The 71105-nt window shown below is 47.8% G+C and overlaps 1 protein-coding gene across 1 annotated transcript; it reads left to right on the top strand.

The window, feature by feature from the left end:
* Nucleotides 1-44058: 44058 nt before the first annotated feature.
* On the top strand, nt 44059-67668 carry TH (tyrosine hydroxylase). Its single transcript, XM_075094577.1, has 13 exons — nt 44059-44155; nt 48517-48720; nt 51253-51427; nt 52233-52321; nt 52538-52605; nt 54278-54328; nt 55224-55369; nt 55784-55919; nt 56054-56123; nt 56469-56525; nt 57127-57222; nt 57394-57527; nt 60371-67668. Exons 1-13 carry the CDS (start codon nt 44066-44068, stop codon nt 60528-60530), a joined length of 1476 nt encoding a protein of 491 aa, XP_074950678.1. The 5' UTR covers nt 44059-44065; the 3' UTR covers nt 60531-67668.
* Nucleotides 67669-71105: the final 3437 nt, after the last annotated feature.

The following is a 71105-nucleotide window of genomic DNA, read 5'->3' as shown; positions in this document are numbered from 1 at the left end:
AGCTGCTTTTCCTCTTGCTGTAGCCTTTCTCTCAGGTTAGAGCAGTCTGAAAGATGATGGTTCAAAGTAATTCGGTGGGAGCTTGAGTGAAAAAGAGACTTTCCCATTTGCACCGTGAAGACTTGCCTGCCCCAGCCATGGAGGGCAAGGCACAGTGTGAAGGCAGAGCACCAACAAAGTAGCCACTCACCCCAAGATAAAGCTGTTGAACACTGACATTAATTAAACAAGGAGAATGTTTTTGTTTCGACATGTTTATTAATTATTATGATGACTATTTGCAGTTTATATTGCAGTAATGCCTGCAGGTCTGAATTAGCAGCATGGAGTCACTGCTGTCCAGTGAGCAAGCACCCAGGCGAGCAGAGTCCCTGCCCTGAAGAGCTTACCCATGAACACACCACGAGCTGAATGCAGCTTTTCAGTCCAGATCCTGACAAACCACCTGCAAACTGTTCTTTGCACCTTGGGGTACACCTGAACTGCCCTGTTTTAAGCAGCAGGGGACAGAGATGAGTCCATGGATCTTGTGCTGAGGACCACACTGGGCCACTTCTGCCATGGGGCCATCAGTGGGAACCCAGGGCCAGGGGTACCTGCAGAGCTTACCAAGTGGCTGACAACGAGGTCCAGAAAGGACGCTGAGTTACCACATCACCCATTTTTACTAGAGTCATTAGTAGCAAAGGGCTCCTCTCCTCAATGCAATGTTTTCTCCCCTCAGGTTACTTTTCACTGGGTTGTGATGCAGAGGCCACAGAGAGGGAAAGGCAAGAAAAAAAAAAGAAAAAGGAACAGCCAAAGAGGAATGACCTTCTAGGCCCTGAAGCATTGCAAAGTTTGGGAGCCACTTCTCTCTCAGCAAGCGAGACTTTTCTCTTCTCAAACAGGGCCAAGACAGGAGCAGAAAGTGGGAGTGGATGTGAGGGCATCATGGCAGTGCAGGCATGGTCCTCTGCAGTGCCCCATCACCACTCGTTCCCATGCAGGACAGGGTGACAGGGAGCACCCTGCAGGTGAGAGAGTGGCAATGTAGCTTCCTTGCAGGGCAGGAGGCAGCCAGGGGATGAGTGAGTGAAGACCCACAGCCTGTGGCTTGTGGACCTGGGCAATGGCAATTAGTTACTGCTCCTGCAGTCTCCCTGGGTTGAAATAGCAAGCCCAGAGCTTGGGAGATGGCAGAGGCCAGAGCTCCTGCTGCTCTCAAATTTTCTGGGCATCACTAATTAAATTGGCAGTGTTTCCTCAAGCTGCTGTCCATCACTGCTGCAAAGGAAGGCAAGTCTTTGCCTGGCACCCTTTAGCAGTGATGGAGAATTGCTGTTGAAGTGCAAAGCTCCTTCATTTCTGACCACCTCTTACCCTGTCTCCCAGCTTCCCAATGAGTTGCTGCTATTTAAAAAGCAGGTGATAGCCTTTGTGGTGTGCCCAGGACAGCGGAGGGACCCAGAGGGTGCTGGCGACTCTCAGCGCTGGGGCGATGCAGGCACCTGCAAGTCCTGCTGCTACTGCCCTCCTTGGGGCGCTGCCTGGATGTTCCCCACCTTCCCCCTTCTCTCCCAGGGCAAGCCCTCCTGCCCCAGGATGTGTCTGTCCCACAGGGTCCCACCACCTCCTTTGGCTGACTTTTCAAACCATAGCTGAGAGGAAAAATGTTGTCAGCCTGTACCTTGTGTCCCTCCAGAATAAACAGCTGGAAAGCCTTGGGCAACTGTCTATGAGGCTATCCTGAAAACAAGCCTGAAAATGTGAATTTTCCTGATTTTTGGTGGGTTTTATTTCATTTAAGACTAGGAAAGACAATACAGCTGTCCCTGTGCCCTGGCTTTTGGACAACATCCTTGCAATTGGAGCACTGCTGGGGAAGAAAGGGGCATGGATGCTGTGCTAGCTGGGATCTGCAGAGGATGAGGCCAGGGAAGAGCACCCAGGGCACCTGGGCACAGGTGCTGCTGAGCAGCTCTGTGCTCATTCAGTGCTCATTCATCGTGCATCTCTGCATCCCCAGGTACCTCGGTGGGACAGAGCTGATCCCAGCGAGGGGGACACCCATGAAATCCTGGGCAATAGCTAAGGACCCCAGGAGCAAGTGGAGTAAGAGTATGCATGCCATCTCTTTTCTTTGCCTCCCTTTGTCATGCTAATGAATAATTAGTTTTTTTCTTTTGAAGTATCCCTCTTCCAGCCCCAAATAAGTCGTCTCCTCACCTTGTCCCCCGTCTCCCACCACCTGAGCTTTTCAAGCTTAGCTTCTTAACCCATGCCCGACTCTCCACCACCAGCCAGGAGCTGGAAGATGCCTCCTGCTGCCTTCCTTGCGCTGCTATCAGGTTCAACCTGTTCAATTAGTGGTGCCCCAGGCACTGCGGGTTCCAGCTTTCTCTTTCTGCTTCATTTAATTTGAACACACTCACGTCTCCCTCCCTCCTCCTCCCTGCTCCCTTCGAGGCCCCGGGCTCTGCACTGTGAAAGGTGCAAGGCAGGGCATCACTTACACACCTGGAATATGTTGCAACAAGCCCAACAGTCTTTTATAAGGAAGTCTTGGGCCCAGACGATGAAATAGAAAGTCCTTTGCAGAGCTGTCTTTCTTGGGTAAATAAAAGTGCAGCTAAAACCCATGCGCCAATTTCCATTGCTCCTTGAGGGACTGGTTTTCTGCCCTGCTTTCTTCTCTTTTTGTGGGGTTAACATTCTCCTGTGCACATGAGGAGACCCAGCTGGCTGGGCATGTACACAAACAATATACTCACCGAGGGAAGGATTAGTTGAAACTGCTTGCTGGCTTTTTTTCTGGTTTCAAAAGGAAGCCGCTATTGAAACATTTCAGTTGCTTGCCTGGTTGTGGAAAGCCTTGTAATGGGTACCTCTTACCTCTTTCCCCCTATCCTGGCACTGGCGTAAAGATACCTGAAGAAGATACAGGACAGCTGCTCAAAAGCATAGCTCCAACTTGCCCAACTGTCTGACCCCATGATTAAAGCCTCCATCTGTGGGGTACAGCCTGGAGGAGCCCTATGCTCCTGCCAAGGGTGGAGGGAGCTCCCTGAAAAACCTCATATCGACAGCTTCTCCTCCCGGAAAACACCTACCCCTGAGAACCATGCAAATATGCAAACAGATGGGTGTACACACACTATATGTATGTAACACACCTGCCCCAGCATCACCAGGCAGAGAAGCAGACCCTGTGTTGTGGGCACAGTCCCTGTCCCCATTGTACTGTCACAGAGGGCTGTGGAGAAGGCTGAGCCTTGCTGTTTCCCTCTGCGCGAGCACGTGGGCAGCACTCAGAGCTGGCGTGGCTGTTTCTTTCCCCTGCTGTGACCAGCCGAGGAGGTGGGAGCTGCATCATGGCAGCTGCCTGCCTTGTTGGTCTCTTTTCCAGGTGTTACAGCTGCCTTCCTCAATGAGGACCAACATCTTGGTCTGAAAATGAAGCTATCTGCTCAGCAAGAAACATTTCTGCATTGCAACTGGCCTGTTTCAAAACCCAGCTCTCTGCAAAAAGAGGGTGAGGATTGCAAGGGTAAGGCTATATAAAAGATAGGCAGGCACCACTGGCTCTGTTGTGAGGAGGGATGCTGTGCCTGTGCCCAGTGTGTTGGAGCTCTCGCCAGAGGAAATCTGGTGGTGGCAGGTGGAAGCAACGCATGCTTTGTGTGAGCACTGTGACCTGACAAGCAGTGTGCTGGGGACTTACCTCTGCCATGGGGTGTTTGGAGGCACCAGGCTGAAGGGGGTGACTATGAGCATCTGAACCATGCAGTAATCCCCCACAAAGGCACAGCCCGCCATGCTCCAGGATGAGTAAGATATGAAACTTAGAGCTAAAAATAAAGAAAATAATCTGACCTATTAAATTGCATGTTTGGGTGCTGCCCAGCATCAACAGGAAGGAACTGCAGTTCTGGGGAGCTGCTGGTGGCTTGAGAGCCATTCCCCTACCTGCAAGGCTGGCTGAGAGCCTTGGCCGAGCAGAGGAGCCCCTTGTAGCTCGCTGGACAGTTCTTTGCTGGCTGCCTTAGGGGCTTGCTGCCCAGTGACTTGCAGGGCGTTCGCCCTCGCTGCCTGGCTGGTTGGAATGTTTCTGACATGATAAAGCTGTTCGGGATGTTGAACCCAGCTCAGCAGGGTAAATGGGACAAAGTGCTACCAAAATCAATGCAGCTAGGTCTACTTTGCTGGCAGAAACACTGGCTGCTGGTCTAGGACCAACAGCAGCAACAGCAGAGACAATGACGTGACCATAACGAAGTGACAGAAAGTCATTGGGCCTGTCATTTTGAGATAAGGATTTAAACATCTCTCTTGCTAAAGACCCAGCTGGAGATATTATATCAGTCTGTGTAAATCTCTTCTCCACCACCACTACATATAGCTGTCCTGCTCATGTGGTGGCTATACATTGCAAAGCATAGAAGCTTGCATACCTCATTTTGTGCTGGGCAGTTTCTCTGCATGGTTTCTTAATGCCTCAGGAGTTTATTCTGTAATGTGCCATTTTTTCCCACCAATCAACTTAAACAAGTTGTTTGGTTGCTTATTTTACAGGCAGATAAATACTTGGCTGAGCTATACTGCTGCAACAGTTTATCCAGAGCATCCTTCATTCTTTACCAGAACTCAGAGACTGGGTGGAACGAGCGTTCAGCCCCTCAACTGCTGCTTGGGAGCTGAAAGGAGGAGCTGAGTGGATGCAGATGCCATTCAAGGTCACCTTCTCCCTGTGAGTGGGTGTTAGTGATGCTTGCTCAGCATTTTGCAATGGACTCCTTCAGATGGGGAGCTGCTAGAAGCTCCCGTCTGCACTGCAGGGAGGGAGCATGGGCTGCTGCTGAGCAGAGCCATCCCCAGCACGTGGGGTGAATTTTGGTGGGGGTGAAGTTGGTGGGAATTTTTATGACAGATTTCAGTGCCACCAACTTCTTCTTTCCTTTTTTTTTTTAAAACAAGTGCACTGCTGCCTTTTGTCTCAATCTTTTTCAACCTTCAAACGCTGCCTCAAACCTGTTTTGGCCGCTTTCTGTTTTGAAATGGTGAGAAGATGGCCAAAAAGCTCTCTAAAATCTGTCTGTCTCAACTGGGTGACTCACTCTGAAATGGCACAGGCCCATGGCAGTGGCTCTGTGGTCCCCGAGGGTGACTCAGAGCAAGGACCAGCAGGGGTGGATGGGAGTGAGGGGTCCTCCTGAAGCCTCACCCGCACCCTCCTGGTGCCTGGTGTGAGCGATGGGTAGAAATGTGTACCCAGGTGAGTGGATCTGAAAGGCAATAAAAGATTTTAATGCAGGAAGTTGGGTGATTTTCTGTTGTTAAATCCCTGGTTTTGCTATACATACCTCTCAGGAAGGTGATACAGCCAGCTATTTTTTTCATACATTTTACCATTAAAAGGCATGCTTTTAAGAGAGTTTGAATAAAAGAGGTCGTGCTTATTTCATTGACCCCATGCTATCTTTTTACAAATATTACTGAAAGATTCCTATGGCCGAGATGGGTAACAAAAGCAAGTGAAAGGCTCTGCAGAGCCACAGCTGAGATTTTTCATGCTCTAGGGAGAGATGAGCATCCTGCATCCACCCAAAGCCTTTGGTTGGAGCTGCCTAGATTGTTCTCACCTTCTTCCCCTCTCTTCACCCAGGACAACCTGCGCTGGTGCTCCCAGAGCTGGAGGAGGAGGGGGAGAGGGGGAGGATGCTGGCGCAGATCAGGACTGGAGGAAGAGGAGAGGAGGAAGGGCAGGAGGGTCGAGGAGGAGGCAGGCAGCCTGAGTGCACAGCCAGCGAGAGGAGAGGAAAAGGTTGGAACGGATGTGGCAGGCGAGGCAGGGGTCTGCAGCGACTTAGAGGGGACCGGGAGCAGCCCCTTTCACATGAAAGCGGCTTTTCAGATGGAAATGGAAGGGTCAGCAGCAGCCCTTGGACAATGGCCCCCTTTGCTCCGCTCTCAGCCAGCCACAAAGAAATGGGGGACGCTGCCGGAGGAGCCCCTCTGCTCTCCCCTGGCCTGGGGCAGAACAAGGGGCCGAGCCCGCTGCTTCGCAGGCTGCAGCCGGCCTTGTCGCCCAGGGCCTAGGGGCACGAAAACTGGCTGGAAGAATGCTAACAAGATGGGGGGAGGAACACAGGAGGGGAAGAAAAGAGGGAGAGAGAGAAAAGCCAAAAGATTTCAACACAAATAATCTTCAAGGAGTGTTCTGTAAACAAAACGGAGGGCATCGCGCCAGGAGCACCTGCCTCTCTGCATTGACATTAATTGTCTGGGGAAGGAGAAGGAAAAAAAATTCCTCTTGCCATGTCTGCGGCTGTGTGCCCATGCCCCAAGCAGCTGGGGAGGCAAGCCGGCATGGGGCTGTGTCACAGTGGGTGCTGCATGCCTGCAGAGGCAGGAGGGGATGTGATGCTGGGATGCATGCGAGCAAGACCATGGGTGCTGTTGCAAATACAGCCCTTGCACCCAAACCCATCGGGTGCCAGCCCTGTATCAGCTCTGCCTTCCTGCCACTTCATTCCTGGGTGATGCATGAGGATCTCCATGCTTTCTAAAGCTCTTGGTGGTTTAAACCTCTTAGTGTCTTGTATCACTCTTGGTTCCTGCTATTGTTTTCTTGCCTTTTACTGTGTGTAATCCTTTGCCAGGCACTGCCAGCCTCCTGACCTCATGGCTCTCCTGCATTGCTGAGTTCCTCAGGTGCAAGTTTTGTCCTGTTCTGGGGGTGGGTATAAAGGAGCTGGAAGGCTCCTGCACACACACAAGCAGTGGAGAAGGATTAGACTCTGCATGAACAAGTCCCTAATCATCTGGTTTGGCAGTCTCCTGGCGAGCCACCTCACCCCTCCCAGCAGTGTGTTACTCTCTGGGTCTCAAATGTGTGACACCTCCAGCAAGCAGCACCAGCACTTGGAGGGGCTCAGGGGCCAGTGGCCAATGCCGTGGCAGCTCTGGTGCCATTTCCCTCCCCGCTTTCCATCCTCAAACCTGTGCCAACCTTGGCTGAAGAGCTTTCCGCCTCTCATGAGTGCAGCTACAGGGACCTAAAGCATTGACACACCAGTGCATGCTTTTTAGGTTGAGACCCTGAGGGCACCAATTATGCACAGCATCTCCAAGTGACAATAATCTGGGAGCTGCTTGTTCCCTTTTAGGCATGAAGGACGTCAAGGCACACAGGGCTGTATGACAGCAGCGTGGATGTGGGTAGCTGGACATGATGCAAACGCAGATGGGGCTGAATCCTGTCCGATGCTTGAAGTGTAACTGAGGCTGCCAGAGCTGCCTCCAGGGCACCTCTTGTCTCCCTGCTTACACAAATAATGCTTGCCTGAGGCGCACAGCAGGCCCAAGCAAAGCAATCAAGAAATCATCTGCTGGTGTTGATGGATTTGTTAGCTGGTGTAAACAGTATACTGGTTTCATCTGAACACTGTGGGGCTGATTACACTTTCTAAAGAGCTTTCCTGGTTTTACATTCAAAGACCTTCCTACAGATGCAGCTAACATCAGCGAAGGGCTGGTGGCTAGTGCTTCTTTGCTGCTCTACCTTGGAGCTAGACTGCATGGCTGAATTTTGCAGGCATTGCTCAACTGCCGTGAAACAACATATCAAAACCACTGCATTTCTCATCTTATGCGCACAGAAGAGTCTGGGTAGCCTGTGTCACTGGAGGTGGCTAACAGTCCTAAAAATCCAGTTTGGCAAGACAAGCTGAAAAATGACCAGCCAAGGCCCTGTGGTATGGAGCAGTTCTTGTAGTGCTTCCTCAGGAGAGAGAAATCTGCAGCAAAATTGTATTCTTGGTGGCATCACCCTCCTTAAAGTAGGGTTACATGGGTGCAGCGGAGCTCAGAGAACAACGCAGTGCTCTGTTGGTGTTACATTAGTCCAAGATTTCAGCATTTATCAGGTCTCCGAAGCTGGAGGAGAGCTGCTGAAGGAAAGTCAAATGACTCCTGTCTCTTGCTTCAAAACTAGGTTTTGTTATTTTACGTCCACACTTTCAGTTTTTTATCTCCAACTTTATTCTCTTGATTGTCCCTCATCCTTACTTAGGATGCTCACTTTCTTGGCCTGCTTCTTAGTCTGCCTTAACTTTTTTCTCTCCTGCCTAATATCTTCCTCTGTACATCCTAAAAGTGCCTCTCCCTGCCCCATCACTCCTTTTTCAGGGCTGGCTGTCCTAACCCACACCCTAGTGCTAGATGCTCCCCAATGAATTGCGTGCCCCCAAGCAGTCAGGGACCACACTCAGGGGCCCCAGCCAACGGCAGGGACCCATGCTTAGCTGCAAGACCTTGTAAAGGATAGGGAAACCTGCAGATTTGGGGGGGTGAGAGGAGAAGGTGGCCTGTCGCTGATGCCTCCTTCACCCCATCCCGCCCGCTCCCAGTTTAACCATTAACAGGCTGGCTGGCCCCGCCGAGACAATAGTCTGTTTGTTTAGTGCTGAGGGAGCTCATATCGGGGGCCTGGCAGATTTATCAAAGTGGAGTGATTAGCTCTATTAGAGAAGGGATTTGTGTAAACAAAAAGACAGGTGCAAAGAGACGATTCCAGCTGGCAAAGGCTTCACAGAGCTTGAAGCATTTCAGTCGCAATAAAAGTTCTTCCAGGAAACAAGAGTCAGACCAGAGAGAGCATGTGTGTTTTTAACTTATTCGGCTGGCCCTCCCGACCGCTGGCCCTCCTGACTTCTTGTCCTCCCTGGCCAGGTGAGGGGGACGTGGCCTTTGCTGTCCCCACGCCCCTCACTGCTCCCCTGAGTTTGCAGGTGTCTCCAGGCTTCATAGGTCCCCTCCATCCTGGGCAGGGGAAGGATGGGTTGCAATGCTGGTGCATGGTAGTGTAAGCTCTCCCTTGGGGATGTGCCACTTGTCACCACTAAGCCAGATGACGGACTCCACTTTGTAGTGGGAAGGCTAAAGCCCACCCCACTGTCCCAGCGGTCTTCCTTCATCTGGGGAGGTCCTCATCCCAGCTGTGTCCTGCTGGACTGATGCTGGACTACTATGGTCCCATCAATCATCATCAATGATGTTTGGCATTTGCTTCACCTGTGCAATATGGCTTGTTACAAGCCTGGTGCCAACCTCTGCAAGAAGGGATGACGGTTGAACGCCCAAAATGCACAGATCTGTCCTACCTTGAGAGCTTTCTTTGGAAACAGAAGTGGAAAGCCCTGTTGACAGCATGAATACCATAAGCTACTCATTCAAAATACCTACTTCCATGGCATTTACTAATTTACCGTAATAACAGCTCTAAAATCATTATTCAATTTAGACTACACCGAGACCAGAGTAAGCAAGCTTTTTATCCCCACTGCCGAAGTGGATAAAGCTTACTCATAAGAAACACTTCAAAGCAGAGCATGCAGCTCTTCCAGGCCAGCTCTTTGAAGCATTGCTGAGCAGGAGCTGAAGTTTTGATTGTGAAAGGTTGTGTAAGTGAAGCAAATCAAAGAAACAGGAACCTCATCATGGGCTGAGTTTCTGCTTTTCTGATTTGAGATCTCACAAACCTGACCCAGGAACAATTCAGAGAAGAGAAATTTGTCACCTCCAGCTGCAGTTCATTGTCACAGCAGAGGACTGCTAACATGAATGCAACTTTTTTCTTCTGCGATAATCTTTTCTGCTACCTGTGTTTTTAAAGGATCTCTTCAAAGAAGCTATACTGATGCTATAACATTCTACTGAGTGTAACATGGATGAAAATGTTTCTTCAGACATGTTATACTGTCTAAGTATGTATTAGCAATGCTGACTGAGGGCTGAGTTTGCTAGCTGATTCAGGCCCATGTGGCAGCTGAGCACCTACTGAGCTTTTCAGAAGCTTACTAGATTAAAATCTGCATTTTTAGGTGCTGACTTGTCAGTGTCTTTAGGCACCCAAGTCAACACTTCAGCCCTTAAACCTCTTTTGAATGTTTCAAAGGCTCCTAAAGCTTTGTTGTGTGTGCATATATATATAGTTTCCTATATGACTCAATTGTAGAATTTTAAGAAGTCCTTTAAAACAATCTCCCTCCAATTAACCCCATATGCAGGCAATTTCCCATTGTACGCATGACCTGCTGGGCTATGGGAGAGGCAGGTGCCTCCCTGTGCAGGCAGGTGGGAGGATGGCAGTGCTGCCCACACGGGTGCAGCTCCAGTCCCACTCCCTTATTGCACAGAGTTGAGGCACTTAAGGAAAGGCCGCAGCAGCTTGGTTAAGCTGATGCAATTTGGTGGATGACACCTCATCTACCAACGGGTGAGGCAGCTGTATTATAAATGTGCTCAAGCCCTCCTAACAGGATAGTTTCAGAAAGATCCCTGTACTTGCTCTGGTGCCCAGTGAAAAATCCAGCCTTATGGGGGGTCCTGAGACCTGTTTTGTGCACAGCAAGCAAGGTGCCACATGTTGCCACCAATATACTGCATGACCTTTGGGACTTCAATCCACCTTCCCCTGCCTTGGCTTTTTTTATACCAACAGGGATGATAGGGTTGATCTCCTTGGAAAGTAGCTGGAGATCCTTGGGAGTGTGCTCTGTAGAGACTTCATGAGCTATTGCTCTGCTTACATCTGGCCACATTCGTAGCTGCATTCTTCGGCTGGTTGGAGGTAGTGTTTATCACCAAAGGCAGCTATAAAATAAAGCCCTGGGGCTACGTTTTCAAAAACAGGTGCCTCAAATGTGGTCACAAGATATGCACATCCCAAAAGAGAGCTGCGCAGCCAGCACTGGGCCCTGTGCACACACTACCTGCACTGCTTGAACAGTACGTGTTTTGACTGCCCAAGGTCTGGTGCCACTTAAAGTTACCCCTTCAGAGTCCAGCTTCTCTCTGAAACACACGATTTTGCTGAATGTTACTTTAATAAGACACCCAATGTCTGGCTCGCTGCTTCTGTGTCTCTGATGCTCTTGCTGTATGGACAACTCGCTTTTTTGGGTCCCTGGATGAGAATGAACATCTTGCTTGACGCTATTTTTCTGTTTATGCTGTATGTTGGACTAATAGTGGCACCAATGCTAAAAACAACTAAGTCTAAACAGGTCCCAGCATGTGATTTCCTTCTACCAGATCTGCAATGGTGCTTTTTGCACCTTCCTTCATGCTAAAACTGTTTCACCACCCCAAAGTGTGCATGTCCTCTGTCCTTCTCCCTTCCTACATTGCCAGTTTGTGACCATTTACTGTTCATCTCAGCTGAAAGCCAAATGGAGACTAAAGATGGGGGGGTGGGTGTATCAGAGATTCAGACAGTGAGAGCAGGCTGAGAAGAGCCATGGTGCTCATGCTTTCCATCCAGCAAACAAGCCTGTCTCCTGCTTATGGCTAAAATCTTTCTTATAGAAGTGTTTCTGTTTCACTGGTATCACATAATTTGCATTGACAACAAGGAGGGTCAGTTCCACTTTGTTGTGACGTTGTATAGCTGTTCAAAACAGAAAGCTCAGAGGCTCTGCTCTTGCATCAGTCTTCAAGGAACAAAACATATTTCACCTTATTAATGTGAAAGCATCAGTTGTCTTCTGCATTCAAATGGCAAAATAGATCCATCAGCATTACAGAACTATCTGAGGGATCTTCCTTTATGCCTCTTCCCCAAGGGTCAAATAATGGAGATAGGCGAGAACGGAAAGAAAACCGGGATCATGAAAATTCATGCAATTATTTCTTAGCAAGCCATCACTACCATTTTGCTTTTGGGTAAGGAAGATGTAGAAATGCTGTTGGTTGGGCAGAGACCCTGCTAACCTGGGCTGCCAGCTGCCTTGCACACACCTCCAAGGAGTCTAAGCACAACACACTGCGGTGAAGAAATGGCATGAATGGCAAACCTGAGATTTCCCCTGGTCTGCACTCCTTGTGGGCTATGCTTTGCCAAGGGGGTCTTTTGTTGCACCATTGGTCAAAACCTTAGTTTGCACAGACGCAGGAAGTGAAAAGGAGGAGAAGGCAAATGAGAAGTTCTGTCTATGGCTTCTCAACAGAAAGGCTCGAGTCTACTCTGCCACGTAATCAAATCAATGCAAATGCTGGGCGTCAGCTGTGTCTAATGGTGGCTGTTTCATAGAAGGGCAAGGCGCTGTTTGCTGAAACGTGCAACGGCACCTGTACGTTATAACCTATGGATGACCCGCTGGCAACCCCAAGAATTGCAGTGCATGTGCAAAAGGTGCATTTTGCATTGTCTGCATGTCACAGATCACAGTGCTTTGATGAAAGGGCACTGGGAATCCTGGGTGCGGTCCTGGAGGTGAGTCACAGCTGACAGGTCTGGGTGGACCTGGACTAGCTGAGAAGATGCCAGTGGCCCTGTGCAGCCTATGCTTGACACCCAGTAATGAAACTTGCAGGTTGGTCGTATCTTATTCTGAGTGTAACTCATGTTGCTACCTCCATCTCCCTGTTCCCACTGCTGATACATTCTTGGCAGCCTGAGGGTGCAAGCAAGCTGGTAGCCTACACTCACACAGAGCAAGAGATGGGACTTGGGACCACACTGATCTCTCACCGCAGTCAGAGGGCTCCCAGCCTGGGACACCCCTCAGTCCAGGGCAGCACTGCTGCAATGCATTATTCATTTCACCCTCCCCATGCCAGGCACCAGGAAAGCCGTGATTTACACTGTTTCTAGGAATGGAGCAATGCAAATCTGCAGATGCCTTATTTCTGGGTGCCCTATTTCTATTTTAGCCCTCCTTAGGCAAGGGCAAACAACAAAGCAGAGGCTGAGCCTGATGCAGCCTCTCTCCTTGAAAGCCATCCCAGCAGCACAAAAAGGCAGCAAGGCTCCCATGAGCCCTGCACGCCTCTCATTAGGAATATATACTTGTGTGGAGAGGTACAAGTGCTTCCTATTTGGTAAGTGCTCTTAAGAGCTGATTAGAGCTTGCAGACACCCGCAGAAACCCCTGGGAGGATGGAGAGGGAGCTGCCACCCGAACCCCTGCTACTTGGGATTAATACGTGCTTTGTGGCATGTTTCCCTGACGGAGTGGCAGTGGCCCTGGGGATTCATCCTGTGCTTGCTAACCCACTGGCTGGCCCCAGCCCCACTCCTCCTGCAGGCAGGGCTGCTGCCCATCAGAAAGACCTGCCCCTGGTTGCTCCATGCCCCCAGTCCTGGGTTTCCATCAGAAAGGATCAGCTGTGATGTATGGGCTGCAGGCGGGTAATGGGTAACACAACAAATTAATACCTTTCTCTTCACTGCCTTGGGGGAGTGAGTGTTTCCTAGCATCCTAATGGTGCCATCAGGATTTGCTGTAAGAAAATAAATGTAACAATACCAACAGCAACAAAACCCAGTGCATGCCTAAGGTAGAACTGACAACACAGCTCATGTGCCATTTGCAGGCTGCGAGAGCCCTTCAAGGACACCCCTGGACATCAGTCATCCCTGGGGACATTCACGGTCCTCTTCTGGGAGGACAGACTGGGTCCCAAAGGGCACCAGCACTGCAACTTTGTGTTAGAGAGGTGTCGAGCTGCTCTGAAACCCTCCTGCCAGGCACTCGGCACCTTTAGGGGCCACATGAAGACCTGCTCAAGCCATGGTGATTAGGAAGAAAGACTTTAAAAAGAAGCTTTGAGTATGTGGGAAGACACAGGCAACAAAGGGTTCCCTCACTATCTTTTATGTGCTGGCTTATGAGTCTGGGTTGGCTCTTCAGATCGTTTGTAGGGGGTGAGCATCAAATGGTTGCAATGGCTTCTGCTAGTCTTGATAAAACCCTAACTTTAGATCATGAATCTCTACCCTCGCCTAGGCTTTCCTTTCCTTTTGCTTGTCTTACTTATTAGGGATATTCAAGCAGCTTTGTTTTACTCCTACATATCAGCAGCCAACCTCCAGAGAAAGCTATGTGACAGAAGAGGAGCACTGCAACCTGGAGAGCCAAGCTGCAATGGAGGAGTAATACAAGTTATGCCAGAGCACAGCATTGAGCCTGCCAGTGCAGCAGAGCACAGATTCTATTTAGAGAGGGCATGTTCCTGAGTTCCTCTTCTATGCCATGAAATCGCAGTTATACTCATCTCTTGGTGCAGATGTTGGATTGAAGACCCAAAGCTAACATGTGGAGCCAGCAGCTCCAGGACTGAAGGACACCACGAAGACAATGGCAGGGTCCTGCTGAGCAACCGTGGTGGAGACATCAGCAACACATCTCTTCTCTTGTGGGTATAGAGGTGTCTGGGTGAAGCAGTGGCCCTTACTTAGGCAGCAGCTGGCCTCTCCTCGTTTCAGCATGAGCGCTTGACCAGCTCCATCATCCTCAGCAACCCTGAAACCTCTGTGGGCCCTTCCACCTCCATCCCTACACGAGTGGCCTTCTCATATACACCTGCTGTTGGCTTACCAGCCTTTTTTGGTATTTTATTTTATTTTATTTTATTTTATTTTATTTTATTTTATTTTATTTTAATTTAATTTAATTTAATTTAATTTAATTTTTCCAGGCAGTTTTCCTATGGTTTGGCATCATCTGCAGTGAACCCTGGCCCATCCTGGGGTGGGGAGGTTCCATCCATCAAGGGCTTTGCTGGGGACCAGCTCCATGCTGCTGGTGGAGCATTCCTTATCCACCCTTTCCATAGAGGCGTGCAGCATGCCTTTTGTTACCTGCCAGGGAAGCGGAGGAACAGGATTGCTCAATTAACATATATGTACCTTGGCAGGGCACCAGCCCGAATCGCTGGCTCCACCCTGCCTTCCCTTCCCCTTAGCCATATCACTTCCCCCCTCCTTCTTTGACATACCATTCCTCCTCGCTATCTAGGCTAATCTTCATCAGTCATTGCCCTGATGCTCTCCTGCTCTGACACGCTCCGAGTTTCAGTACAATTCCTGCGGCAGGTCGTGTCACGTCCTCTCATGCCGGCTGCTTTACATGGATCCCCACCGAGGCACCGCACAGCCTTGAGCAAGACTTCTTCTGCTTGTAGTAATTTAGGGTGTCTTTATTGCTGGCTGTTCAGCTCCCTGGGAGGAGGAGCTGGGGCTTTTGGTTTGCTTTGGAGAGCTGGCTAAAACACGGTGCAGGGCAGAAACCAGCTAGCGTGTTCCAGCTTGAGCTCCTGCCTGTGTGATTTAGACACTGAGGGATGCAGACTTGTTATTTCTGGAATGTTAGAGAGTTTCACTTGGGGTGGTTTTTTGTTTGTTTTCTAAAAGGGCCCAACTGATACCCTGTTTATGGCCAGCACACCGTGCTCTCTTGAGAAAAAGGGGTCTGCTTCCACAGTGCTCTCTGCCACACCTCCACTGCTGCAGGAGGTACATCACTTCCCTCTCCAGCTCTATGCAGATGCAGTGATCGAGGTTCTAGCAAGGGAAGGAGCCAGTCTGTGCCACTAGTTCCTCCCTGCACTTCCTATCCTGTCCTGCCCTGTGCTCCCCTGCCCACCTTAATCCAGTCCTCCATCCCTCCAGACTACACAAACCCCTTTTCCCATCCTTCACTTGTGCTCTCTGTTTCTGTACATCCTTCCCCGTTTGCTTCATATCTTTGCAGGGTTGTGCTTTGTCATGTTAGACAACACCTTGCCTTGTAAGCTTGCAACTCAGTTGTGCAATCCTCAGCATGACACGTAAAGAGGTGCCACTCTCTTTTTGTTAAGGCGTCTGTGAAGATCTCCCCCCCATCCGCTTGAGCCATGTCTTGCTGGTGGAGGTGAGTTTTGCAGAGCATCAAACAGTGCATTGCTCTGATAGATTGGTGATGGGGAAAATCTTGGTAGTTTGATTGTGCAGGTGAAGGAGTAGTACCTGAGCCAGTATGAGGAGAAGCCTCCCGGGTCTGGAGGACACAGAGGTGAAACATCTTCCAGTATGGGCTATGAGAGCAAACCAGGAGGCTCTTGAAACTGAGCCAGTGTGTCAGTGTCCATGACTGCCATGGTTACTTGGTTAACAGGCAAAAGAGATCGTGCTGCCTTTGTGTTTACATCTGGTATCACTTCCCCGGGCAAGTCGCAGGGCTGGGCAATGCCCAGTGTCACAGGCTGTAATCTGTGGTCTTTGTGCTTTGTTGTGTAGCGGTTACCTGAGCTGATATTGCAAGGCACTTTGAATACTAACAACATGTTTGCATGTTATCTTTTGCCCTAAGTAGTTGCAATGGACCTGGCAGATGAGATGCGGCAAGAGAAGGCTGCCACAGAGAGAAGACATGCTGCATGCAGGGGTGCAGCCATGGAGATGGGGACCTGTCCTTACCCTTCAGTAAGTTCCCAAAGGAAATTTGGAGCCAAGCTGAGAAATATAATCAAACCAAGTTATAGATACAGCAAATGATAGCACTCCCACTTTAAATTTCCAGGTGTTTCTTTCTTGGTGCTGTTACTGCTGCTGGGTAGCAAATAAACTGTAAATACCAGAAATCCTTTTTCATGAAAGACTTTGAGTTTCCCGAATCTGTGCCCTCTCTGACCTGGAGCTGTTCTCCCTGTGATCCTTTTAGCTCAGCTGAAACCTTCCACATTTATGCTCTTTAGGGTTATATCTCACCAACAATGTGTAAAACTCCAACCCTAAACTGCAGAAGGTGGAGCAGATCCTGAGCCCTGGGGCCCCCCACTGTCTCACCTGCTCCATCAGAAGAGGGAAGGAGCAGAGCAAGGAGGGAGAGGACACCCCATCCCTGATGGACAGTCATTTTGTGCCTCCCCCCACTATTTCCACCCTGACAACTGGCAGTAACTATTATTTTATTTAACAATAAATAAGGAAGAAGGAAGTTCTGAATCCAGGCATATAAAAACACTTGGCCAAAATGCAGAAAACAGAGAGAAATGAGTTCGAGGAACTAATTTCCGTTCACGGTGACAGTTTTATCCCCTCCTGAAAAGAAAAAGGCAAGAGGGAAACATGTCTAGTGCAACCACTAAACCACTAAAAGGCCAAAAAAAATTGGTTGCTTAACAGCTGGTCTTCAAATAAAGGTGGAACAGAGCTGTGCTTGTTGCGGGCCTGTTCCCCTATCTTTGCTGACAATGACTAAGATGTTTATCACGCCATAACCCCAGAGCAAGTTATTGCTTTGCATGAGCAATGATGACCCTAAATCTGGTGGTACTCTGTGGTGGTCTCTTTAGACCTGCAGTCCCAAAGCGAGCCTGATGTAGGTACTTAGCTTAGGGCCACTGGACCAGCCCTGAAGACCTTTTGGGACCCACATCCAGCCTGGATTGCAATCCCAATGACAAGGCACCCTTTGAATCCTGCTCCCCTTGTGCCTGCTTGAGTTTTGGCTAAGCTTGAGCAAGGAGCAGCCCGGCTCTGCCCCTGGCCCCTCTGCTCCCTCTCCCTGTGCAACTGGCCACTGCTTGGCCCCTGAGACATGGGGAGGAGGAGGAAGGCATTAGGCAAATATCCCCAACTTCTTAAGATTCCTGCTTAATGAGCACATTTGCTCCACACCGAAGTTTTGCCCCCATATCAGTAATCTTATCAGGCTGAGCCTGCCTCTGCCACCTGCAAGCAGAGATATCGGGGAAGGGAGGAGGGGGGGAATAAACCAGTTTGTTTTAAGTTCGTAGGCGCTAAAGTCAAGAATGAGTTTCAAAGTGAACTTATCGTTTTATTTTTGTCATAAAAAAAAAAGAAAAGGGATAAAACACGGCCGGCTTGCTTTATGATTCACTGATTGCAGATGTTTCCTGTTGGGTGCCCGGGGTCCTTGGCTTTCTGTTTGCCACTACTGAAAGGCAAAAGTGCTTGGCACTGTTTTGGGCATATGTCGTGCAACTGTTGAGCCACCAAGCCTTGCTCACCGCCTCCCCAGGAGGTGCCAAGTCCTACGGCTTCACCTCTTTACGTGCCTGCGTGCCCGCAAAAGGACTTTTGTATCTGTACTCGGGCTAAAACCATGTTTCCTAAAGGAGTCGTAGGGACTAGCAGAAGAAAAAAAGGTGTGGTAACATGTAACTGCCCACTGCCACTTGGAGTGAGTTTTAAAATATTTTCTGGCCAACTGCTAAGACATCTTACTTATACCAGGTCCGGGCCGGATCCTGACCAGCGAATGAGCAGAGGATTACACTTGACCTCACCTGTGAGCTCACAGAGTCCTGCAGCCTGGGAGCCCAGACACCATCCAGGGGTTCAGTGGTGGCTCACTCCTGACTGCATTTGTCTTGTAGCCTGGCACAGGCTTTATCACATCCAGGCATAAACCAGTATACTGGCACTATCTTCATTGTTAAAGAACAGAGCAAAACATAAACTCCTTATTTCTACAAATACATAGCAAATATGTAGGACCTCGAGTATTTGAAAGTAATCTTGAACAATTCTGTCCTACCTTAAACAGATGAAAATTCTGTGTTTTTTTAAAGTTTTGAAACAACATCCATTTTACAAGTGGTAAGTTGTATCAAGCATCTCAGAGATCTGGAGTGATAGAAATCCCAGAGAAGACATGTGCTGGACACAGTGCTGGTGACATGAAAAATATGATTTCTCTCTCTTTCAACTGTTTATCTTGTGGATACCAACAGCATCACCTCCAGGTTCTGCCTACCTCCCTAATTAAGCATGCCATGCCTGTGTCGAAGGAGCATAGATACATGGTGTATGAAAACAGCACATATCCAGGCGTATGTTTGGCTGAGCAGCAAAGCTCAGCATCCCCCAGCAAATCAACACAGCCCACATATACACCTAGCGTGTTGCCATTGAGGGCATTGGTCTGCAGGAGCACAAAAACTCACATGCTTTAAGCTCTTTAGTGGGGTCTGCCTGAGGATGAGCAGGGGCAGGGGCATGCAAAGCCAGATGATGGAGCAAGAAGGGGATTTTCAGTATCCACCCCTGACCGCTGGCCCATGCCTCTGCCTGGGCAGGCATGCCTGTGCTGAACAGCTGGGCTGCAGGTACGCTGGAGCACTTGCAACACCATGGCTCCGCATGTGCATGCAGAAGTTGCCATCGCAGGTCAAGATGAGAGATGGCAGCCTGATTTTGGAGATAGGGAGGGAGCCTTTTCATCTCAGGGATCGGTGTGAGCTGCCTTGACACACAGGCTCAGGTCTGGGAGCAAACCCTTCAGATGAACATGTCACTGAGTTGCACTCTCAGAGCCAGGACCTGCATCCAAACGGTGGCTTGCTGCTATATTTGAATGGGGAAAAAGAGACCCTGAGACAGAAAAATGTGAGGCTCTAAGGGCTGTCTTTCCCCCTCTTTCTCCTTTCTGAGCCATGAGGATGCAGGGTAGCTGCAGACATAGCTTGCTCAGGATCTGTCAGTTCCCTAGCCCTACCCTGTGCTTTAAACAGGACAAACAGGTTATGACATTAAAGTTTCAAAACTGGGGGGGTGGGGGGTGGGGGGTTCCTTGCACAGGAGAGGTTAATGCAGGGGCACTCCAGGCCCCCGGAGAAGGGGAGGGGATGATTTCAGGTTTGAAATGCAGACGCAACTTTTCCAAAATCAGAGGTGGCTCAGAAGAAAACCAAACCCACTCTCCCCACCCACCTCTGTCCTCCCACAGCTCTGCAAAGTGCTCTACCTTGGCAGGCAGAGGCTTGAAAATGCAATGCCACAGGGCAAGGCTGTATCTCACCCTGATCCAAGCAGCCCTGGCAGGGGCAGCCACCTCCAGCCCACAGCCAGGCTTCATGCACCCAGTTGGGGAACACTTGAGTATCCAGCTGCCAACCAGCTGTAGGGAGAAATAGCACGCCGCTCCCTGAGTACCGTCTGAAACAGCCCAAACATAACCAAAGATAGATAGCCTTAAACCCAGAGCCTGCAGAGACGCTGCCAGTCAGGTCTCTGTGCCATTCCCACCACCACAGTGGAAGTGATGCTGGAAGCTAATGGGCACAAGTGGGTCTTGGTTTTATTATTGCAACTGTGTGTTTGTGTGGAAGGCTGTAGAGATGAGCCTGCAGGGCTGTGAGATGAGGGGTTTTGACAGGATCAAGGGGAAAGCATGTGTCCAGGAAGCAAGGAGGAAGGTTCTTGGCCCCAGGCATAAGCTCTCTTCCCCCATGCCTTAAGGACCTTGCAAAACCAGCAGCTTGTGGAGGGTGAGGGGAAGGAAAACAGCTTTTTGTCTGCCCCATGGCCTGGGGAGCCCTCAGCTTGTGCCCTTGCCTCCTTGCTGCATGTCTGGAGCACAGGGACTGCACCCCCAAATTCAGGCTGCCCCCATGGCCCCAGGGCAGCACCCGCAGCCATAGTACAAAGCTGCCCCTGTGGGACCAGCAGGCAGGAGCTGGGTGCCAAAGCACTTCTCCACAGGGTGCATGGCTGCACCCACTCCGGCAACCCCAGAGCAATCTGCAAAAGAAGCAAGTTCTTGCTAAAAGATGAGAAAAGCCTTGGAGAACTTGGAAAAGGTACCTGCGAGGTATTAACTGAGCCACAGATTGGGACACGTACCTAAGAGCTGCTGCAATGGGAAGGACCTCTTTGGGGTCCAAAACACCCTCTAAGAAGTGCCCCAGGAATAGAGAGTCCAAGCAGCCAGCTGGTGTTAGCACACGGCCAGTGGCTTGGGAACTGCCTGCACTGCCTGTGAGCAAGGGAGAGGGGAAAAAGCAGCTTTTTGGGACAAGAGTAACCACTAAGCATATGAATTTTGCAGGCTGCAAGAAGTACTTGTTATACTCCAGAAGCATCTGTGCTGGACCTTTCTCCTTAAAACTGCTAGGAGCCTTCCTGTGGGATTTAATATACAATTTTACAAGAGAACATGGTATTTCCACTGGTTTACAGTGCAAAGGTGCATGGCATTAGCAAAGTAAGTGGTATGCATGGTCCCAGGGCTGTTTGGTGGTCAGGGTATGGGGCGTAGAGTGGGAAACCCCCAGGGACTCCTAACAGGAGGCTGGCCAAGGAACTGCATTCTCTCCCAGCTCTAACACAACTCCAGGAGGTCCCCTCCTGTGCTTGGGGACAATACAGCCAAGAGATGGTGTGGCAGGGAGGGAAGTGCTGTGTGTGGGTGTCCCTTGACTCAGCTCAGCCATCCCTGGGTGCGGGATGTTGTGCATGTACCTCTGAGCATGCTGAGCAGCCCCTGTTGTTCCCAGACCATGGCAGTGGAAGGGACAAGCAGAGAGAGAAAGCTGCCACCCTGCTCAAGCTCTGCCTGCTGCCCGTGCACCCCCCCCAGCTGATGGGTCTCCAGGCCCCAGGATGGTGACACCCTGACATTTTCCCTTCTTATTCTGTCTCCAAGTGTCATTTCTCAGTACAGCCAAGGAGCTGCCAAGCTCCCTGTCCCCTGCAGTGCTTTGGAGGGCACCCACCGCAGCCACTGTGCTCAGTGGGAGGGAGTGAGAGATGGGCAGAATTGAGGCGGGGGGAATGGAGATGACAGCAGTTGGAAAACCCCCCATCTGCAAGTGGATCAGGCTTTCATTCCCAGCTGCTGTGAGAACTTCCTCATGGATCTATATATTTATCTTTTTTGAAAATAATTTCTTTTACCTTCTGAAGCCCTCCAGTGCCAAGCTGTCATTTTGCTCTTTTAATTGTATTTTGTGCCTGTGCTGTGCTCTAGGCGAGTCTGCAAGCTGCTTCCAAGCTCTCTCAATGCTTAACCATTTATAGCCAGAAAGACATGCTGAGATGTTTTACTTCTTTCTGGAGGATGGATCCTTCCCCTGTTTTGCCTCCCTTTCAGAGGCTGCTGGAGCTGGTGCTACATTTGCAGTTTAGTTACAGCAAGATCCCTGTAAAGGAGAGGGGAGAGCATTTGAAGAAGAAAGGCAGTCCTCAAGGAAACCCCCTTGTGACTCTTGGTTTAGCTCAGATCTAGGGCCAAGGGAAGTAAAAACTAAATATTCTCAAATCTTAGCTGTTCTCAGCAGCTCTCCAAAGGCAGACAAAGGCATGAAATGGTGGTGTGGAAGAGAAAGCTAAAATGGATTCAGTAACATGCATTCTCTGTGTGTCGGGTAGCAGTTACCAGAAATCCCAAGAAGAGGTATCCGGCTCGTGGCATCCCTGTGCTCCTTCAGCTGGGTTTGTTCTCGTGCGAGCTGTACATTACCAGCAGAAATTCTTGAAACCCAAATGTCTGCTGGATCACCTGGAAGCATGAGCCATTCCCAGCAAGCCTAGGGGCAAGGAGACAGGATCCTATTTTAACCCAGAAGACGCTTTTACCTACAACATCTGCTTGAGCAACCTCCAGAAGTGGCACTAAGCTGCCTTGGCACATTTGCAAGTGCCACAGACATCCCACCAAAGAGACATTTGAAGCAGAGATGGTCCAACCGGTGCATGTGGGGCAGAAAAATAGCTCCTTTCATTTTTGCTGTTTGCATCAAGTCATACAGAGACCAATGTGAGAACATACCACCTGCCATAGGGTGATAAGGAGGCTGACCCTCACAGCAAAGGCAGAGGAGTACTGGAAAGAAGCTCAGACCATGGACAACAAGATGGATAACTGCTTTGGGGTACCCAAGTCTCATTTTTTAAATGATGGAAGAACTGAACCTTTCTAGATGGAAATCAGGTAAGGAGGTGGCCCTGCTGTCCTAGGTTTTTTGTGCAAGTAAGTGGCTGGCAGGGCAGCAGGGGAGCCCTCCACTTTGTATATCCACAGGGACCCTTGTTTCTGGGCAGAAGGGAAGAAGCTTATCTGGAGCTAGTGGAAAGCAGAACATCCCACACTAGCAACGTCCAACCAAACCCATTTATATGCTGCAGAAGGAGGACTCCGAAGGGCTTCACGGGAGCTGCTCCAGTGCGTGGAAGAGATTTGGTGTAATTTGTACCTCTCCCACCTTCCCCCACTCTCACCCTCCCCTTCTTTCAGCTACAGCTCTCCTCTGCAGAGCAGTCTCTGCAAAGGAGCGCTTCTGAAACAAGAGGTCTTTGCTGCATCTGCCTGTCAAAGTCACATGTAGTGGCTGTAGCAGTAGTGACATTTAATGCTCCCCAGCCTTGCAAAGATGGCACTTTTGGGTTTTAACCCATCACATGGATCAGCCAGTGGGTTTATGTTACCATAAGCAGCAGCAGATGCTGAGGATGAGCATGTTGCTTAGCTATAAACAGCAGCAACAGGTGATGAGGAAGATGGTCTACCAGTGCTGAGGAAGACCTGCTACAGGCAATTGCATGTAAAAATCACCTGTAAGATCCAGGATGAGTTTGCAGGGTTGGTAGTTAGATTAAAAACGTTCTCCCTCACGGGAGAGGAATTTGCCCCATGGCAGATTCTGGCCTGTTGCTCTGCATGATGCACATGCATTTGGCTATGTAAAATGTAGCTGGGTTGAATCCTTGCTCGGAGCAGTGGCAGGGCTGGGATGCACATGTGGACCCCCAAACCGCCATGTGCTCCCAGCCCATGTAGCATTGCTACAGCCTCTGCTGCCTTCCCACTTGTTCTAGTCATGCCCCACATGCTTCTCTGTGGACCTAAAAACCTTGCCTGCCCCTCCTAACCTAAAGTGAACAGGTCCTGTTTATTCTTCATTATAATAATTAATGCTATTACTTTTATTACAGGGCTACATAGAATGTGCCTTCGAGGGATGTATTAAAGGAGATGATGGCTAAACACACGGGGCAGGACAGGCTTTGCCCTGCAGACTTGATAGCCAGGGGTGTATGTCTTCCTTGACTTGGAAATGTGCTGGTCGCACATCTCATTGACTGCAGGTGCCAATTTGGTAAAACAGTTGTTGAACACAGCTTTATGAACATGTTCCTCCTTTTGGATTCTGTGTCCCACTTCCCTGAACAAGTCACAGGCAAGAAGACATTGTCAATGCTTGCCTGAGATTTTCCAAACCTGTTTATTCTGGCCTCGTTCTGGCCATCCAAAGAAAGCACTGCTGGGATGGAGTTACTCTTTGTGGAAACACATGTAGCAAGAACAGAGCGAGGGCAATGGCTATCTTTGGACCCAGCCTTTTCTACAGCAAACCAAAGCTGCTACATCCAATAAGAGTACTTTTAGTGAGCCCTGAGTTGTGCTATGGCCTTCTTTGCCCCATTGTTGGAGGTCAGTTGCAGCGCCTGAGCTCTTTGCTCTCCCATAGAGAAAGTAAAAGAAAGGAGAATGTGCTGGGGGCAAGGGAGGCAGGGGGTGATGGTGTGGCAGGGACCCCCTCCCTGAGGACCTGCACATTGATCAGCTGCAGCCAATGCTATGGGGTGACTGTTTGTCCCCTCTCCTGGGTGTGTGACAAGGGAGCTGCATGCTTCCCAGCAGGCCCCCTGCTCAGCAGGAAAGACTGTGAAACTTGCATTCGCAGCAAATTGGACATAGTTTTCCCTTTCTTGCTTCCCTTCCTTCCCTCCCATCTGATGTCCCTATAAATTGCGTCTCATAAAATGGGCTGCACTCCCCCCACCACAGCTCCAACAGAAGAAATGCAAAGGGATGTGGAGAAGCAGCCTGTGCCTGCCACAGCCCGGCGAACCTGTCTGTCTGCCAAAAATGATAGTGGGGTTTCCTACAATCCTTCAAGCACTTAGAGTGAGACTGGCAAACGCTGCGACCAGCAAGGAAGAGAGTGTGTAGCACCATAGCAGGGGCCAAGAAATGCATCAGTGAGTGAGAAGGGCTCAAATCCTGCAGGGCTGACAGACTGAACACATGGTTAGAGCTGTCTGCTGGGATTGAAGTCCAAACCTTTAAGACAGCCTTGAAAACTTTGAAGTATCTTTACAAAAAACTCAAAACTGAAGCCAGCTGTAGCCCTGGCACCTCTGCCAGCATCCTGGAAGAAAATGTGCCCTCTTGGGCAGATGCATTTGCCTAACGTGTTTACAAAGCACTGGCCAGTCCCGCTGAGTTGGCAGAGGGATCTGCTGTGGCCAGGTAGTCCCAAAAAGAGCAGAAACCAGGAATATCCGTGTTCCAGGCAAAGGTTCTTTTTTCTTGGGGTTCAGAGGGTAGAAGAGTGTGTTGCGAAGGGCCAGGAGCATCAAGAGAGGAGGGGTAGCACTGGGCACGGCTCACAGCCATCACTAAAATATCCTTCAGGGATGTGCCCAGGTCAGCACCGCTCTCCTGTGGCTCGCCAAGGGTAAGCTAGCTGGGCTCACTGGGGCAGCGCTAACCAGTGTCAAAACAGCAGGAACAACCTTACTCAGGGGGAGTCTGCTGTGACAGCGAACAGAAAGGGACTAAGGGGTGTCTGAGACATAGACCCGGCTGCCCAACTCCTAAGAGCCTGAACTGTTGACTGTCATGGCTCAGTCCCTTGAAGCCACCCGCACCCAGGGAGGGGAGGGAGCCAGGCTGCCACGATGGGATTCACTGAATGCCAAAACACCACCTTCTTGAACAACCTGACACCTGTGTACCACCCATCTTTCTGCGGGTGCCCATTAATCGTAAACAATGGGAGCCCAGCAATGGCATGGGGTGCCTGGGGAGGGGGGAGAGCAGAGGGAGAAGAGCTGGCTGAATTTTGGTTAAACTGAATTCAGACAAAAAGTCCTCAGAGACTTTAAGGCAGATCATCACAAAGAGATCACTGCCAACCTCAGGAGATTGCCACAGGATTACCAGTACTTTGTGTTATATTTTAGAAGCTTGTCACTCTTGAAGTGAGAAACTCATTCCTTGGGTTATTTTCCCTGTGAAAATAATTCTGCAAGCTCAAGCTGTGCCCATTCGCAGCAGGTAAATTCAAAGGAAAAAAAGCACTGTCTGTGAAACAGACCAAACCATGAAATGCTTTGGGTGTAGGCTGGTGCGGGCCTGGAGAGGGGCTTTGCAGCTGTACCCTTACGCTGAGAGCAAGGAGAGCTGCAAGGAGACCCAGGCGCCGCCAGCCGCGCCTGACCCAACTGTCGTCTAGCAGAGAGGCTCCTCATGTGTTTGTCATTAGCAAGGCCGGGTGCAGGGGGGCACCTCCGGGGGCCCGCCCGCGCTCCCCCCGCTGGCCCGACCCACCCGCAGCTCCCCGCCGCGCGGGGCAGCGCCGGGGGAAGCGGGGGCGCCGGGGCCGCCGGCAGAGCCACAGCGCCGCCCGCTGCGCTGCCGCCGTACTGCGCGCGCTCCCCCGCACGGCCCGCCGCACGGCCCGCCGCACGGCCCGCCGCACGGCCCGCCGCACGGCCCGCCGCACGGCCCGCCGCACGGCCCGCCGCACGGCCCGCCGCACGGCCCGCCGCACGGCCCGCCGCACGGCCCGCCGCACGGCCCGCCGCACGGCCCGCCGCACGGCCCGCCGCGGGGAGCAGCCCACGGGGGCGGGAGGGTTTTCGCCAAGGTCTCGCTGCTGCTGCGATGGCACCTTCCAACCCCTGCTCGTTCCCCTGCACCTCGCGGCCCCTCATGGTGCGCCCGGCTAGAAAGTCGCTCGTTCATCACGGCCGGCTCCTTCCTGAGCGTCTCAGACGTGCAGAGATTGTCCCTATTTTGCAAGGGTCATCTATTTAATCAAATTTCCATCTTAAAACACACTACGCAGAAAACTACAGATCTCTCTGTAGGTTCACTGCATCACCAGTTCATTCCATGTCTGCAAAGCTTACTAGCCACCATCATTTTCTTTCAGACCATTGGTTAAGGTATCAAACAGTGTTGGCCACAGAGGATGCCATCCTCTTTTTTACCAAGTGTGCTTTGCTTTGGGCTAGTTTTCCACGGTTTTTATACTGCACAACTAACTCTTCTTTTCATTTTACCTCATCTCCTTGAACGGAAAAGCTTTCAGCCTGTCAATTGGGGTACCTTAAATTAAGACTACATTATTTGAAAGGGCATTGATGTGCAACTGCCCCAGACTAACTCGGATGAGCTGCTCCCCGCAAGGTGATGGTGCAATGAAGACCTGCCCTTTCACCTGGGCAGTAATCATGACTTTTTCCCACAAAGAAATCACGTCTTCCTATTTTCTTGAGCTTCCTAATTGCAGATGCTTCTGGTGTCACTGCAAAGTGTGACCAAAAATCTATACTTCTTCAATACCTTGTGTATTGCCCTGGAAAGGGCTAATAGGAGAGGCAGACCTCTTAAGAGGCCGATCGAAAGACCCACCTGATTTTGATGGTAGGTGTCTTGCAGAGTGATGCACTGTCTAAACCCTCAATTAGCCTTCCCTCGCCTCTCCCTGCCTCCTGACATCCGCAGCAGTTAAGCCCTCTTCAGCATCTGTAAGTAGACAGCTGCCTAATAAAAGGCTGCAAAATACCAGCACATCCCCGAGCCACTTCAGGAGGTTGCTATTTAATGCTGAAAAGAGATGCGGTGGAGGGAAACTGCCCCATGCCTCCAGTTATAAGGAAAACAGGGAAACCAGGCAAGAAAGAAAAAAGCAGTTTTAAAAAAATACATTAAGAGGAACAGGGGGTTTAAGAGGTTTTAGAAACAGTTTTAGGTGAAGCCTGTGACCCCAGCTTTTCTGAAAATCAGGCCCAGATTAGTCACTTCAATACAGGTGTCTGAACTGAATCCTTTTTGGGTGGCCTGGGGTTTGACTGTGAAGAAAGGTAGTGGAGAGGCTGCAAGCCCTGCCCTGCCTTGAGGCATGCTTGGCTTTGGAGCAGTTCCCTGTCCCCTGCCGTAACATATCCCAGTGCTGTAGTGGGGCTAATGGGGAGGGAGCAGCAGGCACCCATCTACAGAGATTATGGACAGTCACCCTGAAGCGAAGCAGGATCTGACCAAAAGGGATTTTAACAAGGGAGAAAAAGAGCGAGCGAACACACTGACATGGGCAGACGAGGGACAGGAGGCTTCTGCAGGCTGGGGCTGCACGTCCAGCTGGAGTCAGCACGCTTGGCTTCCTAGAAATTCAGCAAGGGAATGAGATTTCAGGCTCCCTCGTGCTCATCTCCACCCATTAAACAAATGAGTGTTTACTGAAAGGAACAGAGATGTTCCAAGCCCCTCTTGTTTCAGGAAACCACTTCTTTTTTACGGACATGTCCTGTTAGAAGCTGCTGGCAGTGGAGAGGAGGAGAGGAGCAGACCTGAGAGCTGCTGAGGTTTTGCAATCCTCCTCTGATATGTTCCCCCCCAGGCAGAGCCTGCCTGGTGTGAGGACCCATGGAAGCAGCTCCGGTTTTCTGCCTCCCAATTCAACCCCTGGCTGACCACCAGCAACGTACACTAGGGCAGAGGGAAGGCTTCAGAGAAAGGGTAAGGAAAGACTTGCAACATCGGTGACATTTATGACCGGTTTCTTTTGCAGATGGTGAGTCATGGTGGAGAAGGGATCTGAGAGGACGGTTTGGATTTCTCTTCTTTCCAGATGCGTCTCTGGTTACAGTTCTCTGAGACCTAACAGAGTTTTGATATCACTGACCAAAAGGCAGGGTGGAGATGGCTACAGAACTTTAAATCTGCTTTGCATACGAAGTAGGTAGAGGAGGTTTCTAGACCAGCTTTAGCTCCTATTTTAAGGCCAGTTGGCCCTCAGAAGGAGATTTCAGGTTCAGGACCATCTCCCAGACATCTCTGGGCCACCACTTCTCAAGAGGAAATGAGAATGGAGTTTCTTTCAGCCACGCATGTGGGGGAGTGGGCAGAAATAAAACACTTTTAGTGTCCTGCACAGCTGTGTACACTGGAAGAAGGGGATCTCCTTTTCAGGTCTTGCTAGCAAGAATAGAAGCCCAGTGACTGACCTACCCATGGTCAATCCTACCACCTACAGCGAGACGGGAGAATAACCGCAAGATTATGAGAGGTAGTGAGGCACTGGTGGTAAACAGAAGCCCATTCTGCTTACTGCATGTCAGAGGCCTGATGGGACAACCGTTATGGGAGACAGGGAAGGGAGCAGTACACGGTGTTGTAATTACAAAAGAGTCTTAGAAAGGACCTGATTATGACTTTTAATGCTACTATTTGAACAGAAATGCAGCATCCTCCTGGTCCAGGACCTCCAAAGCACCTTGCAGAGGTGGACAAATATCGGCCATCTTCTGGAGAGGCTCTGGAAGGAGAGGGGGAGCCTTCTCCGGAGATAGCGTCAGCCATGTGAGCTATCATTTCTCCTGGTCTGCCTGTGCCAGAAATGGCTGGAGGACAGGGTGGGGGGAGGCTCCCAGGCCATGACTCAGTGTGGGGCCCAGCCTGGAGCACTGAGTGAGTCACTCTGTGCCACCACCAGTGGAGATGACAGGCCCCCAGGCATGTCACAAGCAGCAGCCAGTTGCCCATCCGCATGACTGCTTGGCCTGCCATTGCTCCGTCCCCACAGTTCTCAGCTGCCCAGCAGACATCAAGGACCTGATGGCACCAAGCAGGGAACCCTGAGGTTTACCCAGCAGCAACTGCGAAATGTCATGGCAATTAGAAGAACTCATCAAGGTGTCATATTATTGACAAAAGCATAAAGTGGTCCTTACATAAAAATTTTCCTAGCAAACTGAAAAGTGTATTGACCAGTTAACAGCTGGAGGGAGGGATGCTATTTTTCTGTCTTTGTTCTTTTTTGTTTGATTGCTTTTTCTTTTTTTTTTTCCCAGGGAGAATCTCCCTCCTTTGTTGGATGCGGAAGGTAACCTTGTCACGAAAGATGAGGAGAAGGCTGAGGTACTTAATGCTTTCTTTGCCTCAGTCTGTAATGGTCAGACTGGTCATCCTTGGGGTTGTCAGGCCCCTGTGCTGGGACATGGAGATAGCATGCAGAATGAAGTCCCAGTTGTTGAAGAGGTGGCAGTCACCGACCTCCTTCACCTGGATGTTCACAAGTCCATGGGGCCAGATGGGATCCACCCAAGGATACTGAGGGAGCTGCCAGAGGACCTCGCCAAGTCACTCTCCATCATTCATCAGCAGTCCTGGTCAACTGGGGAGGTCCCAGATGACTGGAAACTAGCGAATGTGACGCCCCTCTACAAGAAGGGTCAGAAGGAGGATCCGGGGAACTACAGGCCTGTCAGCCTGACCTCAGTGCTGGGAGAGGTCATGGAGCAGATCATCTTGAATGCCATTATGCAGCACATGTGGGACACCCAGGGGATTGGGCTCAGCCAGCATGGGTTTATGAAAGGGAGGTCCTGCCTCACTAACCTGGTCTCCTTCTATGATAAGGTGACCCGCTTAGTGGATGAGGGGAAGGCTGTGGACGTTGTCTACCTGGACTTTAGTAAGGCCTTTGACACTGTCTCCCACAGCATTCTCCTGGAGAAGCTGGCTGCTCACGGCTTGGACAAGTGCACTCTGCGCTGGGTTAAAAACTGGCTGGACGGCCGAGCCCAGAGAGTGGTGGTGGATGGAGTCAAATCCAGTTGGTGGCCAGTCATGAGCTGGGTTCCCCAGGGCTCAGTGTTGGGGCTGGTCCTGTTCAATATCTTCACTGATGATGTGGATGAGGGGATTGAGTGCACCCTCAGTAAGTTTGCAGATGACACCACACCAAGCTGGGTGGAAGTGTTGATCTGTTGGAGGGCAGGAAGGCCCTATAGAGGGACCTGGACAGGCTGGATCATTGGGCTGGAGCCAACGGTATGAGATTCAACAGGGCCAAGTGCCGGGTCCTGCACTTGGGTCACAACAACCCCATGCAACGCTACAGGCTTGGGGAGGAGTGGCTGGAGAGCTGCCTGGAGGAAAAGGACCTGGGGGTGTTGGTCGACAGCTGACTGAACATGAGCCAGCAGTGTGCCCAGGTGGCCAAGAAGGCCAATGGCATCCTGGCTTGTATCAGGAATAGTGTGGCCAGCAGGAGCAGGGAGGTGATTGTGCCCCTGTACTCGGCACTGGTGAGGCCGCACCTCGAGTACTGTGTTCAGTTTTGGGCCCCTCACTACAAGAAGGACATCGAGGTGCTGGAGCATGTCCAGAGAAGGGCAACGAAGTTGGTGAAGGGTCTAGAGAACAAGTCTTATGAGGAGCGGCTGAAGGAGCTGGGGTTGTTTAGTCTGGAGAAGAGGAGGCTGAGGGGAGACCCTATCGCTCTCTACAACTACCTGAAAGGAGTTTTTAGCGAGGTGGGTGTTGGTCTCTTCTCCCTAGTAACAAGCGATAGGACAAGAGGAAATGGCCTCAAGCTGCACCAGGGGAAGTTTAGGTTGGATATTAGGAAAAACTTCTTCACCAAAAGAGTTGTCAAACACTGGAACAGGCTACCCAGGGGGGTGGTTGAGTCTCCATCCCTGGAGGTATTTAAAAGAAGGGTAGATGTGGTGCTTGGGGATATGGTTTAGCGGTAGACTTGGCAGTGATAGGTTAGCGGTTGGACTCGATCGTAAGGGTCTTTTCCAACCTTAACGATTCTATGATTTCGGAAGTTTCTCTGGTGGGCTTTTCATGAGGATCTTTTTCAAGAGCTACTATTTTAAATTTTCATTATTTTCTATTCTCTCCGTTGATGATCCCAGAACAGCAGAGTGGCTGAGGTTGGAAGGGATCTCAAGATCACCTGGTCTGGCCCTCTGCTCACGCAGAGCAGCTGCATGGGGCTGGGTCCAGCTGGGTCCACCAGGACCCCATGAGCCTTCCATGCAAAGCTGCTTTCCAGCCAGTTGGCCCACACTATGTGCTGGTGTGTGGGATTTTTTCCCTGCAGGGGAAGAACTTTGCATTGTCACGTGCTGAGGTTCCCATCTGACTACTTCTCCAGCCTGCCGAGGTTCCTCTGAAGGGCACCACGACCATTCGGCCATCTAGTGTGTCACAGGCCATCTAAGGAACCTCAGAGGCTAACCTCAATTTGAGTCTAACTTTTAAGTTCTTACTGGGCATGAGGAGCCCCCCTGGTCCTTTTTGGAGCTGAGTGGTGACTAAGGGCCAAAAGGAGACGAGTGGGAACTACATGCAAGGCATTTTCCATCTTGGGCATGGACTTCCCTGATAGGAGAAGGAGTAGTGCCAGGAGAGGTAGTCTTGTGCACAGCTGGTGCACAGCCATACCCCACTGCCGGCTCCCCAAGTTGTGCTTGAAGAGAAGAGCATGGTCTTTCTCCAAAGCTTTATTCTCAAGGAGTAAAATGATGAACGTTGGATTTCAGCCTCGGGCCTCCACTGCCTGGTAGCTGCAATTGCCATGGAGACACCCCAGGAGTGGAAACAGGCACCCCAAGTTGGGGGGAACCACAAAATGGAGATGTAGGCCAGGTTTTCTGCCCATCCGAGGTCTGCTGTGACCTGTATTGCCTCTGCACTGGATGATGTCCCTGAGACCATAGGCTGCCACGCAAAGAAACTCTGGCACTGGGAGGGGATATGACGAGGGTGGGATGGTGACCCAAAACAGACCGGGGCCACAGCAGCTCTGCGCTATTTGCTCATTTATGGTGCCTGAAGGCATTGGCTTCCCTCAGAAGGGATGCAGTCCAAACAGTGCTGGCTCTGATCAAACAGGGGTTTAAAGGAGACCTTCTCCAGGCATTGCCAGGGCTGAAAAGCAGCCCTGCGTCATGGGGCACAGGGAACAACAGGCAGCTGTCTCTGCACCCTCCCTGCGCTGCTTATCGGCAGGGAAGCGGGAGCATCTCCATTTAGGGATGTGTTTGCTTTGCCTGACTGTGGCAGTGTGATAGGGGCTGCAGCAAAACAAGGCAGACCCTGCTGCCCCCCGCTGCCAGTGTCAGTACTATGGACACCCATGTGCACAGGCAGACCTTCGCTCCCATCCCAAACTTCCACCGGGCCCAGTTCACAGCCGTGTACCCACCTTCTCAGTGCTTTCAAATGTGTCTGCGCTGCTTAACTTTGTCCAGTCCACCCCACCCTAACCTCTAGCACAGGGCATGGGAAAGCCCCTTACCACCTCCTAACCCCTCCATCTCTCTGAAAAGCAGAGAGAAACACTCAGATTTTGCTCAGTCATTTGCAAAACCCCAGTGCCAGGGTGAGAAGCTGGTCCTGCACATGGTGCTGGGATTGCATCCCAGCCTTGGCCCCCTCAGTTACCCCCCTTGGCTATCCCTCACCCCACCCTCAGCAATTTCTTGGCCAATTTCAGGAATAAATGGCTGGCTAACGGCAGAGGACTGGAAAGGCTGATCTGGCTCAGCACACGCCATAATGACAGGTTATCAGGTACATTGATCCTGCTCCTGTTTTTGAGCACTGGCGAGAAGGCTGCAGCATCCCACAGCCCCCAGAGACCAAGCCCCATGGCAGCCTCCCAGAACCTGTGTGCCCCGGAGATGTCCTGGGGCATCCTCCAGGGCATGGATCGCTCGCTCAGGATGACCTGTTCTTGGGGCTGGATGCCTGTTTTTGTTGTAGTGAAGCGGGCTGACTTTCTGCATTTCAGATGTCCCTTTGAAGCACTGAAATGAGGAGTCTAATGGGGTATTACTTACTTGCAGCGCTGTCCCTTGCCTGCCAGGTGGTTTCTGAAGTAATGGAGAGATTTGATTAGTGCATGTTCCCCTCCAGTGCTGCCACACTTGCATCTCTCAGGGATCAAAAAGTTCCCTGCGCTTTCTTTAAGGTTCCTTTGTGGAGATGCCACTCAGCATCCCTACAAAATAAAATCTATTTTAGTATACAGAAAACTACTGTAAAATTCAATACCTAAGGACCCAGGGGGATAAGTTGAGTGCAGTTGTGCTGAAGCCAATGGGATAAGTCTTTTTACACCCAAAGTAGAAATTTTCCAGTATGCTAAAGCTCATGCTGAAGAAAAATTTGGACAAGATGACAATCCAGGGAAAGATCCTTGCTTTTTTATCATGGGAGTCTTTGTTCATCCCAGTCTAATGACTGACTTGGGAAGTGGAGATTTGGTTACAGCCCTGAAGAGTGCTGGAGCTGTAACAGCCAAACAAACCATAGGAAAGTGTTAAACTAACATTCTGCCATCCCATTATCAAAAAGAAAAGAATAAAAAAGGAGATAATCCTTGTTTAAATATCACAAGCAGCAGCTGAGTCAGTGGGAGCTTTAGACTGGAAATGTCAGGGAGGAATTTAGATTTTCGGAGCAGTTGCTGCTCTGCAATTATCATAAGTCACTTACAAGGACCCCTTGTCTCTCGTTGCCCTCAACCATGCATCTGCGGGGAGGGGGAGCAGGGACAAAACACATGGCCCTACTGGGGACAGATAAGGGAAACAAACGCCATCCCACTAAAGGCACAAGGCAAATCCCTTCAGGCTATGTCTAGGCTTCTGCCACTGTGCGGGTCAGACATAAGCGTAGGCGGGGAGGAAGGGGACAGGGAGCTGGGGGAAGGCAAACTCACAGGAGAGGCAGGGAAGCAATATGAGAAAAAGGAGACTGCTGGAGAAAACCACATGCTGGCTCCCCCCTCCCCCCTCCGAAAGCCGTTTAGTTGCTTCTGGCAATGTTGTGGGGGTAGGAATGAGAAGGGGGACAGAACAACAGAGATCTGGAGGGGGGAAGGTGTCAGCCTTTTCTTCTGTGGTACTTTTCCTCCTGTAGCAGCATGCCTCCTTGCCATCTAGCACGTTCTGCTGTAAATGAAATAAGTGAAAGTGCGATTAACTCTCCTGAGGCAGGTATCGCCTGTACCAACAGGGGAACAGGGAAGGATGAGCATTCAGAACATAATTTCCAACACATTAAGTGATGCAGAGACATTCTTTTTCCCAGCTGGTACAGATGGGAAGGCCAAAGCCTTCATCTGCAGGGATGGTGTTTTCTTACCTGACTTTTTTCACTAAAAAGGTGAGGTTTACAAGACGGGTCTTGGCTGGGTGCAAGGTAGAAAGACCTCAGCCATGCTGTGCTGGTGGGAGTAGGTAGGGGTCTACAGTGCCTTCCTGGCTCCGAACAGTAGGTACCCCTGGTCCGGCTTTGTGCTTTGTGAGATGGGTTATAACAGCCGTATCTCCTCCTGCACAGCACACGGACTGTACCATTCCCATTAGTCTTACCCAGTCCTGTCTCTGTGTCCAATGGACACATCTTCAAGTGAGGTACTCATTCTGGTTAGGGCACTTCAAGCAAAGTGGCTTTCCACAGTGTGGCAAAAACATGGCTTTCCTGATGCCCACTGGGCTTGCTCACCATCACTGTTAAAAATGAATGTCCTGCTGCTGACTTGAACTTTTCTTCTTTGCCTAACTTTCAGCTACTGATCCTTTTGTTCGCTTCTCCACTAGATTAAAGGATCTGCATGTGCAGAGGACAGTCCTATCATGGGGAGGATAGGAAATGTAATCTCATTATCCCTGCTTTTCCATTGCATCATCCTAGAAGCTTAATGGCAGAATTACTGAAGTTTGGCATATAGCACCAGTATAGATCTCAGACCCTTTTCTTTACTTTGCATGACTGTGGATTAATAAAACATTGCTGATACACTTTGAAGATCCAGAAGAGAAGCACAGGGCTTTGATGAGTCATCCTCTTAATCCTGCTGGATGGAGTGAACCTTGCCATGGGTGATAAATTTACATTCATCCTCTAAAAAGAAGAGGAAAATATTTTCTCGTGCTCTTTCCCATGTATTTACTTGATGACTACCTGGTGGGAATAACAGATGAGGTCCTGAGCAGACGTGAATCAATAGTGAAGCATTGGCTTCACCGTGAAGTGCTGGTGGCAATTTCCAATTCAGATCTGGTTGTGTCTCCATAATAGATCTCACCCATTCAATGCTGAATGCAATACTCCTTTCTGCCTATAAACAGAACAATGAGTAAACATCTGTATTAAGTCAATATCATGACATTTTCATAGGTCTGAGACCCTTTCATGTGACTCCTAATGCTAAAATCACATCAGACCTTTTGTTTGACAGGCAGATGGTTTTTATCCTCCACTGCCTGAGGAGAGAGGGAACCAAGTGGATAAGAAGTCGGTGTTTTTCTGTTTGTGTGGAAGTAGCACTGAGCTGCATTTCACTGGTCCACCTTGCTGACCTGGAGCTGCCGTTATGGAAGATGAAATAACAGGGGGAAGGACATGTATCTACATCAAAGGACTGACATGTTCATGAGAAAGAAGAGTGTTGGGCAAACACTAACAAAGCACTGCTGGAAAATCCTTGGCTGCTTCTAGCATCATTTGCTTCCACAGCTAGAGCAGCGAGGGGTGGGTGACCAGGAAACTGAGGGGAAAACAATGCTCAGGGAAACAGCCCAAGAGCAGATGCAGGGTCCAGACCGATCCCAGCCACACTGTGCAGCCTTGCAGTGCAGGTCCTAACAGTCACAGGGGACTGGTGGCAATGGTCAAAGTCCCTTCTGGTCCCACGCCATCAGCTTTCACTGTACTAAGATCACACCAACACATAGTGATGTGTTTCCAGTCCTCCTGAAAGGGCAATGGGAACTTGATTTGGATCCCTCACCATTGCTTGTCTTTCTCCATTCTGATGCCATCATGAGCTCGATAATTTATGTCTTATTCCATGGCATGGGTTGGTGAGCAAGAGGGTTAAACACATCAGGCCAGACGCCATGATCAATAGCAGTGAAGAAACCAAGTTCCGACAAGCCCACTTTCAAGAATGACTTCATGCAGTTGGATGGGGACTTAATGAACTTGGCAATAAAATGGGGACATGCCTTCAACTTTCTCTTTTCATCTAGAGGAAAAGTTGGAGGATCCAGGTCACTGCAAACCTCTTAGTGCTGAGACTTCTGAGGGTCTGAAGGAAAAATAAGCAGTAGCATGAATCCATTTTCCACAGATATTCAGTTCAGCAATGTAAAGGCCTGATGGGCAATAAGACTACAGGCAAGAGGACAGAAAGGAGGCAAGAGCCAAATATTTCTATTGATTTCTGTATCTATTGACCACTACTAAGCGCTGCTTCACAGCTGAAGGTTACAGCAATTACCAGCCTCAAGGTAGAAGGCAGGAAACAAGGCAGTGAGTTAAACAACATGCCCACGGCCATGCAGTGAGCAGTCAGAAAGGCAGCCCTGTGTTTTCTGCGCTGGTTGTCAGCAATAGGATTAGTGCCAGACATTTGATTTTTCTTGTCATAATGTTTCTGATGTTTTCAGGCAGTTGTTCACCTGCACATCCTTTTTTTCTTTTTTTTATTTCAGAAAAGCAAATTCAACATTCAGAAATTCTATGCCAGAGCTCCACATGATAATTACTGTTTCTGGAGGGGTTTTCCACCCCTGTGGGAGCTCCTAGACGCCTCTTCAATCTTTCCTTCCTTCTCAAATGGGCTGCATTTAATTTTTCTTTTTTTAAAGAAAGGTGACTTCAGGAGCTGGGAGTAAAATCCTGGGTATCACAGACATAAAATCACAAGGGCTGGTAGTACAGGAGGAGACCTGTTGCAATACACATAGGCTACCTTTCTGCACGAAGGTGACATTCCCTGATGACCTTGTTAAAGAAGTTGCCTACAAGTTGAAATACAGTGGGCCAGACATCAGCAATTAGTTTTACAACCCCACAAGATGGCATGCTCTGAGACACAGTGCATTTTATTCTGCCACTCACTCCTGTCTGGTTGCTGCCCACATTTCCAAAGAGAAAATTGCTCCTAAGTGCTTCCCCATTGATCTGAGACAAGATGGTTGTTTTGGATTCTGCCGCGGCAGGTGAATCATCAATACAATATTTCTGAATTTTTACTCGCCTGTTCCACATCCATTTCATGAAAGAGAGAGGGATTGCTGCTGTGTTTGTTTCTGAAAACTCAGGGCTAAATTCTCAGTTCCTGGGGAGAGGCTGATTTTCTTCTCCACTGAAGCAGCCTCCCTTCCCTCTGGAAACCCTTTCCCCAAACCATTCACTATTTTTCTGGAAAACAGGTTATTTTACTCTGAAAAGTCAGTTGCTGTAAAAAATTCCCCGAATTGCATTTTCATTGTTGACCAATGAAAGGAGATTTGATGGGGTTTGGAGAAAACTTTGAGCATCACGAGTACAAAATTTTGAATCTGGATGTGGAGATGAGAGTTGTAAGTCTAGGCAGACCCATGCTTCAAAATCCCTATTACCCACAACTTTTTGTGGGTAATAGGAATATTCTCACATTCAGCTAAAACCTGACCTGGCCTTCTGAAATGTGAAATCTCAGACACAGAGGTCTGCATTTAACTGGTGAGGGTATTGGCCTTGATCCTTTAGTCATTGGTTTGCATCTGTGGAGCAGATCGATCCTGTACACTACATTGTGAAAATGTACTAACACATACCGAGGCAAAAAGGCACTAGAGGAGATTGCACAGCTCTGCTCCATCTTCTCTACGAAAGTGTATCTTCTGCCACTTCTTTTTTTTAACATAATTAGCTTTTTTGATTTTGCCTTGGAATTTACCCACTGGCTGGAAGAACAACACTTTCAATGGGGCTCTTCATGTCCAGTGGTCACCTCTGCAGTGGGGGGATGGAGGGCCAGGACCCCACATCTGGCCTGTCCACTGGACCAGGTCTGAAGCTGCTAAACCTCATCTGATCTTGCAGAGCTTTTCTCCCGGAGTGGCAGGAGACATCTCGCTGCCCCTGCTGAAGAGCTAACACATCTTTGCTGCTTGCAGCCCACCATTCCCCCAGACTCCTCAGTTGTGTGAGAATGTGAGCATGAAAGTCAGTGTTTTCTAGAAAATAAGAGCCTGCAAAGTTAAGAGGGAGATGAAGATTTTAATTATCTTTTTTTTCCTCCTGCCGCTGCCCCAGTCCTAGGGAGGCTGCAAGGACATGAAAGCGTGAGGTGTCATTATGGGTTATTAAACTCCTTTATGGCACTCAAGGATGTTGAATGGAGCTGCGAAGGGAGAAGAGAAAAAAAAAATCTCTTGATGGAGCTGGATAACCCCCCTGTAATTGCTTCATGTGGCAGACTGTAATTATTCAGGCTGTAGAGGGAACGAGAGAGTGGGTGTGTGGGAGAAAGAGCAACAAGGGGACCTGGGCATGCCACATGGCCATCAGGGTTGCCTTGGTTGTGACGGCAGATGGCAGCTCTCCCTCACATCAGCATACACCATCCCTTTCTTTGGCCCTTGGTGGGATAGTCTCACAGCGCAAACTCTGTCCCTGTAACTCCCTGTGCCACCAGAGAGACCCCCACCCTCACCAGGCTGGGCTGTAAGTGCCTTTGCAACTGATTCACCCCGGGACCTGTATCAAGGCCACAGGCTATTGCATGGAGATCTCTCCAACTGCCACGATGGGAGGGATGGCAATTTGGCAGATGGGGCTTTCCTCTTGGTTCCCGTACTTGAGGTGCTCAGGAATGGTGATTATTGCAAACAATGCTTGAGGATGCACAAAATGACCACATGGATCCAGCCAAAAAAGATATCTTGCTCTGCTCTCTGCACCACCAACCCTGCATCCAGCGGCAAGTGAAACGAGCCTCTGGAGGACCAGCAGTGCTCTGCACCTTAATGCCATTTCTGGATTTTTTGCTTTACGCTTGAGGGAGGCACAGCCAGAGCTGTCCAGTTTATGGGCTTTTCTTTCTGGGCACTAGACCAGTGAAGCAGTGTCCAACAGTGTTTGCTCTTTCTGCTTTATGCCAGATTAATCCCTTAAAACACACAGCTGGATACACATGGCACCTGCACACATTCAAGAATGGTCATGTGGTTGGAGTGTGAGAAACAAAGCAGTGATGAAGACCCATCCATCTGTTGTGTTTCCTTCATAAAGCTTCCTAAAGGCTCCTCTTCCTCATTAACAAATCTGGTAGTTAGTCAAACATGACAAAAGCTGAGACAAGCCTGGCTTGGTTTAAGCAAACAGGCTCGCATCCCCTAGAAGTGATGTCTGATAACAGTAGAACGTAAACATGGACCCAAGCAGGTGGTTTATAGAGATGTAGACACACAAAGAGATGGAAATGTCCAAGCTGTGGATGGTCTCCAAAAAGGTGGGACTTTGCTGGGAAGAACACAGGTGGAACATGTGTTAAGGAGCTTTCACTGGACCAGCTGGGAAAAAGCAATGCCTGTCCTTTTGCAGCTATGCTGATGACACTGCTCTGAAGGATGTCTACCTGCTGCCCAACTTCCTACCCAAAAGGAGAACCTGCTGCCATGTGGTTTCTCCCGGCTCACCTCTTCTGTCAGCTACTCCAGGGCAGGACAATCAACGTGATTTTTCCACTCCTATCAGAGGGACAAAGTCTTACTACCATCACTCATGGCAATCTGGAAATTTTGCCCTTGGTTGTGTATAAAGCAGGACTTCACTTTGGCTATGTGGAGTCTCTGGGCTGGAGAACATTTCTGTACAATGCAGGACTCATCATCAGACAGGGATGGGGGTGACAGATTAGCAGGGCTTAAAGAAGAGAGTTGTATGCTTAATTTGTCAGACAACCGTATGCCAATTTGTTGTGTAAAGAAGATGGATTAAAAATCAAGGGCTTTGGGATGAGATAAGTAAGCAGAAGAACTGATGAACTTAAATAAAGTACTGGATTTCACAAGGAAAGTAACAATATGTAAAGAGACAAAAGGAGACAGAAAATATATTCAAAGAAATTTCATCTCTTCATACTTAAAAATTGTCTGATGTTATCAGCACTTTTTAAAAACCACTGTTTGCCAAAAGAGCCTTCACGTGTGATCTCTGAATATGTTACAGCCTACAGGACGGATGAATGACTCTTTCTGTTCCCATATTTATTGAAGTATTTTACCAGTTTTCTCAATTCTTTACATGAACTGACATTTTAAGGCTATCTTTTCAGCAAATTGATTACAAATTTGGATAACTGGAACTTGCTTTGATGCTGATTTTATGTTTATCATGACTAGCAAATGCTGTTCTAAAGAGACCCTTAAACTCAGTCAGTTACCGAAAATAAAAGGTCTGGCAAAATGTTTTCTCTTCTGATTTTAAGGTAAGAAAACAGTATGAAGAAAAAGAGATTAAATTCATTAAGCAATTTGAAGTTTGTCTTTGTACTAAAATTCAGCTGAAAACCTCAAACAAAAAATGTTGAAATTCCATATTCTACATGCTGGTTTAAAGGTAGTGCAATCCAGAAGAATTCATCCAGAATTAAAAGTTTATTTGATAAAAATATTTAAATGCAGTTCTTGAAACTCTCCTCCTAGCCAAGTCCCTTTTTTCTTCCCAAATGAAATCCCAGTGAAGCTGGTCCAATCTTGGCAAGGCCTTTCATTGACAACGCTCATATTGTAACAGTGTATCACACTAGCAAAGCCTCTCAATAGTTTTAAACATTTCTTAAGTACTTATCCCAGCTATGACTTTCTGCCCTCAACACCTTTTCAGCTTCATTCTAGACAATCTAACACCACCATTGCGTGAAATGGCCTTGTGTGGTTGTAAAGCCACAGAGGACAACTTCTTCTTCAGCAAAGCAAACAGGCAATGGCTGCAAGAGGCATCTTTGCTTTCTTTATGTGTTTACTTTACTGATGTTAATGGAGTCACAGAATCCCCGGTGAGGTACCTTCACTGATACATAACATGAAAGTTAATAAGTTTAATTTTTGTGGCCTCTTTTGGAGTTGATTCTTCTTCCTGCCAGTCTTCATAGATTATCTTCAGATGACCAATATGGTCTTAGTTTGCTTTTAACTCATATATTTCCATATGAGATCTACTTCCTACATACTAGGAAGCACTAACAGCAGAGTGGATTCAGGCTTCCTGAGGCAAGACACTGGTACAACCTAGGACAGACATCTGCTTGTTTGAAGGAGCTGTTTCTGACAGTCTACTGATTTACTGCTTGTCTTTAATCCCCCTATATCAGAAAAAGATACTGAAGATAAACTTAAAAAACCACAAAAATCCAAGAATTTTTCCCCTTGGTCTCTAGAGAGGACCAGATCTCTTGTAGGGTAAATCAGGATGAATTGCTATGAGGGACTTCTGTGGGACTGTCTGGGGTGGGCATCCCTCTTCACACTCTGTGGCTGTGACTGGGGTAAGACAGAAAAGTTCCAGCATGGGAAGGAGTGTCATACTGATTGAAAGTCTGGTCTATGAGCTCCCTGAAAAAAGCCTTGCTTCAAAAAATTGGGACAGAATGTGGAAACATGAGACAGCATGGGTGGCAATCTGCATAAGATCCTAGTCTTCTTAAGTTCATGGAAAGTATAACTTCAGCAGGAGCTGGGCTGTGTTTTAAATGAATGCTGTCCCACAGTTAACACCAAAGCCCTTCATTCCCTTAGCCAGGAGGCAATCAAGCACTGAGCATGTTGGCGAGCCTGGCCATCAAAGACAGCCACCACTCCTTAGGTGACAGAGGTCTCCGGGTGGCAGAGCGAAGCAATGCCAATGATCTGCTGTTCTATTCATTTGCTTGAAAAATGGTCTCGAAAGGGTTGTGAAAAAGTGCAGCCTGCAGTGAGCACAGCTGGGATGCCTGGCTAAGGCAGCAGCATGGGAGTGAGCACCAGTATCTTGGAGCAGTGTTCCCCGCACCCCAGCTTGTCCAGCTACCATGGTCCACCTCAGCCAGTGGCACACAAAAAAAAAATCATCCGTAGGATTGTGCTAATTTGTATTACCCAGTAAGGGGGTCCCTAGGCCACCCCAGTAGCCAGGGGGTAACTGAGCCAGTAATGCTGCTCCTTGCCCGGCTGCTAGGCAGCAGGGATGGCCCAGGACCTGCCCCTAAAATGTTTTCTGAGATGATCCTGCAACACCAGGCAGCATTCCCCTCCATCAGTTTGGTGGGGTTTTATCTTATGTTTTGAGCATCCAGGGTTTAGCAGAGGGCAAACAGAAGGTGAGGAGACTCTGAGGGGGTTAGGGATGAAATTAAAGCAAAAACAAAGGCTGCTCTCGGTGTGCGAGGTGGTACCACATGGGAGGACACAGAGGCTGGGGAGAAAGGAGCCCTGATGGCTGCTTAACTCTTTCCTCTGGTTTCCACTGGACTGAACAGCAGGGTGTCCTCAGCACCTGTAATAAGAGAAGCTGCTCCACCTGAATTAAAATTATTTTTGGCTCACTGCTGGACCAATTCTTTAGCTGCTGCCAACTGCTCACTTCAACTTCTTCCAAGCTCTAGCCAGTTGGAACTTCCCAAGCTGCCTTGGTGGGTCTGGCATTGATCACGCTATCTGCTCCCTGGTGTTTGCAGGAGATGGCAAACATCGAGAGCTTTGTGGCCTTGAGGAATTCAATGGGGTCTTGATCCTCCAGGGCTTTTGTCACTGCAAAAATCATCAGCGTGCTGGCACGAACTCAGCTATCCCAGGACAGGAAGGACAAGCCACCAACACTAAACAGGTGTCTTCAGCAGATGTCTTCCAAAGCAAGGCTGTTGTTGGCAAGGTTGTGGGTGAGCTCCCCAGCAGCCAACCAGTGAAACACCACTGGCTTCCCCACAGCAGGGGTTTGTGCCAGGCAGTGGCTCACAGAAAGCAGGACCATGCATTCCCACAATGCTTTTTTTGGTGTGGGAGAGCTGCTGCAAATCCCCTGGGAGGAAAAGGCCTTTTTGCTCAAGCAAAGCAGAGTCCTGGGACATGTCCTGAGCTGCCACCCATTGTCACAGTCCCAGAGGTCCTCAGGCATTTGGTCTCTTAGGAATTACTGCAAGAGGAGCAAAGCCCTTGGGAAGGCAGGATTGAGAGTTTGTTTTTTTTCCCCAGGTTATTTTATTTAAAGCTTTTTCATCTTTGAGGGCTCAAGGGGGCTGATTCTGTAGTGCTGCCGTCAGCGTTCCATGGCCAAACCAAAACACAAGGTGGTGGGAGAGCACCAAAATGCACAGAGTTTGCAGGGGCCAGTCATCGGAAGGTGTGTATGTGAGAACAGCATCCAGTCCCATGGCTGCCTTGGGGGAATCAGTGTTATTTTCCTATTCATTTACTGCCTCAATGACAAGGTAAACATGGGGGAAAAAGAGCTATAAAGGACTGAATCCTTCCTTTGATTTTGTCCGTTCACAGATCAAAATCCTTTCATGCAACTCCCAAGCTGGGAAAGCAAATGTGTCAGACTGAAACACGGCGCAAGAGTGAACTCCATCAAGAAGAGGAGGAGGAAAAAAACAGACTAGAAATCTTTTGGGCACAGGCAAACAGGTGGGGGGAGCGTCTGGTCTGCAAAGGCAGGGTGTCTGCAATCTTTGTAGCGATTAGATTTAATGGGACAGAAACGTTTCTCTCCTTCACGTCCCCTCCTCCTCTCAGCCCGAGGGCGAGAAAGGAGGGAGGTGGTGATGGGGAGGTGACGGGGGGAGAGAAGATTTGAAAGAGTCTTTGACGTCAGCCCTGCCCTATAAAAACCTGGCAAGGAGCTAGAAAGCGGAGATGAGAGCTTGTGGAAGAGCAAAGATGCCAACCCCGAACATCTCCACATCTGCCGCCAAAGGCTTCCGCAGGGCGGTGTCAGAGTTGGACTCCAAGCAAGCCGAGGCCATCATGGTAAGACAACCCTACCCCACTTCTTTCCCTCCCCCTCCAAAAACTGCAGGCTATCCTATAGCTATAGGCAGAGGCAGGCAGGATAGATGGACCAATACTGCCTTTGTGGGAGTTCCTCTGGGCTCCAGGCTGGCAAAGGGAAATTACTGGAACAGTTCTCCGTACATACTGGTACATGTGAAATGCAAACATTTAGGGGGATGAAAGCTTGAACTAATGCAACATGCTCCTGCAACCAAAAGCAAGATAAATAACCCATAGACCTAAGGCAGGAATAACAAGGAATCCCCAGAGTGAAAGGTAATTCGAAAACCTTAATGCTCTCCTGATTTCAAGGCAATAAATTGCAGAGATTTCACCTGTTCCAGCATAATGAAAAAGTGTGGCTGTTATTTCAGACAACATACAGGCACAGGCAATTTAATCAGTTTGTTCGCTGCTTCTGCATCCACAGTTTTGCTTTTTCCCAGCACATCCTTCCCCTGTTTCTGTTCCCAGCCCTCCTCTGATGTGGTCTCAGCCCTGGGTTTAGCCTGGGGAATGCTTCTGCACACACCAGGTTTGATTGTGTCAGGGAAAGGAGAGTAAAACTTCATGATGAGCTGTCAAGTGCCTTTAGAAAGTTAAGTCTGGCCAACCCATTGGACTGGCTGTAGGGACAGCGACTTTTCACCCCTAACCCAAATGCCAGGGCAGGAAGAAGCCCAGAGACTCCTGGCATGGGTCACTCGTCCTGTGGGTTAGAGATGTGGCCAGGCTGCAAGCGACCACGGAGGAGCCAGAGCAGCCACTGGCAGTGGGTGTACCAGGAGGGGACCCGCTTTGGATGCTCGGTAGCAGGAAACACAGGAATCAAGCCTGGTTAGGGAGCAGATGTTTTTGGCAGGTATCCTCAGGATGACTCCAGCAGGTCAGTTATAGAGCTCCCCATTTCCCTCCCATACACTCACCGCCTTTTTCACCCCCTCTCCTCTTAACCCCGTGTGATGCTCTGACTCGGTAAAATCAGCCATTACATAGGCAGCAAGAGGTGTCTGGGGAGTGGAGTGTACTGGGAAAGAAGGGAAACATTTAGGAAACAAGGAGGTAAGCTTGCTTTCTCTAATAAATGGAAATCAGGGAAGGCTTCCCTCTCACACAACCGTTTTCATTCTGGCAAAATAATGAACACTTAAGTAGTTCTTGAAAACCTGGTATTTTCCAGGCTGCTCATCAAATCAGTACTTGAGACACTCATTACTGTCTCGAGAAGGGGCAAGTCCTTCGTTATTACCCACCCTGGGGTGCTGCTTCGTGCTTGATGGGAAACAGGCCACTGACTGAAGGGGCCAGAGGAACTCAGGCTCATCAGGTGTGCTGGCAGAAGCCTGGCAGCCTGCTTGGGGTGAGTGGCTCCTCCAGCCTGGGTTGGACATAAGACCTCAGCCTATCTTTGCATCCCTTCTTTGAATGGAAATTCTCAGAAAAAAAAAAAAAAACAAACCCCAAACTTAGTCCTGTTAGGATCACTCTGAGAGCAGCCTGCATGGAAGACTTTGCCCTTTGCTCTCACCTAGCATTGGAGCTCTCTACAATCCCATCACTTATTTTGCTGGCTTGTACCAGGCAAGAGGCATGACTGCAGTTGTATGTGACATTGCATGTCCCCAGTCCTTGTGGTGTTGGCCTGACCATGGGTGATTGGCCACCCAGCCCCTGCCCACCACCACACCAGCTCTGGCAGGTCTGAGGTGTTCCTTTGCCACTAACCCCCAGGGACCAGCACCCTGCTGCAGGGGAAACTGTGCAAACTGGGGGGGAAAAAAAAGACCTTTGCAATCTACACTGGCAGGTATTTTACCTGTCAGCTGAGCCAGCCAAAAATTGAACTCACACTGTGGACAAATCTTTTGTTACTTATTTAGTTTTTCTGCTGCTAATAGTTTTTACAAGACACCCTGGGACTGTAGCTGGACCAGGGTTTTGTTACAGAGCACATAACCAGAGCCAGGCAGGAGACAGGAGCTGGAGGCAAAGCAGCAGGAAGGAACATCCAGCGAAACAAGGGTGGGGTGTTACTGTCCCCATGCTGCGGGGAGGGAAATAGTCTTTATAATCCTTCCTGCTTGCTGCAAATAATGAGCCAGGGAAAAAAAGGCAAAGTACTTTAACTCAGAGCACAGTATTTTTAATGACACTGCTTACGCAGGGCTCTCTGAGCTGCAGCAAATTCAGAGAAGGAAAACGAGCTAATCCTTCATAAGAGGTGAATGACCATATGGGACTCAGGCCCCAGTTAGGCAAATAAATGCTTTGCAAAAGCAAATTAAACTTCTCACTGTAGCTAGACATGCACTCAGGGAGCTAGTCTGCAAGGCAATTTGGAAATACCATGTAACAGTGCCTTCCGAAGAAAGGAAGGCATTTATCATGAGAGATCAGTTTGATTAGTTTATATGCCAGATTCCTAATTTCCAGCAAAAGGAGGCGATACCCCAATAAGCGTAAATGTGAGGGGTAGAGGAGAGGATGCTGAGACAGGGAGCATGCAGTCAGGAAGCCTCTACCCAGCAGATGAGACAGCAGGCAGGCAGACCCCTAACAGTGCTCTTCACCCAAGCAAAATTCAGCCTTTTTTTTTTTTTTTTTTAAATTTATCCACCCAAAACGTGCCAGCTTGGAGCTAAGCAGCTTCCAGGACCCCTTGACAGGGACTGAAACCCCCAACTCCTGCCTGCCAAGGGGCCACCTAGTCCCAGCCTATGGGTCTGACTGTGTCTGCCTCTCCCTGTGCAGCTTTCCAGTCACACAGGTCTTCTCGCTATTTAAACTCCTTCCAGTCAGATTTTAAGTTGATTTGCAGCCTAAAAATGGGGGTCTAATTTCCCTCCTTTCCCTCGCTCCATCCCAGAAGTAAAATCCTGCTGCACCTCTGTGCCTCGGGGCACAGTGTGATAAAACATCCTTAGTGAAAGCACTGCCTGTCTTGGGACTTCTGCAGAGCCCAGTTACTGTGGCTAGCACAAGGCTGTTTGCCCTGCTTATTGCAGGCACTTTAAAGTAAACACCAGCTTAGCTTTAAACATAGTAGCAATATAAAACACATGCTTAAAGCTGATCACATGCTCACAAGCTTTTAAAAGTTGTACTTCAGATTACTCATTAGATGTCTTCTCTCTTGGGGCATAAATACCATCAATGTAGACAAGCAGCAATATGTGCTTATTTGTTAGAAGGTGTTTTTCTGTGCCACAAGGGGCACAGAAAGGGGTTGAGGGTCAGCAAATATAATTTCAGAGGGGTACCTTTATTAAAAAAGGACCAGATAGAAGTGTGTGGGCTGGGGCCTAGACGTGTTACGTTTTTCAGGCTGCATTTAAAATGTCAGCTTTACACTGCTAAAGCATCCACAAGGATTTTCACAGGAAATATTAGTTACTGATGGTGGGCTTTGGAAATCAGAGTAAAAATGGGCTTAGCAGTTGAGCAGGCTGTCTTTTTTAAAGGAAAGCATTCTCCAAATTTTTACAAGGTAGAGAAGGCGCTGCTTGGTTATCGTCTATCTCTTTTCTAGATATTTTCAATATAATCAAAGGGAAAACTGCAGCCAGTCCTGCTTTATATAGAATCATAGAATCATTAAGGTTGGAAAAGACCTCTAAGACCATAAAATCTACAGTACTGGATGGATTTATGTCCTGTTCCTTCTTTAGTGCTGCCCCAGGTTCCTCTTAGCAAAACCTGAGGGTTTGTAATCTGGTTTGGATATTGAACACAGAAAATTAGGACCAGCTGAGCTGCTTCTAAATGGAAAACTGGTTGTGAAAAGACCAAGAACAAATAAGCTAGTATATGAGCCATTTGTATAACAAAAGAAACAGCAGTGATGTAAATAGTTTGTAGCTCACTATAAATATGAATTATTGACCTAAGATGGCCCCAGGCACAGGGTTGCAGCATTTTAGGTGCAATTCCAAGTAATAGAAATCCGCATGAGTTTGTTGGGACAAACAAATATATAGATCAGTGGGAGGAGTTTATTTTCTGGGGTGTGTGGATGTGGTTCCAATTACAATTCAATGGGCAAGCATCCACTTAATCTCACTGTTGCTAGGGAAGGTGTGGGGAGAAACCCACTCTTTAGTTGTGCTACAAGGATATTTTACAGGTATTTTTCCTAAAGCTCCACATTTCCAAAAGTTCAATTCTAAAGCCTCAGTCCTCCTCATCAGAGCTTACTCTACCTCCAGGCAAGTCAGTCCAACCTTCCCCTTCTTCCTCTGCTGAGACACATTGGTCACACCTCATCCAGCTACCGGGGATGCCTCTGGTCTTCCCTACAGCTCTATCAGATGTGTTAGTTATTTCTGTTCTGCCTTCAGTCTCCACGGTTCATTGGTAGACGTCAAAGCCTTATTGAAGATGCCAGGAAGGAAAGAGAGGCTGCAGCTGCAGCCACTGATGCTGCAGAGTCTACAGAGACCATTGTCTTCGAGGAGAAGGATGGGAGAGCCATGCTGAACCTCTTCTTCATGCTCAGAGGAGCCAAGACTTCACCTCTGTCCCGTGCACTTAAGGTATTTGAGGTGAGTACCTAGCCTGTTGTATGGGAATCAAGGAATGCACTACAGGTTTCATGGCTGTTCTGTGAGAAATATCACTCAAGTCTACTGAAGAAGACTCAGACTAGGTCTGCCTGCTGCAAATTATCAGTTAATTGTCTGATGTCCCCACAGTCATGCTTTGCTCATGACCCAGCGTGACCTCACTTTACATCACTAAGAATAAGCCGTACCTCTGTCAGGTAGTGCTGTTAAGCTCTGGACCTAACTTTGCTTAATTACTGGATCTAGCCACACAGTTTCACACCTACAGTCCACACCCCTGTGGCTTGTAGTATACTCTGCCAGCCCCCTCCACTGCTCAGCACTTCAACTTCATGTGGAGGGCTCTGATCCCACATTCAAAGCAAGCTATGTGCCCTCCATGGCTACAGAACAAACCTGCCTTACTTGTGGATCCAGGCTTTGGCAGTCTCTGAATCATTGCCACGTTGGTCCTTGGTCAAAGAGTTACAGGAACGACTTCACCCTGGATGTAAAACTGGTCTATTGATTTCAAAATTACCTTCCTACTTCAGGAATGAATTTGATTCACATGTTAAAAGTTCTGTTGGTTCACCCCAGAGATGCTCCTTTTATATGCTTTTAATGCCAGGAAAAACTGAAAACTAACTGAGCTTTTCCCCCTAGCCAGCAATATAATGTTGCATTATCTAGAATTTCAGTATCATGAATAAAAAGACTGAGATAAGTGCTGTCTATTTAAACAGTAATCAAAACACAACTTGCATTTACGTAGTACATTTTCATCCAGAAGGATTCAAAAGTGTTTTGCAAACTGAAGTTCTGAGGTATGTTTTATCTACAGTAGCTTAATTTCATTGACTTCAGTGTGAGACGAGAGGACAGTTTGTTCCTATTAATCAGTCACATGGGTTGCAAGGGGCTTCTGGAGGTGTCTAGTCCAACCTTCTGCTCAGAGCATGTCCAGTGACAGCAGATTGCTCGGGGCCATGCCTGTTGCACTTTGAATATCTCCAAGGTAGATCCCAGCCTCCTTGGATCCCTTGAGCAGTGTTTGACTGCCTTCATGGTAAAAAGCTTTTTCTCTTTTTCTTTTTAATGTCCTTTCTGGGAAACATATGGTTCTTGTCTCAAGACTGAAGGAGTCTCTAAGATAAGCTTATCAGACAAAAACCTTGGTGTTGCCATGGTTGGGGTCTCCTTCCCAGGAGTACACTGCTGTCGGCTAAGGCATGAAAAAGCCATCAGTGTAACATTTCAGATGCAACAGACTGCTTAGTGGGTATGAAACATAGAAATATAGGCTTTTGGTAGATTTTATGTTACACTGCATTTAAAGTCTATAATTTAAACAATTTTTAAAACATCAAGCAAGAAGCAGGGGCAGCTTATGTTATTTGTTTCTTCCTGGAGCAATTTACTTGCTGCATCAAGAGCTTTCCTAGAAAAAAAGCTCTTTGAGCTTGCCACAGAGAGAGGTTTAAATATAATAAAAAGGCAAGCATGTCAAGTGACAACAGAGGAAGATTCATTTCCCAGATCCCTCTGGCAATGCAGGTACAAGATATGAAAGCAGACGGGCATAATGACATTTGCCTCATCATGAACCAAGCTGCAGGGAAGCTGGTTTCACTCTTCTGTATGTGTTACATGCAGCCAAAGCATAGGTAATGCAATCACAGCTGTCAGATTAATGCAAAGGTATTGATTGTTGAGGGGCCAATGTAATAGTGAAGTTGGTAGATGCATTAAAAAACACAGTCCTAAATTTAATTTACTTGTGGCATCGCATCTGTTCCTTCTCATCTTTCTGACTCTGATTAACAAAAGAAATCATGTCCCTTCCTCTACCAAAGATCTTGCTGAGACTTTGGAAAGGTTGAATCATTGCCCAGGGACTTGGGTTTGTACTTCCAGTTTTCACTGAGCTAAAGAAAATATCCACAAATTTACCAGGGCCCTTTGGAAGACTGTAGACTCCATTTTGTCTCCTTCTTATTCTTTGGGGAGGTCAGTCCTGATAATCAGCCCAAATGATATCCGTTCTGATAGTGAGCCCCAAACTAACGCCACAGCAGCCTGGGTAGGACTCAGCTCCCCCGGTTCAGCACCACGGCCAGCGCCGCGCGGCCCGCCCGTGTCCGGGCAGCGCGCGCCCCTTTTACGTCATCGCCAACCCCTTCCCCACAGAGCCAGCAAAAAAATCACCTTTGCCTGAAGTGGGAGATAAAGGAAAGGCGGCCATAGGGGGTGGCGTTTTGTCACATCAATTTCCCCTCTTGATACGATCTTCTTTGCCACTGTGGAAGTCTCCTGTTGATAGTTATTGACCAGCCCTGCTGGTTGTCTGTCCAGAACGCGAAACACTCGAATTAATGGGTAAGTATGTTTATCCCAGTGGGTGAAAACAAAGAATAAAAAGACAAGGGGGAGTCCCTTCCAAATATACCCATATGGGAATCTTTGGGAAGTACCAGCAGGTGTTTCAAGTGTTGTTTAATGTTTTTGTTCTCCTTTTCCATGTCCCCAAAGACATTTGAAGCTAAAATTCACCACCTGGAGACCAGGCTTAGCCGAAAGCCCCGTGAAGGGACTGCTGAACTGGAGTACTTTGTGCGCTGTGAACTCCACAGCTCTGACCTCAATACCTTCATTAGCTCCATCAAGAGGGTAGCAGAAGACGTGAGGACCACTAAGGAAGACAAATGTAAGGAACTCACAAACTGTTTCACTTTTGCAGAGAGGCTGAGCTGTAGAAACAGGGTGGAGACTTTGTTATTCCCAGAAAAGGGGAAGGGCTACTGTATGCTGAATCTGGGCAAAATAGAAAGGACTGCCTCTGGGTCACCTGAGTCGTGAAAGCCACTTCCCTCCTTGTCCATTTCTCAACTGACTACTCCACAGTCCATAGACCATTCTTCTGGTGCCAGATTGAAAAAACAGAAACAGGAGATGAAATTTCATGCTTTGTTCACAGCTCTTCTACAGAGTTCTCCATCCCTACTCCTATGTTTTATATTATAAACATAAAGTAGTTTCCTACTTATGTGTCAGGAACTCTGTACAGATCCAGCACTAAACTACAAGACACTCCCCATGCCATTGTGTTCTGAAGACAGGGCGATTCCTATTGTAAAATATCCCTAGAGATCTGCAGTGACCATTCTATAACTAGTTGGACCTCTGGATTTATTTTTAATGTGAAGTCTAGAACCTTTAAATAAAATCCAATTTTTATCTTCTTGTGTACTTTTGTCACAAAATACTCTGCTGAGAGATGGGCAGGGAAGTTGTGAGATGCAGATAATGGCATTAGGCCTGACTCTAGGACAAGAGCATTGAGAGTGTGGGACTACTGCTCCGAAGGCACAGCTGTGTCATGCTGATTGTTTTGTGTGTGCATTTGGTACACGAGGTCAGATGTATCTTATTCAACCTCACAATCCCTTCTCAGCAGGGGATTCTCCATCTTCACAACCACAGCCAGTTTTTCCCTTTCTCTCTCCCCACAGTTCACTGGTTTCCCAGAAAAATCTGTGAATTGGACAAATGCCACCATTTGGTCACCAAGTTTGACCCTGACTTGGACCTGGATCACCCGGTGAGTTGGTCTGTGTGGCCACTTCCCCATGCTGGAGTCCTGAGCCTTCCCTCAGAAGCAGGGAGCTAGACAACACCTATTAATGCAGCTGATCTGGGAACTGTAGTGCAATCACCATTATGTGAGAGGTTTTTCCAGCCAATGATGAACTTTGTTGGGTGAGAAATTTTAGTAACTGATTAAAAATCCTGTCTCTGTTCCTATTTGTCATCACAGGGCTATTCTGACCAGGTATATCGACAGAGAAGGAAATCGATAGCAGAAATTGCTTTTCACTATAAGCAGTAAGTCTCTTTCCTAACATTCATGCAGGGGTAATGCCGTGTTGATACAACCTGTTGCAAAGTCATTGTGCCACCTGCATAAGCCTTGCCTTCTTTCATGTTTTGTCTCCTGATTCAGCCTTGCCAGCTCGTTTTGTGTCCCTCTTCTCTCTATGTATTCCAGTCTCTTTTTAATTAAAATACATCTGTGGTCATTAATTCATACAATTCATACACTGATAAATCCAGAATAAACCTCCTGCGTAACAAAAGCCACATGTAATTCTATCAGCCCTCAAAGTTCATTTTGAAACATAGCACCTCTTTTAGAATGACATCTAGTTTCTACTTCAGTGCTTCAAGTACTGAAAAAGCTACCACATGCCAGAAAACTTGTTCCAATGTATCATTATCCTGGCTGTGAAAAAATGTGGGTTTTATTTCTAAACTGAACATTGATAGCTTTAGTTTTCACACAATGGATCATACATACCTTTCATCTGCTAGATTGAATTCTGCTATCAGATTTTTTTTTTGCTATGAGGGTATTTATAAACTAAATGGTTCACCTCCTAACTCTCTCTGATAAATTAAATAGATGCCAGTAAGGATCTCATCATTGTTTTATATAGATTTAAGACTATCTCTTGTACTCCCACTTAATCCTCCTGTTCTGATACATGCAGTGACAGCGTTCAGCCTCTTCACTACAACTTCAGACAGAGCTCTAATATTCAATTGGGTTTGTAAAATATCTCTAGAACTTATTCAGTAACGCTGCCTTCCGGCATAGCATCTCCCTCTCTGAGCAAGACTTTAAATGTAGATTTCTGTAGTGAGCTGTGCTAAACACAAGCTATAGAAATTATATGGGTCACCTTCTTGAGCTACCCCTGCAACTGCTGTGATCCCAGCATGGCTTTCTGCTCTGATAGTTTCATAATCTTTGCAGATTTGAAGCCCAAAATATATCCATTGATGGTTTTTATCCTGTACTAATACTAAATGCACAGAAAGTCACTGTGCCAGCAAGAGAGTCCTCAGGGACACAGGAAGAAATAAAGTCCTAAGATATGCATGCATTTAAGATGTCTTCTCTCACATCTCATCTGCAGGTTAGCATTTATTAGCCACTGTGTAGCATCCCTTCAGGCTGTTAATGGAAAAGGAACTATGCTTTATCGCTGTAATATGTGAATATCTCATTTGTTCAAATACAGAACCAAAGGATTTAGGAAATACAAATGTTAATTATGATGCAGAAAGGCAAAAGTTCAAATCCATTTAGTTTTCCTTATTAGCTGCTTTTATTTCCCACTACTGATTCATTCTTGGAGCCATCAGCCCCCTGAAGTTCAGGCACATTAAATTAATTTATTTCCACACAAAAGTTCAATTTTTTCCAGTGAAAACCATTTTTTTTCCCCTGGAAGATGTTATGCCTGCTAAGCTTTTGATCGTCCCTTGTTCATTTATAAGTTCTGGCTAGACTAATGCTTTTCTCTGTGTCTATGGATTTGTTGCATCTGTACAAACGACCCAGTACGAAGGCTTTGTCTTTCCTGTCATCCCTTTGTTTGGTTTAAAGAAGATTGATGCCATGCAGAGGTTCCCCAAAGTACTTCCTTCTCAAAGGGAAGAGAAGCCTGGCTTGTGCTCCACTGCTGTCAGTAACAGTGCGTTTGCCTTGCAGCGGGGACCCAATCCCTCATGTGGAGTACACAGCGGAGGAGATTGCTACCTGGTGAGCGCTGATTTGTTACCTTTATTGGCTTCACCAAGAGAATCACAGAATCAAAACCTAAACAATTAGGGCACTACCTCTTGAAGAATATATCAGGAATGCAAGCATCTTACTTCATGGCTTGTTATAAAAATCAGTAACTCATTGCACGGTGCTTTATGGTAGAGGCTGCATTCAGCAGACCAAGCTACCTCCAAAACAGTGATGCTCCATCTCCTTCTTTCTTGGGGCTGCACCGAGAGCACTTTCACACTGCAGCCCCCAGGAGTTTCCTCCAAAGGAGCCTCCCCAGAGAGCAAGGTAGATAATTTGGAGTCCCACTTCTCTAAGGAGGCCTGGCTTAGTAGCAGCCTCCAAACAAAGGGCTGTTATCATAGCTGCAGAAACAAGCATGAGACCCATGGTGAGTATCTTAATAGTACCTCACTGGCCTCAGAAAAACACTTCCCTTGAACACAATTCTTTCCAGGAGTGTTGCTGCAGGAGTGTCGCTGCAGGAGTGTCTCTGAAAACAAGGCCAGTTCATATGAGCTGAGTACACAGGCTCCTAAACAAGGTCATCTCCTGGTTATATTGACTGTTTTCATAGTGCAACTTCAGGAGCTAACCTACAGGGAATATTTTAATTCCAGTTAATACCTTTTATACAATCTTCTGACCTTCAAGGTCAGAAATAAGTCTATGCAGATATAACTGCTGACTTTGCAGGCTCATTTGAATATGTGTCTGTACGTTTACATGCCTCTATCAATGCACACAGACATAGACTTAGTGGTGGAGAAAGGCAAAAGGACAAGAAACTGAGAGGCATGAGTCCTTGATAGTGTATAACCAGAGGACAGGAGATGAGTAGACGTATCAAGCCACTGAATGTTTGCTGCCTGTCATCCTGAAGGAAGGAGGTGTACAGCACCCTGAAGAGCCTGTACCCCACCCATGCCTGCAAGGAATACCTTGAAGCTTTCAATCTCCTGGAGAAATTCTGTGGCTACAATGAGAACAACATCCCTCAGCTGGAGGAGGTCTCCCGCTTCCTGAAAGGTGGGTACAAGCCTGGGGGACCCAGGACCAGGGTCTGCCAGGGCTCCAGCACAGTGGTGGCAGCTACAGCCAGGAAACCTGAACCTGAAGGAGGAGTGGGTGAGCTGAGATTTGGGAGAAGAGCTGGCAGAGGCTTGTGCATTGCCCACAGAGGATGGGGTAGACCCCAGGTGGTGGGGACTGCAGCTAAACACAGTGGGCTGCAACTGAAGGTCAAGCTTGTAGTCAAATGATCCCATTGCACACATAAAGAGGAGATGGTGCTCCCTAGCAGGAGCAAAAAGATGAGGCTTGGCACAGCAGAAGCCCTTTAGTTTCCAGCACTGATGCTTTTGCTGTCTGTGCTGGGAACATGGGACACCAGCACAGACCATGGGCCATACACCTCCGCAAAGACGGTATGCACTGTTTCAGAGAGGACCGGCTTCCAGCTCCGGCCAGTGGCTGGCTTGCTGTCAGCGCGGGACTTCCTCGCCAGCCTGGCCTTCCGTGTCTTCCAGTGCACGCAGTACATCCGCCACTCATCCTCGCCCATGCACTCCCCTGAGCCGTGAGTATTGCCAGACCCTGATCACCTCCCCTGCCCAGACAGCCCACCTAGCCAGCAATTAACCTTTCTCCCTAATGGACAAACTCTGTCTGCTGCTGACCTCGTTTTCCTCCTTTCCCCCTGGCCATTGGCAGGGATTGCTGTCACGAGCTGCTGGGGCATGTCCCAATGCTGGCCGACAAGACGTTTGCCCAGTTCTCTCAGGTAAGGTGGCTGTCTGTTTCCTCACCCCCAAAAGAGCAGGGCACGAGGTGGGAACCCAAACTGATCCCAGTCTTGCCACCTAAACACTTCTTGTTCTAGGATTTATTTACATTAAACACAATGTTCAGGAGCCGTAGTGATGGACCGATAACAGTAGTACAGAGTAAAAAAGTTCAGTCTCTGCAGCAAAGCATTTTTAGTCAGAGCATGATGAAGCCCCAGCAGAAGCATGGCAGCACAGGGCAACAATATCTGTTGTCTCAAGGCAATAAAACAGAGCAATCCACACATAAGGCCCTTAGACCAAATCTGTCCTGATGTTCGCCCCTTCCCTTCTCTTCCCAGGACATTGGGCTGGCGTCTCTGGGAGCAACTGATGAAGAAATTGAGAAACTCGCAACAGTAAGTTTTCCTCTTTGCTGGATGGGAGCCCTGACCCCCCCAACAGCACTTCTGTGGTATTGGGGGGACTGGTCCAGCCTGGTGTCCCCAGATTTGCAGGCTCAGAGCCCCTACCTGAGCTGCCCCAGCCCTGCTCTTTCACGATGACTGTGCAGAGCAAATATCAGTTAAACAGCAGAGCTCTCTTGCACATTAACCCAATTTTCTCGGACACCAGAGAATCATCAAGCATCATATTTCTAATGACAGCACTGCTGGGACTCTTTGGGATGGGATTAAATGACATCCGCTTCCTTTGGCTCTCCCTCGGCAAGGTGACCCATCCTGCTCCAAGGGCACCAAAAGGCAACACTGCATGACAGTCAGGTGCACAGGGAACCAGCACATGGACACAGTTCCCATCTGTCCTGGTGTGGCAGTAGCTTAGTTTAGCACTTTGCTCTGGCAACAATGGGTATGGGGTAAGGAGAGGGGACAAAGTGCCAGGTTCTTGTTCATTTAAATAACCCCAGACCCCAGATGTGATTCAAGGGTCAGAAGTGACAGGGAGATGAAGACAAGGAGCTGTGTCCCCTATGCATTTTTCTTACTCCTTTCACAGCTTTACTGGTTTACGGTGGAGTTTGGGCTCTGCAGACAGAACGGAATAGTCAAAGCCTACGGAGCTGGGCTCCTGTCTTCCTACGGGGAGCTCATAGTAAGTCCCAGCATAATTTGCCTCTCTGCTCTAGACCCTATACAGCAAAAAACCTTCTTCCTCTGCACAGCTCCAATTACTTTACTTGATCTGTTCTCCACTTCTGTTTATCACATGTGTGCTCTTTGATCCCCTTAATTTCATGCCAGCATTTTTCTGCTGTGTCCATAGCACTCCTTGTCAGATGAACCAGAGGTGCGGGACTTCGACCCTGATGCTGCTGCTGTTCAGCCCTACCAGGACCAGAACTACCAGCCTGTATATTTTGTGTCTGAGAGCTTCAGTGATGCCAAAAGTAAACTAAGGTAGGACCGGGCAGTGAGGGAGACACAAACAGAAGAAAATAAAGCCATAATATATTGAAAAAGGGCTTGGCACCATGGCTGCTTTCAGCTCAAGGTCTCAGAAGTACTCTGGAAACTGTTGTCAGGTCTTTCAAAGTAAAGTGGTTCTCCCATTCCTACAGGGTCCAACTTCAGTCCCTTGGGTTCACCCAAGAGTCTCCCAAAAATATGTTGGACTTGAGGGCATGGGTCCAGGAGTGGGATGGATTGGGAGGCACTCTTGGAGACAAGACTGAGGGGGTGAGAGAAGGAACAAATTTAGCTCATCTGCCCAGTTCTTAGAGAAAGGAGTTATAAGCTATCTCTGGTTCCCAGGGGATGCCAAGCAACATAAGAGAGAGCTGGTGGTCCAGAAATTGGAGACCCAAACCACCCACTAGAACCCCCTCTGCTTCCTTGCTGCAGAAGTGTCAAATGATACAGGTCAGGTTCCAGCTGTGTCTCATGGGAGCATCTCACCAGCATGCGTCCGTCTGAAACATGGGCTTCTGCATCATGTAAAAGTTTGCTATGTGGCTGAAAGTTTTAGGAGGGAGGTGACGAGCTGAGTGGTGGCATTCTCTGAATTTAGGGTGCAGAAAAGTGTTTGTCTTTCTGAGCAGCTGCTGGGCAACTTACCCATTTATCAGGCAACCAGCAAAAAACTCCAGGCATTGTTAGTAGCTCATACACAAAGAAAAAAAATGTTTTCTTGATGGGGATAGATGTATCCATGGAAGAAAGGGAACTTTTGCTTCCTAGGCTGGTTAACATGGGTTAGGAGACCCCGGACAGCATCCCACTGGTGTAATTGGATTTCCCCATCCCATGGGACTGCAACCAGGCTGAAGAGGGGCAGCTCTACCCACAGACATCTGTTCAGAAGAGCATTTTCTTGGCCATACCCAGAATTTCCCACAGCAGGAAGGCTCAGTCCCTTAACATTCAACTGACAGAGGAAAACTGTGACTATACCATTTTATCTTAGCTGAGGAAAAGGATAGGATGAGATGAAGTATTACACTACGTACATGACTTTGCAGTTCCTGCAAGTGGGGTATTTAATATAAATAACATGACGAGGACTGCTATATTTCAACTTCTGCTTTTAATACCCTCACTTGCACTGTTCATACAACCCGGAGTCTAGCTGCTCAAAAGCAAGCACCTGGGGAGCCCATCCTCTCACACACATTAGGCTGCTTTAAAAAAAAAAACAACAAACCTCCAACTGTTGTGTAATGAGTCATTTCCTTGTATTTAAAAGGGGAAAATACACCACATACACAACCAATATTAGGCTAGAGTGTTTTGACAGTGACAATCACTATAAGTTATGCTCTTTAAAGACCTCAGAGACCACACACATGTTACTTGATGAGGTGAAAACATTAAAACATCTGTATTTTTTGCATTACTGGCAGCTGCCATCATGGACCTGATTACCAGTGTTATCTCTCAAGAAAAAACTCTTTTCCCAGAAAGAAAAATTTCCCCCAGTCTTCTAGGGTGGACACAGCCCCCTGATGCCCTTCCGGGCACCCATGTTATACTTGTATGCTTCAAAAAGGTGTCAAGTGAACACACCCATCTTGGAAGTCAAGTTTCTAACCATTAGCAGCTGTTTTGGGAGTCATCACTGTGGGTTAATTAATTAATAAGTGAGGTGAGCTGGCCCTTGTGTGGGAGAGCTGGGGGTGCTGAGGTAAGTGGCATCTTTTAGGAGGTGGATAATGTGAGTATGCAGAAAACCCCTCTATTTGCACTTGTTTTTGTTTCCCTGCAAGTGCCATCCTGTGTCTTTGGCCATGCTGCTGCTTGGCCCTGTCTAGATCTGGTGCTGTTTTCCCTGAACCCTGGGAATCCAGAACTAGGTTTCCCCTAGCATGCAGTACCAGCTGGAGGAGCATCTGAGAAAGGGATGTGCTTCCCTGAGTCCTGTGCCAGAGCAGACTCACGGTAGCCACAAGAGGGTACCCTAAGCTAAGCAATTCAGGAGTGAAAGGGTGATGCTTCAGCAGAGGTGAGGCATGCCTGTTGCTAGTGCTGTTTGTCCCCTCATCTTCCTGGGCCTTTCCTGCATAAGACTGTAGCTGTGAATACCTAAAGCTAGATTCCCAGCTCCATGTTTACACGGCCACTAAAGAAAAAAACCACTACCTTGTCAAGTGTATGAATCTTAGTGTTGGAGGTGAACATGAGCAACTTTGGGAGAACCTTACCCTTCGTTTGTTTTTACTTGTCCATATACTTCTCCATTAGAAAAGCAGCAACAAGGTCTTGGTCTTGAGAGCTCTCAGGCAAAGTCAGGCTCGTCACTAAGACCTAGATTCCAGTTGGCTTTGGGTACAGTGGTGTAACTCTGCTCAGCCACATGACTCTGGTGATGCTATTCCCTTCCCCTCACCCAGGCCTGAGCCACTGCCTATCAAATTTATCCTTGATACAGCTTGCAGCTAGTTCCCCCACCCCCAAGCAGGGATTAGTCAATAAATGAATGTCAGAAAGGATTTAGGAATATAATACTATAATACCACAGGCCTTTCCCTGAAATTAGCTTCTAAATCTCCTCGGCATTTTTGAGAAAGAAAAAAGAAATTGGAGTAGAGGATGCCTGGTGGTGGCCAGTTCTGTACACCCTCCCATTTGATTCAAGCTCATGTGTTCAGCCCACAGAAAGGTGGGAAACCAGAGATTTTGTGCTAACCTAGAAACTCTACCTAAAGGAGGCATTAACATGTTGTGATTAGGGTGAATGGTGATGGGTAGGAGGCAAACTCAGAACCCATCTCTTGTACCAAGCTCTCTGCACCCTTTCCTTGCAGGAGCTACGCGGCACACATCAAGCGGCCTTTCTCGGTGAAATATGAGCCCTACACCCACAGCATCGAGCTTCTGGACAGCCCTCAGATGATCTGTCACTCCCTGGAGAGTGTAAGGGATGAGCTTCACTCACTGATTAACGCGCTCAATGTTATCAGTTAATATGAGAACTGGGCTCTCTCCTTCCCCTTTTCCCTTGCAGCCCCAAAGCTGCCCACTCTGCCTTCACCTAGCTGATAACTCCTACTTGTCTTCTCCAAACATTTGCACCACTGCCTGTCACCATGCGACCCCAACAGCTTTCCACTTTTGTATGTAGGGCCAGCTCGGAGGAGGTCGGAAGGACAGATCCAAGGCCTGCTGGTGTTTTGGGTAGCTTTTCTGTTGACTGCTGGAAGAGGCTTAGCATAGACCAAAAGCATGTCCAAGCTGCAAAGTTGAAGTCAAGAGCTATGTGCTAGGCTCCTGGGTGCAAGGAAGACAAGAAAAGCTTCTTTATTTACAAAAAGAGAAAGAAAACTTATTTTTTGCAGTTTGAGAGAATAAATTAATCTGCTTTTTTAGCCCCAAAGCAACTCTTATAGCAACTTCATGAGGGACCCTCATTCCCCACCATCTCCTGCCTCTTACAGCCTTGTACATTTGGGAAATTCAGAGCTGCTTTAGAAGCTTTTCTGCCTGAACCAACCCTATGAGGTTTGATATTTCAGCTCCCAGCCTCCCTTCAGCCTCTCACACAGAGAGATGCTTAGGCCCAAACCCCTGAGCTGTACCACCCCACCGGGTTGCCGTAAGTGTCCTAGGTCCCATGAGACTCTAAACTGACCCAATCCAGGAGTTGCCCATCTGGCATAGAGCAGTCCTGATCTACCTGCATCCTCCCCAGCACAAGCGCCACAGAGCAAGTCCTGGCCACCCCCTTCAATCCCTCTTTTAAAAGCTCCCACAGCAGGGAGTGCTTAAGAACCCAGCTGCCATCCTTTACAGCAGATAGAAGTCACAGCTAGTGATGCTCATGCATGCTGGTAGCCCAGGGCAGCCTTGGCAGCCTCCTGGTGTCCTGAGTTTATTGGTTATTGCAGACCAAGTGGGGCCACCGGTGTCCCAAGTTTGCCAGCCCTTGGGAGGATTTCATGCACTCTTGCTTTTCCAGTCTATTACACAGGTACAGCATTGTCTTGCTCTTAGATATCCCAATACCACTGTCATTTGATGTAGCTCAGGTGTGTGACTAATGCTACTGCTGGCCATTTCTGAGGAAGGTAACATATGGTGAGAATGCTCCAATCCAGTTTCATCCAGCTTTCACTGTAGATATTAATGGCTTGATCTGACCCAAAGCTCTCAGTTTTCCTCCCCCTGCTTTTGCTCATCTTATCTTCTTGCAGGCTGTCTCATAACTTAGTGGTTTGCTCAGAAGTTTGGCCCAAGGTTATGCAGCTGTGCAGTATCAGAGCTGGGCTTGGGATGCATGGAGGCACCTAAACAGCTGTGGGGGAGAGCAAAGGGGAGAATTACACATAGTTGTTTGCATGGTCAGTTATAACATTTCTGTATAGACTTTTACCATCCTTATCCACTATATATGACTTTTATAATTTCTTCTTTAAAGAAATGAAAGACTTAGCAGTCAAGTTTTGGCTATTAGGTGTAAGTATTCTCCAATACTTACATACACCATTGCTCTCCAGTGTTACTTTTACTGTGGCTCAGTCATAATAGTTTACAATTCATTATACTTTATCCCATTTCAGACCTTCACGTACATATGCTTAACACCCAGTTCTCTCAACTTTTAACTGCTTAGCTACTGACAGCACTTAGTCTCCCACCTGCTTCAATCCCTCCTTTCTGTTTCCTTTCTTATTTTAGACCCTTTCCTAAATTCCTCCTAAATTGCTTAAAAGGCCATGACTGAAATAACACTAGGGTTAGCTGCTGCTTCCTAAGTTGTTCCTATTTGGAGGATTGTCCCATAAATGAATAAAACTGAGTTCATTCAGTTGTTCTAATTTTAGAGCACTTTTTCAAAAGCTTCAGCTATGATTTTCCAATCTGGGTGGATCCAGATCTTGAGCTGTAACTCTCAAGGCTGTCTTAAGAGCTGTAACAATTTTTCATTTGAGGTCTTAAGTTATCACTGTTAGATTAGGTAGCTGGAGCAAGCTATGCAAGACTAAAGCAGGTTAGGTTATAGGTTAGCTATCTAGCCATGAAAATCTTATTGGTGACCCCAGTAAAACAGACTAAAATAAAGAAGATAAAGCTCCAAACAGGCAAGATGTAACAATGAAACCTGTATAGTTAATGCATAGCTTACGTCCTTGTTAGCAATAGCAATGCCTTGTTACTGGCCTGCAGGTCGCTGTTCCTCCTCTCCTTTGGTAGTCTCCAACTCCTGGATTACTGCCTGTGAGTGCAGCAAGGATGCTGCAAACCCTGCAGACACATCAGGCTCCTGATCAGGACCAAACAGTGCGTCTCCTTGGAGGTGTTTGCTTTCTGGTCTGGCCTGAAAACCCATAAAGGTCTGAAGATGGTTGTCTCTAGTTCTCCAAAGCACTTCACAGTCATTATCTGCCTTGTTAAATGTCTAAAATTAATACAATTTTTAAAAAGACCAAACCTATTAATATGGATTGGACAGCCAAGTTAAAAATCCTTGCAACTGCAGGAGCCCTCAACTCCTCCGCCTTGCCTCAGAGTTTGCATTGCTGCTCTGTGACTTTGTCAGCTGTTGCTTGTTCAAGGAGCTGTAGTAAAATCTGTTGCTCTACGAAAATAGAAAATAAGCAAAACTCAAAGCATAAACCAGCCCTGTTAGTATGCAAGCATATAAAGAGATCTACTGCAGCCACATGGGAGGTAAACACCACATGGGTTGCACCCCCTTGCTTCCGAGAGATGAGGCTGTGCTGTGAGTGCAGGGGCTGAGGCTGAACAGGCGCCTGAGGTTCTGTTTTGGGGCATTTTCTGTCTCTGTGTTCTTGACAAATTAATGACAGATTCCAGAACTGTTTTCCCCCTTAGGGGGCCATCTGAGAAACATGAACCTGTTTATATTTACCATTGCTCTCATCTATTGCTCTTCCTAGAAATGTTGGACTAGATGATCCCTGGGGTTCCTTCCAACCTGCGATTCTGTGATTCTGTGATTTAAGATCTTAGGGACTTATCCTATTAGTAACATAATAGGTCTCCTTCCATTTTGCTTTAAGGCTTCCTTTTAATTTGATTTCAAATACATTACTTGGCCCCTTATTTCATAAGTCATATATGAATTGGATTCTTCCTTTCTCATTTTACCTATTTTTCTCAAGGTGCTGTTTCTACTTGAGCCTTATTTTCTTCTTTATCCTGCGTAATATTTTAGGGTCTTGGACATGGGACCATCCATGAATGAGCTATACAAACAAAATATGGTAGGGTTGTAAACCAGTCCCTAATATGTCACTGCTTCTTAAAGCAACTAATATCAAGGTTAAATTTTCAGCCCATCACTTTGGATATTGTCCTGCAATTTTCTTTAGTCTATTTTTAATAGTCTGACTGATTTCTTCCTACTAGTCTGGAGGATTGCAGGTGGTAGGGTATATGCAGTCCTTACTTAATCCCCAGGTTACTTTTTAAGGCTCAAGTTACTTCACTTACAAAGCCCTCTCCTCCATCTCATCCTACTGCAGCTATGTTCCATATCTATGGATAATTTCCTTTAACAGCATTTTTATATTTCCAGTGGTTATATTCCTTTTAGGTGGAAGAGCCTCAACCCGTCCTGGAAAGATATGCTTGGTGACAAAGAGATACCGATACTCTTCGTTAGCGTGTGACAGTTTATCTGAATGATCCCTTTGCAGTATTTGCCAAGGTCCTTGGTTTAGCCGGTACAGTAGAGTTGGCAGCTTTCTTTTACTAGTTCACTTCTCCATCATTATTATGATGCAAACACCTTACACAGTTTTTATTTATGTTCTCTATATCTTGCTTCATTTGGGGCCAAATATAAAACCTTTGCACTTTTTTAGAGTACCTTGTACTCCCTTAAGTAACTTATTACAACATTCTAAGATGACTTGGTCTCATTCAGCTGGCCACAGTATCCATCCCATCTCTTTTAGCTGACTCCTGGTTGGGGCTGCAGTAAACAAACTGAGTCAATTTATCTACTTGCTCACTAAATTGTTTCTCAGTATTGCTTTCAGTATTCCCATGTACTTTAACATGCTTTACGTATATTTTATTCCCACTGTCCTTCTAAGCTTGTAAAATAAACTTCCTGTTTTCTTCATGGGTGTCCCATTATGTGCTTGCTATCGCCTTTCTCCCTATCATGCATCCAGTATTTTATTCTATTATCAGCACAGTGTCTATCTATAGAGAGATATTGTGCAGAGGGGTTTGTTTTTTACGGACAGCCTGTAAGCTTCTTGGCAGGATCCTTTCTCTAGTTTCTCCACTATTTGTTCCCTCATTCCACTAATACAAGTATCTTGGATTATTTTTCCTTCTTGTTCAGTTTTAGCACATCTATGGGTGCATAATACCTTTGGTTTATTTCCAGTTTCCTTTAAAATTATATCCACATTAATATCCATTTCTTCTCTTTGTGTTTAAGAGCAGAGCATGAGTAGACTGGGTTATGTCTGGACCACTGAGGGTGAAAGCCTTGAAGACCATCACAGCCTAGATGGCCTCTGACTAGGCTTTCTCATAGCCAGGGAAATTTTGCTTCAGCTCCTGGGAGGACTCATACGCTACTGGTATCCATTTCCCTTCACTTTTTTCTGTAACAGTAGTGCTCCCACAGAATCAGCTCATGTTAAAATTCTTATTAATAGCTTTTCTTTGACTGGGAATTTTAGTGTAGGAACTTCTCAAGCAGCTTCTTTCATACTAGCTAAAGCATCGTCTTGCTCTTTGCTCCATCTCCCTTCCTGATTCTTTTTCTGTCATTTCCATAATGCTCTGCTGGTACTAGCAAAGATGGATACACTGCCATAAGATACTAGCACAGTCATAGATATGCTGCCATAGAAATTAAATCCTCCCAGCACTCTTCAGAGCTGGGACTGATTAGAGGGAGTCTTTATTTCACAGAAAGCTTAACCTTTCTAGCACCTATTCATCATCTTGTTTCACCAGTTCCAATTCCCAAGCAGTTAACCTGGGGTTGCATTAATTGTGCCATATTCAAATTGACTTCAAATCCCATTTGGTCTATTAATTTTAAAACTCAGCTTCTTCTCTCTTGCACCTCTTCTTCTGCAGCTACAGTCCCAAGAATATCATCCACATAAGACTATTTATTTTCTCTGTCTCCCAGATACCATCATTCAAACAGTTTACTAACACAAGCTTGTACAGCAGGGCAGGTGCTTGGCCCTGTGGGGTACAAGTGAAAGTATATTTTTTGTCTCTTAATGTGAAAGCAACTCTGTAAATTGCTTCTTCCCCTGTGTTTTGCCATATGGGAGTTTGCTGTGAATTGCGGAAGTGTGTTTGTGCCATTAGCTCTCCTAATTCATCTGCTGTCCAAGGAGCCTGACTCAGCTTCGGGGCTGCCGGGGGCAATGGAGATACCTGCACTCCATTGGGAGTGGGTGGTTGGTGCATGGTATCATGACCTGCTGACATTTGAGCAGCTCCCCATCAGTTCATGAAAGACTCTGCACCTTCTGCAAGCTTATGGACTGATGTTAGTGCTGCCAATTGCATCCTTATCGTACCATTCTGCTGGGCAATTTGATTAAATGCCCATGATGGCATGATTAAATGCTCATCAAGGATGTACCCAGCGTGCAATGAATAAAAGCTGGTGGGGTATCTAATCTAATCAATTTACTGCTTAATTCCCATTTAAGTCAAAATCTGAAGCAGTTTCTCTAAGTCCTATACTGTCGTACTTCCTTTCATATCTGCAGCTACCTGCCTTGGGGTCACCTTTTTTCATTGTAATAGCTACAGCAGTTTGATCTGCCCTACCCGTCTGCCCCAGGATGGCACTTGTGGTCTTCATAGGATATGCTGTTATTCTCAGCTTCTCTTTCTCTTCCCATTTGCCTATATCATCCTTGAAATCATCTTCCTCTGATGGCTCCCGATTCAGTTCTTTTCCACACTTCCTGCAGCTACAGCAGTTATTTTTAATTTTTGCATCCCAATCTGCTTTTGCAAGTGTCTAATTTTAGCTTCACATTTACTATGATCAGGTCCCTTTTGAGCTCTCCCTTGCTCCAGGGTGAATCATTGCACTATATATGTTAATCCCTCTCCTTAATTTTGCAGTTTCTCCTCATCTTTTTCTAAATTCATCTGATTTTCTAATTGTCATTGCACCTTCTTATTGCCTTTTTGGGCCACTAGATGGTATTCCTTTTCTAAAGACAAACTTATTTCAAGTCACTTGATAGGCTCTTTTAAAACACAGTTTTCCTGTTGCAACAGCTGATATTCTGGTGTTGCCTTGACTTAGTCGGCATGCTTCCCATACCAGTCCTGCTAATAGAGGTGGTGTATCCTTGAGTCTCCCTTCATCTGCTCTCCTGTATTGGGGAACATTTGGTCTCTATCACCCATCGGCTTCCTGTGGCCTGGAGAGGTGCCCACAGCCCCTGCTGTAATCTCTGATATTGATGGGATTTCCTGTGGCCCTCCAGTATTCCTCGGTTTAAGCTTTTTTCCTGAGTCTTTTGAGATTTTTCCCATGTTTTCAATTTTGTCTTAAGGTATCCCCTAAGTATTTGTGCATGAGGCTGGTCAGGTTTGTAGAGTTGCCTTGGACAAGATCGCCCAGAGGAAAAGACTTTGAGGATCTATCCCGTCACACCCTCCACCAAGTGATGTTATAAATTCCCTTTTCCTGACAGTGGAGCAGATTTATAGGATTATGAGGCTGCGTAGAGCTAAGCACAAGCTCATGTCCTTTGGGTGGGTCATGGGAGCCTTCATGCCATTTCTCCAGGCCTTACCAAATGTGGCTGCAAGTTTTATAAAAGTGACCTGGAGAAAGCCACGGTGATGGCTCAGCCCAGGTTAAATCCTCCTGTAGATGGAGCATGGGCTGGCGAGGGAGGAAGAAGGGAGAAAAGCCTTCCCCTGAGCCAGGCCCCACCGTACCCTCTGTTATCTGCATGTCTCAGTGCCTCGCTGAGCAGTCTCTCGCTGTTGTCACTGCTACTGCTGTGGGTGGATGTCTGTCTCTCTGTGAAAAGAAATACGAAACAGAATTATTTTTCATTTTGGAAACGTGCTGCTGCTGACATGATATTAAGAATAAAAAAAATATATTTCTGTTCTAGCATCCTGAGTTTGGCTCTTGCATCCTTCTGCTGTCCAGATTCAAGTCGGCCGTCTTGCCTGCAGGCAGTACACACAATCTGACCTGGGTCCCATTATGGCAGGAGATCTGCAACTGGCACTTGTGCCAAATGTTAACTTGGAGGTGGAAAATGGTCCCTTGTTTGCAGACAAGCTGATCTAAGCCTTTCTTTGCTGGGATATTACCAATTGCACAATTATGCATGGAACAGTAGTTGGGAGGTCTCTTCTAAATAGTAACACACCAGGGGGCTTGCCTTCACTATGTGCTTTCTCTCCCAGCATTTCGCACTATTTCTGTTCAGTTCCAGTAATGCTGGCCATGTAGGAACGCTGGCGTATGCACTGTGCCTGGTAATGTAGTCTGGTTTGCGTGTAACCAGACTATGCAACCCCAATCCTAAATGTGTTGAGCTCCCTTCTAAGAGTAATTAGGGGTGGATTCTGCTTTCTTAAGCATAGGGACTATTTTAGATGACCTCAGGCATCTGCTGCGTCCATGTGAGAGTGGTGGATGGGATACAGGATGCCCAAGAACTGGAATGCACTCCTGGAGGCCAGAAGAGATGCCCAAGGCCACGTAAGTGTTTCCTCCTCTAGAGTTATCCTTATGTTTAAGGAAACTAATTCCAGTCACTGCTGCAAGTTTGGCTTTTATGTGAAAGCCAGATTCCTTCTTTGGTTAAATCCCTTTCAGAATCATGGACAGAGGTGGATTAATGTATTGCTGGCACAGGTCTGGACCATGCATCCAGGCACCCCAACACCCTCTGAGAGGGAGTTTCCTAATTCAGGATTGTAAGGATACCCTGTACCTTCATAGTGCTCGTTGAAGTGTTACAGCTGTAATGAATTCATCTTCATTACATGCTTGGGATGTAGAGGACTACTCTTGTCCCTGTAAAAGGCTGACAGATAAAACGAGGCAGAGAATCAGAGACTCAGACCAGGCAAGAGCCTGAAAAGTAATTACATGCCTAAGTAGCTTTGGGAAGAAGTGTCTAAGTGGCAGATCTGGGGCTTGAACCTCTGTCAGCTCCCTCAGCACCAAATCTTTCTTCATGTGCTGTGATGGTACGGATCAGAAGAACTCAATTATTTACAAATCCTATAGCTGCAGGTATGCATGCACACACACACCTCTCCCCTCCCCCACCCTCTAGCCCCAGAGACGGGAATTGATTCGGATAAGGCTGCAGCTGACCTGAGCTGTCGTTCGTACTGCTAATCCAGCTCAAATCAGACTCGTTTCTTTTCCCAGGGACCAGAAAAGGTACTGCACTTTCCACTGCAAATAATTTGTTTCAGTTTTCCTACACTTGTTCATTACAATGTGTGGGAAAATGCTAGGTTTTCTAGGGGAAAGATGATCTTTTGACATTTTCCTGGCACATTTGAAAGCAGAAAGTATCTGAAATGTCTTCAAAACTGATCAGCAGATTTTTTTTTTACCTGAATATACAGGTTTGCAAAGATTAGGTAAGGGATTTAAAACCCTGCGTGACCGCACCTCAGAGCTGCTAACACAGCTTTGTACCACTCTCATTGTGCAGCTAGTATGGTTGGCAGTGGCAGGTCAATAAAACAAGTGTTTGGACATTAGACATTTTTCAGGCTCGCTAGTGTGCTTCAAATGAATAAGAGTTTCTTCATGTCTCTGTTAATGAATTCACTTTGACCAGCTTCTACATGGTGTGTATCACCCAGGAGCAGATGGGGCATGTGCACATGTTGACTTCTGTACCGCAAACCTCCCAAAACCACATATGTCCCAGCAGGGATGGGACCCACCTAGGCTCCTTGCACACCCCCTGAATCCTCTCCCTCAGAACTGTGGAGGGTTTGCATCCCAGTCTAAATTCCCAGTACACAGACCCCAAATTGAAAATACTCCCTTCAGCTCCAACCAGCCACTATCATGTGTTTCTGTACGCAATGTTCAGAGGTTTAGCTTGGGGTGGAGCAACTGGTTTTGAAAGTCATCTGAAACATAAGTTTGAATTAGATCTGAACCACAGTGATGCAAGACTGGACAGGCTTGGCGGTGGGCTCCAGCACCTGATGGGGTCATGGCCCATCCTCATTGATTTCCCTGGAGGGATAATGATGCAAACCCCATTTTTTTACTGATGTTAGTTCTACTCAGTCTCTTTGCGATTATTTTCTCTGGGCACAGCAGGGTGAATTGATCTACAAAATACTTGCAGGGATGGTAGAGGATTAAGTATCTCACACAAATAGTTCAATGCAACAGTTGTTACCCAGTACGGCAGAGAGAAAAATAGGGTGGGGTAAGGGAGTTGTTCATTTTCCTTCCACTAAGGTCAGCCTTAAATAACTCTCCCACCTCCCTTGGAGGCCAAGATGAGATAATAAGGACAGAAATGTCAGAGCAAAGTATGGGGCCCCTCTATTTACAGCAAAGGCCAAATCGCTAACCAACAGATCGGAGCTTGCTTTCTAAACACCGATAAGCGGCAACTTTGAATTAACAGCCCCAGTTCCTCCGATGCTGTAAATCAGCCTGACCCCGACTGCCCACAGCACCCCAGTGCCTCCCCCCGGCCAGGGGGCCCCCAGCAGGAGGAGGGGGTCTGCAGCAGGAGGCTCACCCCTTCCGGCCCTTGGAGATCCCTGTGCCTGGCTCGAAACACCCCCTGCCTCCCCCTCCCCAGCCCCCTAACACTAACAAGCCTTATCAGTAGGATTTACACCTCCTTGTCTAGGAACCCATAGGCAAGCCTATGGATCGGTTACCGGTGTGCATCCAAATCCTTAAAGTAGCTTTAAGTGCTCAAAATTATCCACTTACCCAGCAATAATTAATGATATTGAACATGGGTGTCCCCATGCCCTGGCAGAGGAGATCAGAGCACTCTACAACTGGGTCTGGCCAACTGTGAGTGGGGAGGGGGTCAGCCCTTCTGCAAGTTCTTGGGACCTCCCAGCCCTGGCGGAGCATCCCAGGAGTGAGGGAAAACCAGCATAGCTGATGATGACGCAAGGGAGATGGATGCCTGGGAGCATCCGCAGTTTGGAAGAGCAATGTTGGGTTGGGTTTTATTTGCTGCCGGACACTGTGCTAGGAAAGGTCCTTTGGCACAGAGCTGTGCTGGTCAGCAAACGTCAATTCCCATGTGGGTGATGCTGTGGGAGTGAGGGGGAAGGAGGAATAAATTATAGCTCCTTTCTTGGGTCCCAACCCAGCTGGAGGCATCTGAAGTGCTAAAGCTCAGAGCACCCTGTGAAGGCAAAAAAGCAAGTGGCACCTCCAGATGGCAAGCCACATCTCATGGGGAAAAGCAGCGCCTCAGAGCAGTGGCATCAAGACAGCATTAGCCACAATCTCCAAGAGCACCCTAATAGCAAAACAAGGACTTTTAAAGTAGAGTTTATTCTACAAAATGGAGTCCCAAAGCT

Source organism: Phalacrocorax aristotelis, chromosome 5, assembly GCF_949628215.1.
Source record: "Phalacrocorax aristotelis chromosome 5, bGulAri2.1, whole genome shotgun sequence".
Lineage (NCBI taxonomy): Eukaryota > Metazoa > Chordata > Aves > Suliformes > Phalacrocoracidae > Phalacrocorax > Phalacrocorax aristotelis.
The sequence above is the reverse complement of the archived record's forward strand: the minus strand, read 5'-3'. Positions and strand labels throughout refer to the sequence as shown.

Bases quoted from the DNA above. Each gene is read 5' to 3' on its own strand.
- TH (XM_075094577.1), top strand. From the start codon at position 44,066: ATGCCAACCCCGAACATCTCCACATCTGCCGCCAAAGGCTTCCGCAGG. The intron at 51,428-52,232 runs GTAAGGAACTCA...CTCTCCCCACAG, and splicing joins GACCACTAAGGAAGACAAAT to TTCACTGGTTTCCCAGAAAA. The intron at 55,920-56,053 runs GTGAGTATTGCC...GGCCATTGGCAG, and splicing joins CCCATGCACTCCCCTGAGCC to GGATTGCTGTCACGAGCTGC.